This window comes from Podarcis cretensis (assembly GCF_951804945.1).
Source record: "Podarcis cretensis genome assembly, chromosome: 2".
NCBI classification, from domain to species: Eukaryota; Metazoa; Chordata; class Lepidosauria; order Squamata; family Lacertidae; genus Podarcis; species Podarcis cretensis.
In genome coordinates, this window is record NC_137171.1 from 7,188,653 (window position 1) to 7,259,642 (window position 70,990).

General features: G+C 44.1%; 4 protein-coding genes across 4 annotated transcripts in view; 3 read left to right on the forward strand and 1 right to left on the reverse strand.

The window, feature by feature from the left end:
* Positions 1-3,406: 3,406 nt before the first annotated feature.
* Positions 3,407-16,813, forward strand: LOC307210774 (keratin, type II cytoskeletal 75-like). The gene is made up of 9 exons (XM_079966975.1): positions 3,407-4,554; positions 8,079-8,293; positions 8,658-8,718; positions 9,106-9,201; positions 10,540-10,704; positions 11,684-11,809; positions 12,895-13,115; positions 15,268-15,302; positions 16,161-16,813. Exons 1-9 carry the CDS (start codon positions 4,033-4,035, stop codon positions 16,433-16,435), a joined length of 1,716 nt encoding a protein of 571 aa, XP_079823101.1. The 5' UTR covers positions 3,407-4,032; the 3' UTR covers positions 16,436-16,813.
* A 4,983-nt stretch (positions 16,814-21,796) lies between these two features.
* On the reverse strand, positions 21,797-34,336 carry ETAA1 (ETAA1 activator of ATR kinase). The gene is made up of 6 exons (XM_079966674.1): positions 34,102-34,336; positions 31,636-31,773; positions 30,192-30,268; positions 28,496-28,614; positions 25,535-27,507; positions 21,797-22,548 (listed from the first exon to the last, which is right to left on the reverse strand). The coding sequence occupies exons 1-6, from the start codon at positions 34,241-34,243 to the stop codon at positions 22,436-22,438; spliced, it is 2,562 nt and encodes an 853-aa protein (XP_079822800.1). The 5' UTR covers positions 34,244-34,336; the 3' UTR covers positions 21,797-22,435.
* An 8,524-nt stretch (positions 34,337-42,860) lies between these two features.
* Positions 42,861-58,072, forward strand: LOC307210775 (keratin, type II cytoskeletal 6A-like). The gene is made up of 9 exons (XM_079966976.1): positions 42,861-43,379; positions 46,948-47,156; positions 50,956-51,016; positions 51,466-51,561; positions 52,723-52,887; positions 53,658-53,783; positions 54,045-54,265; positions 55,284-55,318; positions 55,802-58,072. The coding sequence occupies exons 1-9, from the start codon at positions 42,942-42,944 to the stop codon at positions 56,026-56,028; spliced, it is 1,578 nt and encodes a 525-aa protein (XP_079823102.1). The 5' UTR covers positions 42,861-42,941; the 3' UTR covers positions 56,029-58,072.
* An 11,503-nt stretch (positions 58,073-69,575) lies between these two features.
* LOC307210666 (keratin, type II cytoskeletal cochleal-like) overlaps positions 69,576-70,990 on the forward strand; it is a gene marked incomplete at its 5' end in the record, with an annotated part of 11,486 nt that continues 10,071 nt past the window's right edge. Inside the window, one exon of the mRNA XM_079966739.1 lies at positions 69,576-70,046. Within this exon, the coding sequence (XP_079822865.1) occupies positions 69,576-70,046 (471 nt within the window). The remainder of the gene's footprint in view (positions 70,047-70,990) is intronic.

Sequence of the window (70,990 nt, forward strand, 5' to 3'; positions counted from 1 at the left end):
CGGCCTCCTGCGAAACCTCCCTCTAAGCACCTGGCGCCCCTTACCTGCCCCTGTCTAGGAAAGTCTGTGCGACAGGTGGGCCAGCAAGCAGATCAGGTGGCTCACCTGCTGCCCCATCCTCACTCGGCACCGGGATTGCACAGGGTCCTCCCCTGCTCTGCTCTCACTCTGCAGGGAGGTGGGCAGGCAGCGCCGTGGCCAGAGAGGGGTGGGAGAGATACACCCGCCCCGCCCCACAACCGCCCCTGGTTGCACCTGCCAGGCACCCAGGCAGCCCCGGCTGGGGGGGACACAAAGCAGCTTCTCTGAGCCGGACACAGTGCACTCCAATGGGCAGCTGAGAGGAGAGGAGCGCGTTGCCCCAGAGCAGGGAAGGGAGCACACCCTGACTCTACTTCCCGGATACTCAGTCTGTGGCGCCCTCCAAAATCTGGCACCCTGCGCCACTAACGTCCATGGGTAAGACGCCCCTGAATCCCTGGCATCTCCAGGTGGGGCTGTGAATGAATCTTGTCTGAAGCCTGCCAGCTGTTGTAGACCAAGAGTAGGCAAAGTGATGCCCTTCAGATGTTGATGAACTGCAACTCCCTAACCATTGGCCATGCTGACTGGCGCTGGTGGGAGTTGGGGTCCAACAAGATCACCACATTGTCAGAACCTGTACTGATGGACCAATAGGCTTCCATAAGGCGGTTTCCTAGCACCCTGATCCTACCTATCCTCCAGATCTTCACTCTTAGTGGTATCACACATATTTGGCTATATATGCAGACCCTCCAAGTGTCCCTTTTCTCCAGGGATGTCCCTGATTTAGAGAAGTTGTCCTGGTTTCTGATTTGATCCTGGTATGTCCCACTTTTCCTTAGGATGTCCTTATTTTCATTGGAGAAATGTTGGAGGGTATGGTGTTATCTGACCCCCCAAGCTGTCTGAAGGCAGGTATAGGGAAGGTTTTTTTTTTAATGTTTAATGTTTTATTGTACTTTTATATGTGTTGGAAGCTGCTCAGAGCAGCTGCAGCAACCCAGTAAGATGTTTGGGGTATAAATAGTAAAATGACCATTATGGAATGTGATGTACCTATTTTCATCGGATAAATGTTGGAGGGTATGTATATATAAGAACACAAGTTCAGTCTCCAGCATTTCCAGTTAAATGGTCTCAGAGAGTAGGACTGGAGAAAGACCTCTGCCTAAGATATAAGAGAGACATTAATCAGAGATCACAGCACTGACCTAGTTGGATCAATGTTCTGAACTGGCATCATATGGTACCGCAGTGGACAGCAGTCCTCATCATTTCTGACCATCAGCAATGCTGGCTGAGACTGACAGGCGTTTTGGTCCAACAACACAAGGAGGGCACAGTTTCCCTATTAATGGTATAAGAAGACATGTTCATGATTTTGGCACTGCTGCAGTGGTGCTTTCCCCGCACAGTGGAGAGAATAGTGGGAAACCAGAAACTCTCATTTCATGAAGTGTCCAATGGCCCTTTGGGGCTCTACTGGACCATTTCCACTTTTTTGTGTGTATGGCCCAGTTCTGAGACGACATGAGTCCAGCGAAATGTGTCTCTCAACTGTGCTTGTGAGGAAGCAGACAATGCTATAGCTTTGTTGAAACTACCTAGGTGTGGAATTGATTGGGGCGAGGATGAGAAACCACTGAGTGCTCCATATAAGCCACTCTGAGCTTTCTAAGTATCAGTTGTTGTGGTGGTGTTGTTTTCCCATACCATAAAAAAACTAGAGTCCTTTCTTGCACATGCATGCCTTTGTGGTTAAGGTGAACTGAGCTTTCCCTAGGCATAGAGGATCTGGGGTTCCCACCCTTCTGCTAGAGCCTCCCTACCACACACTTTGCTTCTTTCAAATAAGAATTGCATAATTGAACATTCTCACTGTGGTCATTTCTTTTCCTTTTGTATATTGTTCTTCCATTCTGGAGGGTTCTAAGGAACTGCATGCTGGAACTTGTGATCAAACCTGCTTTAAAAAAACAGACACACACACACAAAAAAAACTGGGGAGGAATTATCTTCCTGGTGAGTCTTGAGATTGAAATGTGGGTAACTGCAAACCAGGGCTGTACATGGCTAGCATGTTTTGTGGCAAAATAGGTCGTTTCATATCGCTTGTCCCTTCTGCACCCTGATTGCTGGTCCCACCACTGCTCTGTACCAGGTTTCATTACTGAAACACACTGTCAATGACTCCAACTCTAGCACATGATTTGGTGTGCCAATCATGCCTTGCTGGATTCCACCTTCCCCCTCTCGCAAAAAAACCCCCACCCCATTATCATTAATAACTATCAAGTTATAGTATTTGCTTTACCTATTTAATTAATTTATACACCACTTTATCATTTAACAGTCTAAGCTGTCTACAAATCCCAGCAACAAAAAGAAATCAGTCCTGGCCCTGATCAAGCCAACACCTAGTTAGTTTCACATTTATTATGGCATAAGCTTCAGGGAAGACCCTTGCGAAGCAGATCTCTGCAGCGCAGCTTCTCCTTCCTGCCTGACCATCCTTGCCCTTCTTCCCCAACCAACCTTTGTTCCAGCTTCCTGCCTAACTAACTAACTAACTAATTAACTTCCCAGGCCCCAACAGTCCCAGATTGCCATGGGTGGCCAGAACCAACCCAAGACCACCTGCGACTGAATCCCCCCGACTCAGGCCAAGCCAGATCTCCACCACAAGTCAGCCAGATGCAGTTCGGGATTTAGCTAACTGTCATATTGCCAGAACGTTACCATGAACATTTTGCTTGTGGAATGATCCTGGGGAAAGTTACCTGAGGGGCCACAGATATTGTGGGGCCTGGACCCCAAAACTGCAATTTAAAATGTTTAAGACTAAGAAGTAAATTCCTCAGCTTCCTATATGTGGAGAACAGGGCATGGAACAGATGTTCATAGGGCTTTAGCATAAGCTTTCCCTCATCTACCATTTAAGAGACTACTCATCCCCAGCATCTTGAGTTTCCAGAAGAGCAACTGGAAATAATATCAGTCTTGTGGATGCAGCTCTCCTCACCAGTTCTATTTTAGTAATGGATGCTTTTGAATTATGGTGCTGGAGGAGACTCTTGATAGTCCCATGGACTGCAAGAAGATCAAACCTCTCCATTCTGAAAGAAATCAGCCCTGAATGCTCACTGGAAGGACAGATCGTGAAGCTGAGGCTCCAATACTTTGGCCACCTCATGAGAAGAGAAGACTCCCTGGAAAAGACCCTGATGTTGGGAAAGATGGAGGGCACAAAGAGAAGGGGACGACAGAGGACGAGATGGTTGGATAGTGTTCTCGAAGCTACCAGCATGAGTTTGACCAAACAGCGGGAGGCAGTGGAAGACAGGAGTGCCTGGCATGCTCTGGTCCATGGGGTCATGAAGAGTTGGACACGACTAAACAACTAACCAACAACAACTTACAATGGTCAGTTTATCTAACCCTGCCAGCCTGCACAAATTCATGCATTCAAGCTCTGCAGAATTGCCGGTGCTTGAGAAAGTTACCAGCTCTTGGCCACACTTTCTGACGCTTAGGTGTGCCCATCCCTGCCTTCAATTTAGAGAGGACAGTGAAGAATAGGCCATCACCTTCACAGAATTGAGTAAGTGGTTTTGCCATGAGATATAGCACCGGCCTGCTTTCTTCTCGTTCCCCAGCTCAAGAACAAATTGAACTCATTAACAGTGCCAGTCTCCAACGGAGGCCAGGGAAGGTGATCATTATCTTCAGATGACAAGCAAGCCTTGCTGAGACTCTTGTACTTCCATTCATCCTTTTGTGTATGGGTGTGTGTGGCGTGGCAGGGTGATGTCACCACCCAGAAAAGCCGCAGGGCATGCCCAGCCCCATTAATCAGAAAGATGATCCATCTTAAATCATGCAACCAATCCCACTTCCTCCAGAATATAAATAAAAAGAAGAGCCCTTAAGTCCCAGGGAAAGCAAGTGCACCCGCCTCCGTCTCATCGACCATCTGTGCTCTCTCTTGCTCTCTCCACGCCAGTCAAAATGTCTCACCAAACTTCAGTAAAGATCCAGAGGAGAGGCTTCAGCAACTCCTCTGCCATCGTGCCTGGCTGCGGCCGCACCAGCTTCACTTCACGCACTGTGACCAGAGGTGGAAGCTGTGGTGTTGGTGGTGCTGGTTTTGGTAGGGTCAGTGGTGGTGGCGGCGGCGGCTTTGGCAGCCGAAGCCTCTGCAATCTTGGTGGATTTAATAGGGTCGCAGTGGCTGGTGGTGCTTCCAGCATCGGTTACGGTTGTGGTTACGGTGGTGGCCTTGGCAGTGGATTTGGGCTTGGTGGTGGAGCAGGTGGCAGCTATGGGCTGGTTGGAGCTGGCTTTGGCAGTGGGAGAGGCGGTCCCGGCTTCCCTGTTTGCCCACCTGGCGGGATCCAAGAAGTGACCATCAATCAGCAGCTGCTGGCACCTCTCAACTTGGAGATTGACCCCAACATACAAAGAGTCCGCAAAGAGGAGGGGGAGCAGATCAAGACGCTCAACAACAAATTTGCATCCTTCATTGATAAGGTGAGAAGTCAGATTTCATGAATGCCTTATCCTGCTACCCTTGAGTTGTTTCAAACCATTCAGTCACTTTATTTCTGCTACTCTCCTTCATTCTAGCTCAGGCCACTATCACCATTTAACACAGGCACTACCAGGCATGTGCTCAGTGTCACAGAGCTGTCAACTTTTTACTGGCCGTGCTTTTGATTCTGAGAGCAGCACTTTCTGCAAAATTTTTGCAGCTGGCCCCTTTTTGTTTGTTTGTTTTGCCATGGACCTAAAGTGATCAGGAAACCTTCTAGAGCTGCTATTGTCTTATGCCTGAAATTAACATGGCTTCAAGGCAAATTTGCAGATTCTTTCTCAGGAGGAGCATCTGAGCACTCAGTAATTTCAATAAGATTGGTGAAATTCCACATGACCCCTTTCCTTGGATAACAGTTTCAAGTTGCTGTTAGGCACTTGTCCAGGGCTGGTAAAATAAGTTGGAAAGCAGAGTCCAGAAACGTGGAGGGGTGAAGCAATTCTACCCCAGAGGGTTTGCATTTGATGCAGAAAGCAGGGCTGGAGGGAGAGATGACTCATGGTGAATAGCAGTGATGGATAGGAGAGAGTCAAATAGCAGCACTGAAGATGCACGCAAGATGAGCCTTGAGTGGCTCACGGGTCTCATTCATTCATTCATTCATTTGCTCACATTCTTAATTTGCCTCATCCCAAAGTTTGAATGCAGGTAATAATATATTAAGAGTGATTGTATTAACAGCCTGCTCCTCTGCAAGCTTGCTTTGAAATAAATCTGTGTTCAGTGGGACTCACAGGTAAATGTGCTCAGCACTGCAGCCTTAAAAGCCTCATTAAAAGTTAAATCAAATCAAATCAACTAAAACACAATGCAAAAATAATGTTATTTGCAATTTTACCCTAATTTTCCTCCAAGTAGTTCAAGGTGAAATGCATAACCCAGCAGTCCTATTTTATCTTCACAACAGCCCTTGGAGGTAGGTCAGACAGAGAGAGAGAGAGAGAGAGAGAGAGAGAGAGAGAGAGAGAGCGATTGGATCCATGGTCACCCAGTGAGCTTCATGGCTGAGAAGGGATTTGAATTTCCAGTCTTAGTACATATCCTAATGGCAACAACCAAGCTCCATTAAAAGATGCTCAATCCTGAGCACAGATGAAGTTCGATGAGGGATGGGAAAAGGGTTCCATATAACTCAAATAACTCAAAACTTAAAAGGTTCTCTTAATGTGTATTACGTAAATGGATGCAAAATCTGAGTTCTCTCTCTCTCTCTCTCTCTCTCTCTCTCTCTCTCTCTCTGTGTGTGTGTGTGTGTAGATAGATAGATAGATAGATAGATAGATAGATAGATAGATAGATAGACAGACAGATAGTTATTTCAACCCAACCTATATGTGTACTTAGGGTTAGACTCCACTCAGTGTGGAATTTCCCTATGTGCCTTGTTAACACTTAACTCTGCATATTGCTAAAAGAGCCCTTAATACAACTAGTGGTCATATTAACTGTGGCCTAAGATCAGCTTTTTGGGGACGCGGGTGGCACTGTGGGTAAAACCTCAGTGCCTAGGACTTGCCGATCCTATGGTCGGCGGTTCGAATCCCCGCGGCAGGGTGAGCTCCCGTCTTTCTGTCCCAGCTCCTGCCCACCTAGCAGTTCGAAAGCACCCCTAAGCGCAAGTAGATAAATAGGTACCGCTTTATAGCAGGAAGTTAAACGGCGTTTCCGTGTGCTGCGCTGGTGCTGGCTCGCCAGAGCAGCTTCGTCACGCTGGCCACGTGACCCAGAAGTGTCTTCAGACAGCGCTGGCTCCCAGCCTCTTAAGTGAGATGAGCGCACAACCCTAGAGTCAGACATGACTGGCCAGTACGGGCAGGGGTACCTTTACCTTTACATTTACCTTTAAGATCAGCTTTAGAAGCCTTGCCATTAAGATAAATAGACTGGCAGGCACCAAAGACAGGGTCACTTCAGCCTTGGCTTATGGAATTTATTTCTAAGGGATGTGTGATTGGCCTTCTCTGTGCCAGTCTTCAAAAAGGCCTTGAGGATAAACTAAGATAGTTTCATTCATGCCACTGCTGGGTTCTAGAGCATTTATTTTAGTTTATAGAACTTTGTGGTTATTTTTATGCTAGGCTAAACATCCTTTAAGAGTCACCTAATTCGTACTTAACTGGCTTTTTGTTGTTTCGATTTTGGAATTGGTTGTTTTATCTGCCATACGTTTGTAAGCTTCCTAGAAATTGCATCGTCCTGTAAGGCAACTTAAGAAACCAACAAATGAACAACATAAATAAAATGGAACATAAGTCTTGTTACCTGAATGATTTGCAGGAAACTAGCTTGTAACTCCTTCTGTTGTGCATGATCTAGGATGTCCTTCCAATCAACTGCAGTAAATACCTCCAGTATTTAGGCTTAGATTAATGCTTTTCAAGTGGGACCCAAACTGTTGAAATTAATGGCCCAAATTAATGTCACCTTCCCAGCCCTTCTTTCTTCCTCAGCAGCAGAAACACACAAATACCAACACTGAACAAACATATGCCCCCCCCCCATTCTTCATGTGAATATACCTAGGCAATAATAGAATTTAAACATGAGATACAGGAAGGGAACACAATTTAGAAGGGGCAATGTGGAAATCTGTTTCTTCAAGGGTCCTTCAATGGTGTGTTGCTGGCTTGGTAAAAGCAAGCAAGGAAAGAAGGTCCTCATTATGAGACTAACCCAGGCATGGGCAAACTTGGCCCTCCAGATGTTTTGGGACTACAGTTCCCATCATCCCTGACCACTGGTCCTGTTAACTAGGGTTGATGGGAGTTGTAGTCCCAAAATGGCTGGAGGGCCGAGTTTGCCCATGCCTGGACTAACCCAATAATATGTCAGGACTCACCTGTAAGGAGAGACTCACACTTAGAAAAATAGGAAGCTGCCTTGTATTGTGTCAGGACAGTGGCCCATCTACCTTAATATTGTCTACACTGACTGGCCGTGGCTCCCTGGGGTATCAGATGAGGGGCATGCCCTTTCCTACCTTAGGATGCCAGGGATTGAACCAGTAGACCATCTGCAGGCAGAGCAGTTACTCAGCGATGGCCCTTGCCAGTTTGTGAAACACTTGCTTAGCATCCCCATTGGAGTGTGACTTTTGTTTAGTTGTTTAGTTGTGTCCGACTCTTCATGACCCCATGGACCAGAGCACGCCAGGCACTCCTGTCTTCCACTGCCTCCCGCAGCTTCGTCAAACTCATGCTGGTAGCTTTGAGAACACTGTCCAACCATCTTGTCCTCTGTCGTCCCCTTCTCCTTGTGCCCTCAATCTTTCCCAACATCAGGGCCTTTTCCAGGGAGTCTTCTCTTCTCATGAGGTGGCCAAAGTATTGGAGCCTCAGCTTCAGGATCTGTCCTTCCAGTGAGCACTCAGGGCTGATTTCCTTAAGAATGGAGTGGTTTGATCTTCTTGCAGTCCACTTTTAGAAATGGTTAATGATGCTGTAGCTCTTTCTGCTTCCAGGTGCGTTTCCTTGAACAACAGAACAAAGTGCTGGAAACAAAATGGACATTGCTGCAGGAGCAGGGCCAGAAAACAATCCGAAACAACATTGAGCCCCTTTTCGAAGCTTACATCAACAATCTGAGGAAACAGCTCAGCTCCCTGGAAAGTAACAAAGGAAGATTGGCTGGAGAACTGAGCAACATGCAGAACCTAGTTGAGGACTTCAAGCACAAGTAAAGCTCTCTCTTCCTCTCAGTTTGTTTTCTATGTCTTCCTTCTCTTCTGCATCTCCTCCCCTTTCTGCTAAAGCCATGATTCACACAAGTAAACAGCTTAACAGCGACTTCAAATGCAACACGCACCATGCGGCAGTCTGTGCATACACAGCATAACATCTGCCATGTGGTTTGACCACATGGTGGATTTCAACAGGCTTGGTTTACAGGCCGCTCAGGTCTTTTCTTTGCCAGGTGGTGCAGATTGGCCCTTTGTGATCAAGAATAACCTCTTAGATACCATCAGTGCCATTCCAAACTTCTTTAAGCATTGCAGCCATCTCTTAGTTGTTTTTCCTCTTTGTCTGTCCTGCCCAAACAGATATGAAGATGAGATCAATAGGCGTACAACTGCAGAAAATGAATTTGTCACCCTCAAGAAGGTGAGTGTCTGTAGATAGCCCATGGGGAAATAGTTTTGTTGTGAGGAGTAGTAATCCTTTGCTATTGTGTCCCACAAACCCTTCAGACAACTAAGTTTAAAATATATTTCTACAAAGAAAGCTTTAATCATTCACAGTTGTTAGGCCACAGTCCTTTGTTTTTAAGAGACACATGTAAGTGTGTGTGTGTTGTTGTCCACAAAATGGATATATCACTCATTATTAGTGATGTAACTGGCATTGGCCAATAGGTGCCTGCCACAGTCATGCATCTGTACCCCACAGAGCACACTCAGGCTAGTAAGTAATCAATTTAGGAGCTGGATCACCCTCTCTTATGCTATAACTTTAGACTGTCTAGTTCAACAATATCTTCTTTTTTTTCAGGATGTGGATACCGCCTACATGAACAAAGTAGAGCTGGAAGCCAGGGCAGATTCCTTCAATGATGAACTCAACTTCCTCAAAGCACTGTATGAAGCGGTAAGGATCACACCTATTCACTTTAGCTGAAGTGTTCTGTGCTGTACGGTTATTAAACGTGGACTGCCAAAGAGGCCATCTAGCCATCTGCCTTGCTATTCAGCTAGAAAAAGAGCCCCGTTTCAGAACCTCCCATGGATAATAAGGACAAAATGAAGGTTTATCCATGGGCTTTTGTTGTCTCTCAACTAGAGCTGACATCCATTTTGCCTGAAGTGTAATTTTGAAGCAAAGTCTAAAGATTCTGGTTGGGTGAAAAACAACTTTGAAAGAAAGCAATTTCAAAGGAAGCAAAAGAGAGAGAAAGGGAATACTAGCAAAGTTTATCAGAAGGAATGAGATTTACCTTTACACCCATAACTTGCTACTAGGCTTCAACTGCTAAGGTAAAAAATAAAATAAACACATGATGGTATTTTTCTGGAAAATTACAAGTTTCAAAAATAAATAAATGAGAGTGAATTTCTTAAAGGGATCCTGAGCACCCCTCTTTCCAACATCTTTCTATGCTAGAGATAAAAGTATTACTCCTGTGACAGGGCAAAAAAAATGTTGGAAGGGACTATAGGATCACACCTTTAGCCCCCCCCCCAATGATATGAGGGTTTGTCCTCCCAGCCCTGCCTCAACATTACTCACACATTGAGGGAAGATCTGAAGGGGGGGAGTCTGAAAACACATAGGGAGTCTACATGAGCCAGAACATGGAGTGCACAGGGACAGCCTGTGTGCAGCTCACCCGCTTTAGAGCTGGATCACATTGGGATCCAGGAGATACAATAGGAGGGCAAGTGCACTCAGTCCCACTATTAATCATGCAGAACCCAGAGTGAACCCAGAGGTGTGTTGTGCTCATGGTACTTCACTTCTTGGCAGTAAATGTATGCTGATGTTACAATCCTTTGTGAATTCCATGAGAGACTCATCTTCTTCCCAGCATACCATAGCACTAGTCTGTCCTGCTAAATTTGAATGGGTAATGGAATTTCAAGGGAACAGACAGAGCTAAGTTGAAAGTCCAGGAATTATAGGGTGCTGTTTGAGTGTCCTGTTAAGTGCCTTCTTTTAATTGCCTATGAATAATCATGGCTCCGATCCCTGCAATTCATGTGTGTTCTATCTTCTTATGTTTTAAAAACCTATTTTCATTTTTAAAAAAGAAAAAGTAAACAGGTGTTTTGGAAGCAGAATGAGTTACGTGTACGCAAGTTTGATTGCTTGCGTAACTCCTTACAGCTGAAGGATTCACTTGGGGCACAGTTTGGGCTGGGAATTTGCAGAGGATGCAGAATTCAGTATTATATGGCTTTGATTGAGATGTTGCTGCCTCAACTACAGGAACTTGCACAGATGCAGACACAAGTCTCTGACACTTCCGTGATTCTTTCAATGGACAACAACCGCAGCCTGGATCTCGACAGCATCATTGCTGAAGTCAAAGCTCAGTATGAAGACATTGCAAACAAGAGCAGGGTGGAGGCTGAATCCTGGTACCAAAGCAAGGTAAAACATCATAAAGGAGCTAGAGAAGGGTGGCTTTCCTGATGGTTCGTGGCTTAGAAAATAAGCCAAGTTGCTTCTTCCCCTTATTTCTGAAATGACTAGGCTTATTTTCAAAAGCCACTGAAAAATTGCTTCCGAACCACCCCTTCTTCCTCACTAGTCTCCCAAACTCCTCCTCTTTCCTTTAAACTAGATTTACTTGGCCAGGGAACCAACAGCATACTCAGGCCTTAGGGAAGGAGGGAGAGCTGATCTCTCCCTCCCTACTTCAGTGTGCTGGTAGAATGCCAGAAAGAAAGGCCACCATGGCCCATGGAAATGTATTTTACCCAATGAGTATTGCAGTGATAGCACATCTAGCATATACTCATGTACCGGGCTTTTTTGTGACAGTACTCACCATTACAAGGAACCTGCACCACTTTTTTGCTGCCCATCACAGCCATTTTATGCTGGTAAAGGTAAAGGTAAAGGACCCCTGACAGTTAAGTCCAGTCATGAACGACTCTGGGGTTGCTGCGCACATCTTGCTTTACTGGCCGAGGGAGCCAACATTTGTCTGCAGACAGTTTTTCTGGGTCATGTGACCAGCATGACTAAACTGCTTCTGGCGAAGCCAGAGCAGCGCACAGATATGCCATTTACCTTCCCGCTGGAGCAGTACCTATTTATCTACTTGCATTTTGACGTGCTTTTGAACTGCTAGGTGGGCAGGAGGAGGGACCGAGCAACAGGAGCTCACCCCGTCGCGGGGATTCGAACTGCCGACCTTCCGATTGGCAAGCGCTAGGCTCTGTGGTTTACACTACAGCACCACCTGAGATTTTATGCTGGTACTCAGAGTGTTTTGATCAATATTTGAGTACCGGCATCTGATTTTTTAAAAATAAAAAAGCACCCCATATGTATAGAAAATAAGAATGGTTGCTCCAAATGAAATTAACCTAATGTTGCTGTGTTTGCTTTCTGGCTATATTAGTATGAGGAACTCCAGGCTACTGCCGGAAGACACGGTGATGACCTTCGCAACACCAAGCATGAGATTTCGGAACTCACCCGACAAATCCAGAGGCTGCGTGCTGAAATCGACAATGTGAAGAAGCAGGTATGGTCTTGCTGGAAAATACGAAATGTGAAAATGTGTTTAGAATTCTTTAAAGGAGAACCTTAAATTTGTTGGGGGTTCTTCCTCCAAGGGATACGAGAGAGAATTTCCATAGGAGAACTTTGGTCCAATACATAACTTTTTACCTAGGCTTTTCCTGACTCATAAGTTTGGGTCTTGTTACTCAATCCCTGTATTTATCTGCTTTTATAATACCATTTTACATTGTTCGTGTTTTATCTCTGTTTTTATAATACTGTTTTGTAGTTTTTATGTTATATTTTTGCATATCGCTTGGAGATTTTTAAATATTAAGTGGTGTAGGTATGCGTTTAAGGAAATAAATAAAATAGAGGGAGGAGAGTTGCTCAATATCATCTTAGCATATGCAAAATGACTGATTACTTATTTAGTGCAGTCGGTATCAATGGTGGTTTATGAAATAACATAAGGAAGCAATAGGTCTTTCTTGCTCCAAGGAGCTTGTGTGCCAAGGCCACATGCCCTGGAGTTCCCCATTGATTAATAAACACACCAGCACAAGTATTTAGGATTATGGGCTAAAACAGGTCACAACTTTATTGGGTACATATGTGAGCAGTTTGGCTTAGGCATTGGGTGATACCAAGCTATATCTTGACTGCAGGGAGTCGAATGAAGGGTAAACTACCAGAAGGGGGAGTCCTATGACTTACATCAAATAGGTGCACCCCGAGGGGTCCCCGTTGGGGTCGTGGCATGGTCCTAGCTCACGCCTGGGCTTTGGACAGTATTTACACCCCCAGATCCCTTTAACAGGATATCCTTATTGAGGAGGGCAGGCGGAGGCTCCAAGCTCCCCTCCCTTAAACAAAGGCTTACCCAATGTCTAACCACAACTCGAGACCAACGGCTTGCCGCCGATACCCTCACACCTGCAACCAACATCTCAGCATAGGGTCATGCAAAAATGGGTGATGATTTATATAGTGCAGTCGTTATCAATGGTGGTTTGTGGAGTAACATAAGGAAACAATAGGTCTGTCTTGCTCCAAGGAGCTTACCATTTAAGCTAACCAGTCTTTTCTCTCCCTACCTGCAAACAGTGTGCCAATCTTCAGGCAGCCATTGCGGAAGCAGAAGAGCGGGGCGAGCTGGCTCTCAAGGATGCAAGGCAAAAGCTTGCTGAGCTTGAGGATGCTCTTCAGAGAGCCAAACAAGACATGGCCAGGCAGCTGAAGGACTACCAGGAACTGATGAGTGTCAAGCTAGCCCTAGATATTGAGATTGCCACCTACAGGAAGCTTCTGGAAGGAGAGGAATGCCGGTCAGTGAGATACAATCTTTGCAACCTTGTACACATCCCATCCTTTCTCCAATGTTGATAAATCTAAGATGAAATATCCAATGTGGGGCATTCCAGATGGTGCTGGACTCCAGCTCCCATCAAGCCTGACCATCGGCCAGGCAGGCAGGGACTAATGGGAATTGGACAACATCGGAAGGGCACCACGCTGGCTACCTCTGCTAATGATCACTGCATACAGAAGGGAGAGGTGATAGCTCTTCATCTAAACCAGGGCTTTCCAAACTTGAGTCTCCAACTGTTTTTGGAATACAGTTCCCATCATCCTTGACCATTGGTCCTGCTAGCTAGGGATTGTGGGAGTGCAGTCCAAAAACAGCTGTAGACCTGAGTTTGGGAAACCCTGATCTAGACCAAGCGTGGGGGTCCTTAGGCCATCCAGATGTTGCTGAACTACATCTCCCATCATTCCTTCTCATTGGCCATGCTCATTGACTGATGGGGGTGTGGTAGTGGTTCAGCAACATCTGGAGGACCAAGGGCTCCCTACAGCTGGTCTCAGTGAAGAACTACCACCTCTGTCAGAACACAGAGCTGATAGTTGTTCCCTAGTGCAAATTGGAATTCCTACTTCAGGTCTACCATTATACCATTCTGGTTGCGACACAATTAAAGAATATTAAATATATCCTCCTTGAGTAATCTTAAGTGCCTGTCTGTGTTGGAGCCCAAATGAGGGATAACTTGTCCTCAGTCAACAATAAAGTATTGTCTGGTGTGCTGCTCCAGTGGTTTTCCCATGCACAGCTACCAAAATCACATGGAACAGTCAGGCTTCTCAATTTTACTGTCTGGTGGCAATATCATAGAACAGTAGTTCTCAACCAAGTGTGCCTTGGCACCCCGGGGTGCCTTGAATGATGGTCAGGGGTGTCGTGGGCAACACTGGCCTCTGTCCCTTTTTCCTTCCTGCCCTCTCACATCTCTGACTCCAAAAGTCTTGGGCAGCTGTTTGTTGCAGCCGCCCTGGCTACAAGTTACCCAGGCAAATGGTGCCTCTGGGGCTGGCCAGGGGGTTCTGGTTGCCAGGAGATGAGGCGGCCTCAGAGTAAGCAAGCAAGCGGGTGAGGGAGCCCAGCCAGCCAGTCTGCCAGCCCTTGCTGTTGGGGATGGATGGACAAATGGGAGGCTGTACTGACCTTGGTTGTGCTTCCTGTGTGCAATGGCTGCCTGGGAGTTGGGTGCCTGGCAGCAAAGGGAAGCCTCTCTGCCATGCAGGCCTGGCTGTGCCTGCTGCCACTGCCGCTTCCTCCCAGTGTGAGAAGGGTGCTGGCCTCATGTTCACTGCTAACGCTGGGGGCAGCCTCTTCCCAGGTCCCTGTGGGACAGCAGGAGAAGGCACTTCTCTTTGGGGCAGCAGCTCAGAGACCAGGGGTGCTGGCAGCTGCTTCTTGGGGAGAAGGGGAGAGGAGGCTAAGGGAACACTCCACAAGGGAGGATGTTAGAAAAGGGGTGAGGGGCTTCAGGCAAGGGGTGACATAACTGGGCTACTGAGGCTCTGAGAGTGTTTCCCCACAGGGGAGCTGCAGAAAGAATGTAGTTGCTCAAGGGAGCTGCGGACTCAAAAAGGCTGAAAAATGGTCATAGAAGACCAGAGGAAGTTGTGCACACTGCTTTTCATGCCACCTAAGGGGGCTTGCAGGGACGCGGGTGGCGCTGTGGGTTAAACCACAGAGCCTAGGACTTGCTGATCAGAAGTTCGGAGGTTCGAATCCCTGTGGCAGGGTGAGCTCCCGTTGCTCGGTCCCTGCTCCTGCCAACCTAGCAGTTCAAAAGCACGTCAAAGTGCAAGTAGATAAATAGGTACCGCTCCGGTGGGAAGGTAAACGGCATTTCTGTGCGCTGCTCTGGTTCGCCAGAAGCAGCTTAGTCATGCTGGCCACATGACCCGGAAGCTGTACACCGGCTCCCTCAGCCAATAAAGCGAGATGAGCGCCGCAACTCCAGAGTTGGCCAAAACTGGACCTAATGGTCAGGGGTCCCTTCACCTTTACCTTTAAGGGGGCTTGCAGATTTCATCACAATGAACTGCACAATTCTGCTTCTTTTCAAACTTGCTCCAGTCGTTCCATCTGGGCTTGAATCCTTACCACCTCTTTTTGTTTTCTGACAGCCTGGCTAGTGATGGAGCAGGAACAGTGAACATCTGTAAGTATCCTGGGGAAATGTTTATAGCTTTGTACGTTGGGGAAAGGATGAAATAAATGATGCCTTGTTTCAGCTCACATTTGGAGGGCTGCACATAATGCTTCCACTTACCCACCTTGCCATGCCTCCTCTGTGCCCACATTTGTATACTGTAAAGCCCTGAATAGCTATGCCTATCCGTTTGCACAGTTGCTGTTCTGATGCAACATCTTGGGTTTTCTCTGCTGGTGCAATGCTGCAACTCTCAAAGCCACTTAGCTTTAACGGGTTGTTCCCAAACATTGCATACAACTTAGTATTTTTTGCCCTATTCATTTTGTGCATCTGGAAGTTAGCCATTCATAGGGATAGATAAGAAACTCGATTCATTTAATATTTAAATGTGAAGCTACCTAATTCACACTTTATGAACAATTCTCAAAGCAAAACAGTCACCTTTCAAAATCTGTATTTTTCCTACTTTTGCAATGCAGTTCTCCAGCCAAGTAACATGTGCAGAAATGCATATTCCAGGGGAAAGTGTGCACAGAAATGCATATACATACTAGTGAAAGCAGCATGCAGAAATGCATCCCACTGCGGAAATATGCTTTGCAAAAAATGTCAGTATTAGGCAAAATTGCATGCAAAAGTGGAGAAATATACAATGAAATGCTGGTGCATTTTCACTAGCCCTTTTTTTTTTTAATGCAAACTGATGTGGAAATGTGGAGTAGTGAATTTAAGATTGGAAGAATGAGAAAATGAGAGAGCCAGAATGGACAGATCTGCCCATTCCTACCCATTCATTCAACCCAGACACAGACAGACTGATGTGCTCTCCATGAGTCTTGATGACGTGTCCTTTCCCTTTCATAGCTGTTGTCTCTTCAACCATCGGACGTAGCGGTGTGGCCGCTGTTGGCAGTGGTCTTGGCTATGGAGGCGGATGCAACATTGGCTATGGAGGCGGAAGCAGCCTCAGCCTGGGAGGAGGTAGCAGTTTTGGAGTAGGAGGAGGCTGTGTGGGCCTTGGGAGTGGACTTGGTGCTGGAGGAAGCAGCTTCAGCTCTGGGAGTGGAAGAGGCGTCGGAGGCGGCAGCAGCTCTAGTGTGAAATTTATTTCCTCTTCTAAAAAATCCTACAGATGCTAAAGCTCAAACTTCCTTGTAGTCTTTGAAAACAAAAATGTAACTTGTGAACCATGTCTCACCTAGGCCTCCCTCTAGGCAGTACACACTCTTATTGTGAGTGGCTTGTTCAATACCATCCCTTTGTTTGATCACATTTGGGGGGGGAAATGTAAAACTCTACTTTTCAGATGATCTGTGTTGCATTGGGCCACTGACAGAGTTTGCACCAATTTTTAATCTTGCTTCACCTCTCCACTTCATTGTTGATGTTTTCCAATCAGAATTCTAAAGTTTCAAATTTTGTATAAACCAGAGTGTCGTTTGTTGGTTCTTGCTTTAATTCTTTGATGCCTGACTTCACTTTGTGTGTGTGTTATCGTGTTCAATAAAATGCATATTGTAATTTATAAAATCTTCTAGTCCTTTTGAATATACACCAGTTATCTGAAATAACTTGAGCACTTGCACAGGAGGTTGATAGTTTCTGAAGTGCTTTCCATCTCACTATTCTGGACAACGGTTTTGGGAAAGAGGCCAGTATTAGAGATGTGGCAGGTGTTGGTGTATCTGTTGGATGAGTTTATAAAAAAATTAACTAGGTGCTTCTTAGAATGAATCCAATTTCCATTCTGACCTGTATTTTTCACAATCAGCAGTTTCTGGCCCAGTGCAGTTAAATTCCCACTAAATGCCACACTGTCACTGTCTTCTATTGAATGTAAGTTATGTAATTTACTCCAGTGTAAAGAAAATGTCAAAAACATCATTAAGTCAATGTATCATCTGTGGGCTTAGAAAAAGGATGTGAACCGAATACCAATCATGTTCACTTTTCTTTTCCTGACCACAAATACATGAACTGTAACAATTTCCACTTTCTTTCCTATTTTTGTTGGAGTTCTGACATCCCTATTTTTTAGTTCCTCTTGGCTGCTAAGCCAGCCTTCTGCAAAGTGGTGCCCTCCAGATGCTGTTGGACTACATCTCCCATCATTCCTGACTATTGGCCATGCAGGCTGCAGTTAATAGGAGTTATAGTCTACTCTAAAACATCTGGAGGTCACAGAATTGGCGAAGGCTAGGCTAACCAGCCCTTTAATAAAATAGATAAGGAGGGCTATCACATTTCAACCCAAATCTTTTAGATTTACACCTGGACTATCATATGGAGCAAAATCATTGAGGCAGCAGAAGCCTTATTCACAATGCCACATAGATTATTTTCCTTAAAATTAATTCATCATTAAATTAAATTCTTGAATACAAGTTGGGCAACAGATTGTTAAAAACTAAGGTTGTATCCAAACTAAGTTGTTCCATTCGCACAAGGACTTAGAATCATAGAATTATAGAGTTGGAAGAGACCACAAGGGCCATCGAGTCCAACCCCCTGCCAAGCAGGAAACACCATCAGAGCACTCCTGACATATGGTTGTCAAGCCTCTGCTTAAAGACCTCCAAAGAAGGAGACTCCACCACACTCCTTGGCAGCAAATTCCACTGTCGAACAGCTCTTACTGTCAGGAAGTTCTTCCTAACGTTTAGGTGGAATCTTCTTTCTTGTAGTTTGGAGCCATTGCTCTGTGTCTGCTTCTCTGGAGCAGCAGAAAACAACCTTTCTCCCTCCTCTATGTGACATCCTTTTATATATTTGAACATGGCTATCATATCACCCCTTAACCTCCTCTTCTCCAGGCTACCTGCACAAGACACCCCCTGTCTCCTCTCCCCATGAGCCCCATAAATCTGCTCTAGAAGGTTGGGGGGGGGCTCCAGATTTGAGTTTCCTATATGTAATCGCAAGAATCCTTTTCCCAGCTAGCAGTAGGAAGATGGCAGAGAAGACATGCTGTGTAACCACCTATGTGCCCTTAAGTTACACTATGAATATGAGGTTCCCTGAAAGGGTACAAGCTTCCCCCCATTTCTTTCCCCCCTCAACATTATTCCTAACTAATGAATTTGAACCCTGTTGCTGTAGAGCTTGAGACCACTAAGGATTCTTCTCACCCATCTACGCTAGGTTCTTAAGTGCAGAACAGCCTGCTCCAGGTTAGGCCAGAGGCTAGAACTCACAAGTACTAAACCACAGGTAGGGAGCCTGTAGGCCCTCCAGCTGCTGGTGGACTCCAACTCCCATCAGCCCCAGCTAGTGAGGGGTAGTCAGCCAATGATCAAAGATGCTGGGTGCTGCAGTCCAGCATCATCTAGTGGGCCACCGGTTCCCAACCAGTGCATTGGCTGTCAAGCGTAGTTGTTCGCCATCCCGAGTAGGCACTGCTCAGCTACAGAAGACACATGCAAGGGGGCCCAGCCCATTTGGACAACTCTTGTTTGTCTCAGCTCCACAGGCCATTGCTAAGAGGCCTCCAACATCCTTTGCTGTCTGCATCCCCACTCAACCCATAGAAATGAAATCGAGACCACCACTTTCTTTGTGAAGCCAACATCACATCAGCCAGCCATGTCCAACTTGAGGTTGACTGTGATCCATGATCCAATATAAAAACTGGCAGTGATCTACCACCCACGGATGGGTGCAGGGTGGGCGGGCGGGCACTGGCTGCTTCCAGAGGGGACAACAGGGATGGTTGCAGGTTGGGTGCGAGGGGCTGCTTCCCCGACACTGGCTGCTTCCTCCGATGGGGCAGGGGTGGGTGCAGGGTGGGCGACCGTGCGCCTATGGGGCAGGGATGGGCGTGCGTGCAGTGTCAAACCAGCCCCTCCCGCAAGATGAGCTCTGGAGGCGTCAGTGGCTGCTCAGGCACATGTCTAGTGGAAGGCGGGTGGTGATCGACCAGAATTCATGCCAGGATCTACTGGCTGAGTACAGTCGACATTTTGTACATCTGACATAAGCCAATGAAAAAGCCATGGAGGTGCCAGATAATTCTGTGTCCAGGGCAGCTGTCTACAAGGGCGGCTGTCTACCAGTTCCATCTGGTAAGCTGGCTGAAACCCTACCTGCCTGCACACTGTCTCACCAGAGGGGGTTATCTCCCACTTGGGACTACTGCAATGCGCTCTACGTGGGACTACCTTTGAAGGTGACTTGGAAAGTACAACTAATCCAGAATGTGGCAGCTAGAGTGGTGGCTGGAAGTGGCTGTCGGGACCATATAACACCAGTCTTGAAAGACCTACATTGGCTCCCAGTATGTTTCCGAGCACAATTCAAAGTGTTGGTGCTAACCTTTAAAGCTCTAAACGGCCTCGGCCCAGTATAGCTGAAGGAGTGTCTCCACCCCCATCGTTCAGCCCAGACACTGAGGTCCAGCTCCGAGGGCCTTCTGGCGGTTCCCTCACTGTAAGAATTAAAATCACAGGGAATCAGGCAGAGGGCCTTCTCGGCAGTGGCACCCTCCCTGTGAAATGCCCTCCCATCGGATGTTAAGGAGATGAATAACTATATAACCTTTAGAAGATATCTGAAGGCAGAGGACTTCCGGGTTAGCGCCATCGGCAATGGCGGAATTCCTCTGACTCAGAGGAACCCGCTCCGCAAAAATTGGGTCTTGCCGCTGCGGCGAAGGCGGAGACCCTTTAAAAATCCCAGGCGGAGGAAGCCTGGGAACGTGGGATTCAGCTGACACCAGGATCGCCCCCCCTACCCACAGGGAAACCCCTTTTCAGGGGCTCCGAAGTGACGTGGGGTGAGTGGCGCGGTGTTTCAAATCGACCACTATTTTTGCGGAGTGAAGCCGCACAACCGCTGCCGGAGAGCGCTGACTTTTTCCTGTGGACAATTGGATTTCAAACAACCACCTGTGAGTAGAACGGAAATTGGACTCTTAAAATATTTTTAAATTCGGTACCGATCGGGGAAGGTCCAAACAGGAAGTCCGCCTCCCCTTTCTGTAAATAAACTAAAGCAAAGAACCTGTCAACTAAGGTCGTGGAGAGTTTAATGTAAAGGATCTTAATTCTACTGATTGAAACTATCAGGATTTTTTTTTTTTTTTGGAAGCAGGGGAGCCTGCAGGAGAAGAACAAAATTTGGGATTTGATGTGCCACCCTCCTGGACCCGGGAGTGGTCTGTGAGAGCCCGTTGATGATGAATAGATCAATTTGACAGCTGTCAAGCTAGCTGTCAAGATACAAAAGAGGACTTTGTTTCTGTTGTCTATTTTTGTTACAAGGAGTGTGAAACAAGATTTGGAATATCTTATAGGCCCTATTTTCAACCATGGAGGCTTGGCAGGAAGGAATGTGGATGCTGTTGGGTTGGAGCTTCACCGAGATTTGGCTTTTAATACTAAAGACTGTCAAAAAGACTGGCAGAGGGGATATGAAAGAGATTTAAGAGCCTCGGATTTAAGATCTCCGGGTTGATGGTTTTATGAGATTGATGGACTTATGCTGGGGACCGAAACCGGGGAGGGGATCTGGTGGAATGGAAATTGGGAACTTAAAGTGTATATAACATAATTTGTTTTTTGCTTTTTTTTTAATGAGAGTTGGGAAATTCGTGGAATGGAATCTTTTTTGACCTTAGGGAAATGTCTTAAGAATAAGTATAGATATTTAGGTTTGGATGGGAGTTAAGATTGGATAAAGTAAAAGTGGTTTTTAAAAAATTGTAAAATTAAGGCTTTTGTTAGAAAGGTGTTTGAAAAAGAAAATTATGTGGTTTTGGCAGAAATGACATAAAGGATTAAGTAAAAATGAATTGATGAAAGAGAGAATGTAAAATTACAGTATTTTAAAACAAACTATTAAGATAAAAACAAGGTTGGAAGGATTTGCTGAATTAACAATTTGAATTAGGGAGGTGTGAGGAGGTCAAGGAAATAAGTTAAAGAAAGAAAAATATGTAAAGGTTTGATTTGCTCTTTTTTATCTTTTTTTAAATGATTGTATTTTTTGTTTTTCTTTTTTCTCTTTTTTCTTTTTGTAACCTTTAAAATTCTGAATAAATATTATTTTTTAAAAAAATAGAAGATATCTGAAGGCAGCCCTGTATAGGGAAGTTTTTTAATGTGTAATGTTTTATTATGTTTTTAAGTATGTTGGAAGCCTCCCAGAGTGGCTGGAGCAACCCAGTCAGACAGGCTGGGTACCAATAATGACATTATTATTATTACTGCTGTAAAACATTTTGTTGCTAACAGACTTTGCTGTCGATATAGGGAAGCTATGGGCCTCCAGATGTTGGGCTCCAACTCCCATCAGCCCCAGGCAGCATGGCCAATGGTCAGGGATGATGGGAGTTGTGGTCCAAAAACATCTGGAGGCCCATAATTTCCCCAGCTGAGCTGTAAGAGTTCATCTACTGGAGCTCGCCACATAATGTAGGTAGCACAACTTCCTGGCAGGGAAGCATGATGCTGATTCTTTATATGAAGCATTTCCCACTTACGGAACCGAAAAGAGCAACGTGATAGAAGCAGTTGCCATTTTTAATCACATTTTACAAAGTATACGTAATTTACAAAGATAAATAAATCTTAGAAAACTCCTTCGTTGTACTGTCTGTTCACAAAATAAAAAAAATCACTTCCCCCTATACTGCTGTGGCAACCCAAAAATAAAAATGGTCTTGAGCTGTGAATAGATGTCTAGGCTAAACATGGCAGTTTTTCATTTATTCTATGGCTACATGCCACTAACAATGCCAACAAAAGCCCTGGAATAAATGGCATAGGAGTTGCTTTGTATTGGGAAAGGGTTCGCAACCAGATTGCTATTCAATTCAAATACCTTGAGACACTGGACTTTTCACATATTCCCAGATAAAAACTGTCACATCTTTGACATGGCACAGTTGATGCCAAACTTCTTGTTAAGCAAAGTAACTGAGTACCAGCAAAACCATTCACGGATGTAAACTATAGTGTTTCAAAACTCAAAACAAAATAGAGCAGCTCCTTGCTTGTCAGTTATTGGTATTTCGTTTAAGAATCTAGACAGAGCAAGGTGAAAAAAATAGGTAGAAGGACAGAATAATAATGTCTGCTTAGTGTCTTTGACTATTCTCCTGCCCATCTTCTGCCAACTCCTCCATTTCCAAATCTGCCAGCTCAGGTAGGTGCTGTATTTTTGAGCAATGCCTGCATTTTCCATTTTCTCCGTTCAAGAGCTTCTTGCTTTTTCCTAGCAATTTCTTCCTGAGAACACTTTCTGCTTTTCTGTTCTGCAAAAGTAGACATGCATTAGTAACTAAATTATTAAGCGTCATGATCTGAAGGTAGTAAGGCTTGTCTTTCAATGCATTAATGCAACAAATACAAAACCCGCTGCGTCGATGTCCATCGAGCAAAGTGAAGGTTGATGGTTCTAATACATTGGTAAGTCAGCTCTTCAATTAGATCATAAATCATAGAAACAGAGTTGGAAGGGACCATGAGGACCATCTAGTCTAACCCTTTGCAATAAAGGAATCTTTCACCCAATGTGGGGCTCAAAACCATGACCCTGATATTAATTCTCATGCTCTACCAACTGAATGATTAGGAATCGGAATCCAAGGTACTGTCCAATACCAGAAAAGGGAATAGTGAAAATTGGGAAGAGAAACTTTTCTGGGTTTCACCAAAGTATGGATCACGTATAATGTGAGTTTTAAATAAATATGATAACAAAGGTTGATGGGGGAGAAGACATAACCAGAAGTTGCAAGACTGGGACACGATAACCTAGCAAAACATTTATTTGCATCAGTAACCCACAATAGTACAAAAATTCCTTCCAGTAGCGCCTTAAAGGTAAAGGTAAAGGTAAAGGTAAAGGTACCCCTGCCCGTACGGGCCAGTCTTGACAGACTCTGGGGTTGTGCGCCCATCTCACTTAAGAGGCCAGGGGCCAGCGCTGTCCGGAGACACTTCCGGGTCACGTGGCCAGCGTGACATCGCTGCTCTGGCGAGCCAGAGCCGCACACGGAAACGCCGTTTACCTTCCCGCTGATAAGCGGTCCCTATTTATCTACTTGCACCCGGAGGTGCTTTCGAACTGCTAGGTTGGCAGGCGCTGGGACCGAGCAGCGGGAGCGCACCCCGCCGCAGGGATTCGAACCGCCGACCTTTCGATCGGCAAGTCCTAGACGCTGAGGCTTTAACCCACAGCGCCACCTGCGTCCCTCTAAGTAGCGCCTTAGAGCCTTATATATAGTGAGAGGGTGGGGAGGGGTATTATTCAGAAGGGTGATGGGAATGGGTGATTGGCCGATAGGTGTGGTAAACCTGTTGACGTAAACCTGAGTAATACCCCTCCCTACCCTCTCACTATATACAGTGGTACCTCGGGTTAAGTACTTCATTCATTCTGGAGGTCCGTTCTTAACCTAAAACTGTTCTTAACCTGAAGCACCACTTTAGCTAATGGGGCCTCCCGCTGCCACTGCACCGCCAGAGCCCAATTTCTGTTCTTATCCTGAAGTTCTTAACCTGAAGCACTATTTCTGGGTTAGCGGAGTGTGTAACCTGAAGCGTATGTAACCCAAGGTACCACTGTATAAGGGTCTGGTGACTTCTGTTTCAGTGTATCTGAAGAAGTGTGCATGCACACAAAAGCTCATACCAATAACAAACTTAGTTGGTCTCTTAGGTGCTACTGGAAAGATATTTTTTTTATTTTGTTTCGACTACAACTCTACAATTCTATGCTAAGTTTCTAACCCACATGGTTACTAAAATGTGTTTGGTTTTCAAAACAGGAAGTGACTGAAAAAAGGCCTCCACTTCCAGAAGGTGAGGCTTCTGTGCCTAAAAGCTACCACAGTGTGACTTCCTCAGCAAACAAGCAGATCAAGATCTATGCAAACAAGCAGTTTTTGCACAATTTCTGATCTATGCAATTGCACAAAAACTAATCCAAAGTGCTTATGTCTAGGAGTGTCTAATCCAGGTTCAGGAACTAAAATGGGCTTCTAGTAGCCTCAAGGGCAAAAACCTGTAGGCCCTGCTAGTCTACCTCTCTCTCGATGGCTCGCATCTTCCTCTTCTAGGACAATGCTTGTTATTAAAATACCGTATTTTTCGCCCTATAAGACGCACCAGACCACAAGACGCACCTAGTTTTTGGAGGAGGAAAACAAGAAAAAAAATATTCTGAATCTCAGAAGCCAGAACAGCAAGAGGGATCGCTGCGCAGTGAAAGCAGCAATCCCTCTTGCTGTTCTGACTTCTGGGATAGCTGCGCAGCCTGCACTCGCTCCATAAGACGCACACACATTTCCCCTTACTTTTTAGGAGGGAAAAAGTGAGTCTTATAGAGCAAAAAATACGGTAATCTGAATTTGGCAAATAATATTATTATTTTTAAAGCCACCATTTACATGTTACAAAAACATTTCCGGTGACATTTCTTCTAGATATTTTAATTGATAGTGATTAACAAATAGTACATGCTTATGTACTCATAAGCATTCCACCGCTGGGCAATACTACTGTTATGATACAACCTTAACTAAAACAGCATGAAGCATTGCAGAATGCAAAAAACTCCCAAGAGCAGATGAAAAATCTCCACAGACTCAGTGTTCAATAAAAAAAAAAAAATAGCCCTCGGCCTTCCCCTTTCTACAGTTCCCTGCTTATTTTATTACTTTCCATCCTACCATTTCCTAAGAACTCTCCATTCTAACAAACTGCATTCACACAAAATACTAAGCCATGGTTTACTGAACAAACCAGGATCGGTGTTGCAAGTCCAGCAATGTAACCATGGCGTATTTCACCAGATGTTGATTTTATTATTTAACTTGCATTTCTGTAGCTGGGGAAATATCAAGGGTATGGCTCTGAAACAACACAGGATTAAGTCAGGAGAGCAGGTCTGGACCAACTTAAACTACCGCTTCATATTCTGATCTGTCATCTAGAAATAAACCATGGTTAAGTTGCCAGGGGTAGGTTTGGATATACAAACAAACCATAGTTGGCTCAATGTTTCATGTGAACCAAGCCACTGAGCTTCAAAAAACCAAGGAATTTCAGAAATCTTACGTTCCTTTGATGGATATCACGTGTCGACACGTGAGCAAGGGAATAAGGAAATAATTTTGAGATCTTGTTTTTCAGGACTACCTTAAAAGACATCGGCTGACCCTGAAAACCTTTCCAGTCATTTATGCTTAAAATGAAGTTTAAATTAACAGTCAGCTTGCTATTCTGAAAACCTACCTGTTTCAGACTGGGAGAAGCACTCAGAGAGGTGCCTCTTAAAGACTGGCTTTGTGTTCAGGTTCTTCACTGTCTGCAGCAAGACGTTTGGTGGATTCTTGCTTTCCCCCAATACTACATTTGTTCTTGAAAGGTTGCCTGCATTTACATTTTTATGGTCCATTCCTAGGTCTTGGGAACTATAGCTCTTCCTGAACGCATACTTTGATTTCTCAGCTGGCACTTGATTAATACTGCCACTATTTTGTACTTTGCTTACATGGCACAGGTCCTTCTGCCACCGTATATTATTAACACTCAGACACATATTTGAGAGAGTAGTTGAGTCAGTTACAGAAGTGAAACAGTCTACAGGCACTGAACTTGACATACTGAGTTTCCCTGGAATACTGTTTATGCTGTCCATGTTACACTGTGCCCATTTGTGCTTGTCAGAAGTATCTGAGCAGCTCTCGTTCATACGTAGTGTTGTAGCTGTAGCAGGAGCATGGAACGAGAAGGTTTTCCTACCCATACGGCTCTTTTGAGGCTGTGGGACGTTAGAAAGTTCTTGCGTGGGTCCTGAGAGGCAAGAACCAACCTCTAACTTGGAAGCATTTCCTATCACCAATTTAGCTTTTTCGTTCTCTTTCACCGCAACTTGGCTCAGACTAGTTTTTTCTACATCCCCACAGACTTGATAAAGCAAGTCGTCGTCATCAGCATCATCACAACTTGTGCCCCAAAGACTATTGGAATCACAAAACAATTCTAAAACTTGATCCGAGAACCTAGGCTCGTTCCAATCATCAAATGAAAACACATTCCTCTTTGACACTTCCATCTGCTTTAGATGCCCTGTGCTGACTTGCTTAGCCACTTTCCTTAGGTCGTGAGGCCTTGTATTGGCAGAAACCGTAGATGACTGATGGCATATACTGTGCATACCATTTCTGTATTTTTCAGTCCGTAATACAGGGGCATCAGAATGTACTGAAAAAGCAGCATTTTTTCCAGAAGAACTGGTGCCAGTGGCAGATTTTAGTTGAGTAAAGCCTTCACATATACTCTCCTTTTCAGGTTTCACTGAAGCAGAAATTTTGTTTTGACTTTTAGAAACAGAGTTTAGTTTATTGGGTTTATTTCCTATCTTAACACTTTGCTTTTCCACAGCATGTGATGCTGGAACACTGTTAGAGGAATTTAAAACTGCACAATGGGCACCGTAAGGTTTCTCAGAATCTATAGTTCCTTCCTCTGTTTCACTGGTTTTGTGAGAGGTATGAGCTAAAGTATTTTGTGGAACATTGATCACTTCAGGGTTCTGAGTAATTTGCATTAGAAATGAATCATCTGGCAGCAAATCAGCACCCCAGTCATCAAAATCATCACCCACAATCCCATCAAGCTTATTTGAGACAACAGATTCTATCTCAGAAGAGACTGCACTTGGAACCGTTTGTTCAGAAGCCATTTTAGCTTTTTCAGCAGGCAAGTGTTCCATAGATCTCGTAGCAGGTGATGAATCTTGTCTCTGATGTGCATCTTCAATCACAGATTCAGTAGCAGCTGTGAATTCAACTGGAAGGCACCCTTCGTCCAGCAAACTATCGTTCAATGAGCAATCGGACAGGCCTTCGCTCAGCTGACCACTACATTGTTGGGTAGGGCCATCAAAGAGAGCATTGAGTGCTCCTTCAACATCAAGATCTATGGACTTCTGGCTGCTGTTTTCACAGTGCTCAACTGTCCCGTCACTCTTCTTAACTTCTCCAAAGGGCAAGACATCATCAGTTTGGGGATGCTCTCCAAGGAAGTGCTGCTGATTTTTCATCTGTGCTTCATCTTGATGTTCAACTGATATCATTGCCTCTGATAAAATGTGGCTATTCTGGCATGGAGCACTTTGATCCTGGATTGCATCAGTCATGCTTTTATCAAATTGCTTTGCCAACTTCATAAGCTCTTCTTCTCTGTTTCTCAACTGAAGTCCTCTAGGAGAATGAGCAGAAGGTGAAAATGCATTAGGAACACAATGGATTTTGAAATGGCCTACTTGTTTTATAGCTATTAGAAAACATACAGTGTAACTCAAATGAGGCACATTTTTTTTTACTCTTCAGTTGATTATTTTATCCCACTTTTCTAAGGGTATTCAGAGCAGCTTACAAATAAAACCACGGGATTACAAAATGAAATCAATCAACAAATCACCATCAAACAACCTAAAACCACAGTATCAGATAAGCAAATGAAATTACTTAAAATAAGACAGAAACGACAATTAAAAGCCAATAGAAGATAATTTCAAGCCTACATTCTATCTTAAAAATGGCCTCAAACTACAGTGGTACCTCGCAAGACGAATGCCTCGTAAGATGAAAAACTCGCAAAACGAAAGAGTTTTTCGTTTTTTGAGTTGCTTCGCAAGACGGATTTCCCTATGGGCTTGCTTCGCAAGACGAAAACGTCTTGCAAGTTTGTTTCCTTTGTCCTGCAAGTTTGTTTCCTTTGTCTTGCAAGTTTGTTTCCTTTTTCTTAAAACCGTGCATTCACTTCAAGGAGCAACTCATCGCACGCGGTGTGGTGGTAGCTTTTTTTGAGGTTTTTGAAGACTTTGGTGATTTTTGAAGCTTTTCCAAAGTCCGTGCTTCGCAAGACGAGAAAATCGCAAGACGAAAAAACTTGCGGAACGAATTAATTTCGTCTTGCAAGGCACCACTGTATAAGGTTTTCACTAACTGTCCAACAGCTTGAAGTTCAATAAAGTTCAATGTGACTTACTCCTAACTAAGCATGTATTGTATTGCAGTCTAATAGCAGATATAGAGGAAGGGCAGTAGATCTTCACCAGCAGAGTGTTTCATAATCATGGAGCTACCATTGTGAAGAGGGAAATCAATCTCTTTTAGGTTACAATATCTACAAGTTTCGTGGATTTAATTACTATTCTGAAAGAATTCATTTTGGAATAAAACACACCTTGCGCCATTTACTTTTGTTCTACATCGTACTTTTGGCATTCCAGGAGTACATGGAATTGCATCATCACCAATCCAAAACCCAAGAAGAGATCCTTCAGAGCAGGCAGGTTTTTCATCCTGAACAGTAAGAATCAAATATGTGAACACCCTTATTAAACATGAGTATCAATCAATTGTACCAGCTTTCAAAACTATTTTTTAAAGCATTTATTTATTACAACATTAGTAACAGTAGTAGTAATAATAACAATACTATTAACATAATCCAGGCATTACCACCAATACCGTTAATATAAACTTAATTTTATTTGTATGCCTTCTTTTCATAGTTCAAACCACGCTCAAGGTGGCTTACATGGAAAAAAATTATAGTTATAAACATAACAAAAGTAGTCACAAATAATCAAAACATCCAAAGTACACAACTAAATTAAACAATTTCCGCTTAAATCATAAGATCTAATATAAAGATACAAAACTTAATATTGACAACAGCAACAACCACCCCCAACAAAACCCTCTAAATAATATCCTAGTCCAAGAGACACAGCCAACAACAGAAAAATACCAAGGGCAAAATTTCAAAATGACTGCAGAGTACGTCCATAGAACAGAGATTTAACTACCCCACTCCAAAATCCTCCTTAAAAAGCCACATCCCCGCTGCCAGCTGAAAACCAAGCAATGACGTAGACAGGTGGGTTCTCTATGGAGGATGCTGCACAACTTAGGAGCCAATTTGGGGAAAAAATACTGTTATACTTCAGGTTGAAACTGGGGTAGAAGAGAAGGAAGAGAACGCCATCAGTTCTTGAGCACAAAATGCAGTGAGTAGGCCTTGATGCCAAGGTCTACAACGCTGCAGAGGGCTTGGTGCCACTCTCTGGAGCCTTCTGGTCCTTCTCCTCCTTGCTGTTACTGCCTGTTTACGTCCCGTTTCTATGAGCATGCAAGGAATGACAAGAGGAGATGGAACAGCATCCTCTGCTTGCCTTGTACTCTTGCTCTGGGTAATTGGGCAGATTTGAGTTTGAAGAGAGGGCAGTCATGTTTCATGGCCCCTGGAACTCTGCTGGTACTATTGGGTTGTATCCCACTAAGTTCTACTCAGAGTAAACCCAGTGAAATTAATGGATCCAAGTTAGCGATTTCCATTAATTCCAATGGCTTTATTCTGGCTATGACCAATGCTGGATACAACCCACTCCCTTTAAGTATTAAGTCGGGTTGTGGCTGCTGACAGGGTTAAAGAAACACTATGCTTTGGGGAAAAACAAAGATGAAAAAGCAAACCAAAGAGGGCACCCCGCATCACAAGCCCAATTGAGAACCAAGCATGAGCAGTAACCACAGAACGCTGATTGTTAATGACCCGTTTTGAGGGAATAGCTGGCTAGAACTCCAAACAAAGAGTCCTCCTTGTTAACAAAGAGAAAGCACTGCAATGGTTGGTTGCAGGTCTCACTTATATCTCCTAAAGTGAAAAGCTACATGCTAATATTAATGATAACATCAGTTAACTCTACACTACTTGATTTTTGTTGATATGGTTTACTTTTATCCAAGTTTCCTTTCTAACTATACAGACATTAGAATTTCTCAAGAAGAAACTCCTTTCACAATGAAGGCTGTTTCTGCAAAAGAAAGAAAATGGGTTGGGACTATGCAGCTTTACCTTAGGAAGTAATACTTACATGGGGAGCAATCCGATTAACAATTTCTGAAATCTCAACCATATGCCCACTAACCAACTGCTTCTTTTGTCCATTGCCTGAAAAACAAAACAAAAACCTTTCTAGCAACTGCTAATCACTAGACGATGGAGATTTGCATAACTTAGAAGCAGACTAGCCCCTGCAAATATTTAAGCGTATGACTTCATGCATAACAGAATTTATAGCGTGATGGCAGTAAAAAAAATTAAAACAATGTGTTCCAGAGTTGGAATAGGAAATCAAAGTTGGTAAATTTTCTCTTCCATTTTTCAGTCACAAGATCTCTAAGGCAGTTTACAAATACTATACAAAATATCAATCCAATCCATAATTAAAATGCCATTTGACAAGAATCAGAACTGAGAGAGTGGAATGCCCTGTTTGAAAAGTACACTGGAGACCAGCAGACACTTTGATGGCGGATACACTGCAACATTTTGTTGCAGTCCCACTTGCACCTCCTAAAAATCAAGTACAGTGGTACCTCAGGATGCGAACGGGATCTGTTCCGGAGCCCCGTTCGCATCCCAAACGGAACGCAAGACACAACAGAGCTTGCATGGGTCGCGTTTCGTTGCTTCCACGCATGCGTGTGACATCATTTTGACCGTCTGTGCATGCGCAAGCGGCGAAACCCGGAAGTAACGCACTCCATTACTTCCGGGTCACTGAAGAGCGCAACCTGAAAGTTTTCAACCTGAAGCGTATTTATTCCAAGGTATGACTGTACCTAGATACTTAAGTATACGTATACTTGAAGAGGGAAAGAGACATGTTTTCTTTATTTTTAATTAGCACCCAGAAACCACAGAGCCTAGGACGTGCCGATCAGAAGGTTGGCGGTTCGAATCCTCGCAACGGGGTGAGCTCCCATTGCTCAGTCCCTGCTCCTGCCAACCTAGCAGTTCGAAAGCACGTCAAAGTGCAAGTAGATAAATAGGTACCACTCCAGCGGTAAGGTAAATGGTGTTTACGTGCACTGCTCTGGTTTGCCAGAAGCGGCTTTGTCATGCTGGCCGCATAACCTGGAAGCTGTACGTCGGTTCCCTCAGCCAGTAAAGCGAGATGAGCGCTGCAACCCCAGAGTCGGTCACAACTGGACCTAATGGTCAGGGGTCCCTTTACCTTTACCAGCCATATAGCACCCTAGTGAAAGAACCTACAGAGTGAGTTCTACAACCAGGGAACCAGCACAAAGATAGCCCGACTCCTTGATGCTACTCACTTCCCCTCTGAAGTTAGGGGTGCCATCAGCAGGCCCACGGCTGAAGTTTTTAATGATTAGACAAGTGCATACAGTAACAGGTGACCCTTCAGACAAACTGGCACTAGATCATTTAGTTCTCTCACCATATATTCCCAAGTGATTAAATACTGATATAAATAAGGCAGACGTGAAATCAGAACGATAATAAGTAGATACCTAGCTTATATGCACTTGGTGACTGAGGATCCCAGAAGATTTCTTGCTGTACATCAGTTTCATTTGAAGGAGAACTAAATACAGGCAAACGTGAACTGGCAGGCAGTTTTCTTTTCGGAGTCTTATATGAACTTGTTTCTGTGTGAATACATGCACAAACAAAAACACTTCTGTAGAAATAAGCAAAACTGTTACATGCGATTTCTGCACCCTAATGAAGCAGTTCAAGATGTGAAACTGATTGGAGCAGATTTACCAATACAGGCAATATTTACCAAAACAGGAAATTGTCTTAGATAAAGTCAGACCACTGGTCCATCTAGCAGAGTACTGACTAAACTGAGCGCCAGCTCTCTAGGGTTTCAGACACAAGTCTTTCCCAGCTCTGCCTGAAGATACTGGGATTGAACCTGGGATCTCTTGCTCAGCAACACAGGTGTTCTACCACTGAGCTACAGCAGGGTTCAATCAGTTTTCTTCTGCCCCATCCTAAATGTTTGATTGAGGACCAATCACATTGGCTTCCCTGGAGCTCGACATAACTGCAGAAGCTATTTGCCATTCTGAAAGAACAAAAGTGCAGCCCAGATTCTAAGATGATGTTAACTTTCTAGGCCCAAGTCCAGGAATACTACACTTCCAGCTCTACAATTCTATGATTCTAAATTGCAGACCGGGCAGTGGGGACTGGATGGACTTTTTTCAGCCCAAGGAAGGGCAGTCTTCCAAGGACTACATGGCAGTGGAAAGCTGGGTCAGAGGCAAAAATATATGCAAGTTTGTACAGTGGGCTGCAATATATTCACATAAAACCAGTGAATTATCCTGCAGGTCTAGTAACATTATTGGAAGATAATTCACAAGGTAAGGCTCTGTGATGAGAGGAGTAGTTTCTTGACAAGTACACTGGTGTCCACCTCCATGGCAATATGGACAAATATTGCACCTGAGGGGGCAATATACAAACACAGCTGCCACAATCAATCAATATGACACCAGCTGTTCTTCTCTTTTCTCTCCTCTCCTCTGTAGCAAATTGCAATGCTTGTTTTTTAAAACAATGGTTCTCAAGCTTTTCATGAACCACTTGAAAATTGCTGGGGGTCTTGGAAAAACCACCTAATAAACTTTTTGTTGTTGTTGTTCGGCATATCAAAGGACATATGCAACTCCTATTTTTATAACCTTTTGTTCTTCAGCGCTGGCTTCAGTTTTTAACAACCATGGGCACCTTTCAATCGAGGGCAGCAACAAGCAACTATGAATTTCAAATGAAAACTGATCTGCAAGTGTCCCTTAGCATTTGCACGAGATTATTATTATTATTCTAGGTGCCAGGAAGCACTCTTTCAGTCGGGGACATAGGCTCTTCTGCATGGGTTCTACGTATTAACAGGCAAAGAGTGCTGAGGCCTCTTAAAAGACTTCCAAAACCACTGCAGCACAGACCAGCCTTTCCCCACCAGGTGATTTCCATTGGCTTCAGGCTCCTATTTCCGTTACAACCAGCAAGCAAACCGGGGGCCTTGTATAATCCAAAACATCTGGAGGGCACCCGGCTGGTGAAGGCTAGCAGGTGTCGTAGTGAATTTGTTCTGTGAACTGCCCTGAGAGTGAGTGTGGGTGTATGTGGGTGTACATATGTGTGGGTGGGTGTACATGTGTGGGTGGGTGTGGCTATGGGTGTATGTGTGTGTATATATATATATATATACACACGTGTGGATGAGTGGGTGCCTATGGGTGTGTATATATATATATGGGGGGGCCTGTGTATATATATATATATATATATACAGTGGTACCTCGGGATGCGAACGGGATCCGTTCTGGAGCCCTGTTCACATCCCGAACGGAACACAAGACGCAATGGTGCGTCTGCGCATGCCGCGTTTCGCCACTTCCGTGCATGCGTGTGACGTCATTTTGAGCGTCTGCGCATGCAGTGTAACACGCTCCGTTACTTCCGGGTTGCCGCGGAGCGCAACTCGAACGCGCTCAACCCGAAGCACATTCAACTCGAGGTATGACTGTGAATACTGTGTGTATATATATATATATATATATATATGTATGTATACTTACATACCCACACACATATATATGTAGGGAAGTCTTTTAAGACACAAGCCCCTTACTGGCTTTCGCCTTAAACACCACACACGGCTACCCCCCCCCCCCCAGTTATACAAAGGGGCTAATATTATTTTCCCCCAGCCCGTGAGGAATGCACGAGCCAGGATGGGACCGGGACCTTTGGCAGAGAAACAGTAAGAGACCCTTTCCGTGGGATGCTCTGCCTACGTGCTGCTTACTCGGGAGTAAACTCCCGCTCAGCCAAGGGCGGCTCGCGCGCCCATCAGAGGCGGCTGCCGTTTGGTGAGGGCGCGGAGGCGACGCCGAGGAGGCCGGTGCCTCGGGGGACCCGCGGGGACCAGGGGCTCTCGTCCCCCCACGGAGCCTCACCCTCGGAGCCTCGCTGCCCGCGGGGACTCTCTCCATCCTCGGCGAGTCTCCGCCGCCTACTGCTGCTCCGCTTCACGGGGCTCCGGAGCCGAAAATCCTCCCCTTCCGCTCTGGCCGCCGCCTTCCGCCGCTTAGCCGCCATATAAGATCCCCGCGGCGGCGGCGGCGGCGCTTCCCCCCCGCCAAGCGCGCCCAAAACTCACGGCGCCGCCATTTTGGCCGGCGTCACTAGCCGGCGCTGATTGGCCGACGCCGGCTCTCCGGGAGCCGCAATTGGTCAGGACTTAAGCTAAGGGGATTGGAGGAAGAGGAGCGAGCGAGCGTTGAGTCCAGTAGGGAGGCAGCTTTTTTTTAAAAGGGGCCACGCTCCTCTCACTGAACCCTTCGGGATGTGGGGTGGGGTCAGCCCCAAAGGCTTTAAGGGAGGGACTCAGACACAGGTGAATAGATGCCAGGTCTCTCTTGGAGTGGAGCTTCCATGTGCAACTGCAGTGTACCGTGCCCTCCTGGTGGTGCAGCAATGAAACTGCTAGTACATTTCCAAAACGAAGCAGGGTCAGTGTGGTTTCACACTGAATGGGGGACCTATTGAGATCCTTGCACTGAAAGTGGTACCATCCAACTTTACAATTCTATGATTCTATGTCCAAGTGAATAACAAGCAGGGCTGGCCCACCCCTGAGGCCAGGAGAGGCGACGGGGGTTGCAGATCCCAACACCGATCTTTCTCTTCCCACGCCGCTGTTCCTGATGTTCCCTTCCCCTCTTATTTCCATTTACTGAAGCATTCGCTTCTCTTTTTCCAAGCAAGCTAAAAGCACTTGGATGTTCAAATCAAAAATAAAAGCTAAACAATTAATTGGCCACTTGTTCATTGCAGCCAGATCGACATTGCCCAAACACTGCAATAATGTGTGCCATTGGACTAGGTAAAGGTAAAGGGACCCCTGACCATTAGGTCCAGTCGTGACCGACTCTGGGGTTGCAGCGCTCATCTCGCTTTATTGGCCGAGGGAGCCGGCGTATAGCTTCCAGGTCATGTGGCCAGCCTGACTAAGCCGCTTCTGGAGAACCAGAGAAGCACGGAAACGCCGTTTACCTTACCGCTGGAGTGGTACCTATTGATATACTTGCACTTTTTGGTGTGCTTTTGAACTGCTAGGTTGGCAGGAGCTGGGACCGAGCAACGGGAGCTCACCCCGTCACGGGGATTTGAACCACCAACCTTCTGATCAGCAAGTCCTAGGCTCTGTGGTTTTAACCCACAGCGCCACCCGCGTTCCTGCCATTGGACTACAGGTGTGCTATTTAGCCCTCATGGAAATAAACAAAAAAATTCCTTCCAGTAGCACCTTAAAGACCAACTAAGTCAGTTCTTGGTATGAGCTTTCGTGTGCATGCACACTTCTTCAGATACTTCAGATAAGTGTGCATGCACACGAAAGCTCATACCAAGAACTGACTTAGTTGGTCTTTAAGGTGCTACTGGAAGGAATTTTTTTGTTTTGACTATGGCAGACCAACACGGCTACCTATCTGTAACTGGACTCATGGAAATAGTGACTCAAAATGGTATTTCTTCATGGTATATTTTAAAAAATCAAATAAATTTGACTTGGCACTCACTTATTTTTTATGTCAACAGGGCCGCAGTAAAAATCCACCATTCTATTTTGCTAGAATTTGGAATGCATGCACTGTATTGCATTTTTATATACACACAAACACAAAACTTTATAGTTCTCCATAGATCCAAAATACACAGTACATATTTTTTTTATTTACATTGTTGCTGTTGTTTTAATTTCATTTTTGTATCATACCCTTGTATTCATGGATGCATATTTGTACTTACCTTCACACTGAATTGAAGCCACTTTGTACACTGCTTAAAAGAGATGCCTGGGAAGCTGAAGGGACATTGCTGGAACAACTCTTGGTTTGGGGCCACTGGTTAAAAGGCTTTAAAATGTTTTAAACGATTCTAATTTTGGTTCCTCTGGTGTGTGTTTTTTGTTGGGTTGATGTTGGTTAAATGGATATAAATTAACAAACCATTATTATTATTATTATTATTATTATTCCTGGTGGGGAGGGGAGGGATGCTGTTTGGTGGTCTACTGCGGGCCCTGACAACAATGAAAGGATCTCTGCTTCATGTCTTGCTTGTGGGAATCCCAAAAGCATCTGGAATAAGGATGGCAACTGAAGGAAACCAGTGTTCAGCCTGGAGGAACTTTGTTTTTTTTTTTTTTTAAAAAAAATAATATTTATTACTTTTCCAACAATTTAAACACTACAAAAAGAAGAACAATACAATACAATACAAAAACACTACATAACACTAACACATTAAACTAACAAAACAAAAACACTTTAAAACACATCACATAATTTCAATATCTTATCTTTCATTCACTTATTTCCGCGACCTCCTCACACCTCCCTTGTCACTGAAAGGGGACCCTGTCACTGAAAGGGGAGCTTAAGACAAAACAGATGAGCCCCCCCCCACACCTCCCTTTTTGTATTCCACTTCTGTTAATTGTTTCAGCAATTCCTTTCCATCTTCCTCTGTTTTCTATCCTATAATTATCGTAGCACATTCTAACCTTATTTTTTCCTTTAATACTCTATTAATCTATTAATCTATTTATACTTAATTCCTTATAACATTTCTACTAAAGCCATATAACTTCATTCCAACATTTTTCTAGCATTCATTAATTTTACAGTATTTCTGTAAATAATCTTTAAACTTTTTCCAGTCTTCTTCCACCGACTCTTCTCCCTGGTCTCGGATTCTGCCAGTCATTTCCGCCAGTTCCATATAGTCCATCAACTTCATCTGCCATTCTTCCCGGGTGGGTAAATCTTGTGTCTTCCAATACTTTGCGATGAGTATTCTTGCTGCTGTTGTTGCATACATAAAAAATGTTCTATCCTTCTTTGGCACAGCCTGAACTTTGGTCTGATCTATCTGAGGGCTCATCTGTTTTGTCTTAAGCTCCCCTTTCAGTGACAGGGTCACTGCCAAGAAGTTTGCTTCTTTTTTAAAACCCTCCACCCTCCCCTGCTTACAAAACAGTCCTAAGCTTTGCATTATACCAAACACTGTTTTAAGCAAGTGCAACTGAGTTTAATAGGGCTCCCCGGCAAATATGCATTTTAAAAAATGCCTTTATTTTCTGCAGCTCAACCCCGAAAATCTGTGGTTTAGGCTGCGCTTCTGTACAAACCCGTTGAACTCAATGAGTTGGTTTCTGAGTAGCCTTTCAGGGTTGAGGATGCTCTACTCTGTGTTGGATCACAGAAGGCTTGGGGGAACCTGTGGCCATCCAGATGTTGATGAACTACAATTCCCAGCAAACCCAGCAAGAATAGTCAATGGCCAAAGATGATGGGAGCTGAATTTCAGCAACATCTGGAGGGCCAAATGTTTCCCACACTTGGATTACAGCCTTTCCAGCCAGATTCTATATGCATGTTTACTCAGAAGTAAGTGTGTTAGGTAGGGCTTACTCTCAGTTAAGTGTGCATAGGATTTGCTGCCTTAGTTAACCTTTCTCCATCCACAGTGACTCCCCTGTGTGAATTCTCATTAACAGATCTGTTTCCAGTGGGCAGAGATCCCTGCTCACTAATCAAACATACATAAAACATGTGGCGCTCTGTTACGGAAAAATCTAGGTGTGAGGCTGCTCAGTCACCCAGCTCATCGGGCAGAGCCCGCGGGTCCCTGCGGAATAAAGGAAGGAGTCCAGCCAACCGGAGCAAATAGCTGTAGACCAAAGTTTATTGTGCAATAGGTTCAAAGAGCAATTTGAACCCCGGGGATGGGGTGACAAAGACTTTTAAAACTTTCCCACCATATCCCAGAATACAGTTTGTACAGCATCATTGCTACATCATTGCCACATCACTGACATGTCACAAAAGGGGAGAGGTTAACCTTGGAAAACATGTCCAGACAAGTCCTTGGTACAAGATTAGCATAAGCAGACATGGGAGGGCAAGACTCAGGTATAAGATTAGCATAGACAAATATATCTTAAGTACCCACCACCCAAAAGTACAATAGAAGTTCCTTTGCATGTCTGGAGCCCGAGGCGAGTCAGGTGATGAGATTTGGCTTCCTTTGGCTAACAATCAGCCCAGCAATTGTCACCTCTGAGAACTTCCTGGAGTCCTTTTTCAAGGGGAAAATAGCTTTGGAATGGAGGAAACTGGGAAAGGAGATGATTTTATATTATTTTTTAAGCTAGGTAACTTCCATGAGCTGTCAAGTTGAAAGGATACATTCAGGCATAATATTTGTAATATTTAACTTTGTGGCCCCCCCTCCCGGTAATTTCCGTAACAGGCTCCAACCTCTGCTTTTCTAAGGTGTGCTGAACAGCAGGAGGAGGAGTGCGGGTGGGCAATGGGAAGAAGATGAGCTGATTTGCTAAGGAACGGATAACTCATATACCTTTAGGCAGCTGCAACTTATTCTCTGCACCTGCGCCATTAAATGACAAGCTTCACCTGCTAAAATTCCTGGCTTTATTTTTAATCATATATTTATTTTTTAAATACATCTTTCCAAAAGAAAAGGTGATATAGTATTTAAAAAATTGGGGGGGGGGAGAGAGTCCAGAATAAATGCAGTCTTTCCATCTTTCCCTTCCATAAGAACATAAGAGCTCTGTTGGATTCCAGTTAATGACATGTTTTTCAAAATTTCTTTTATTACTCCTAAACATGGAAGGAGGCAGTTAATTTTTACAGATTGCCCTGCAGGCAGCAGGTTAACAGGTACAGGAAATGCATAACGTGATACCAAAATGTGACTGAAATATACCCATTGCCCTCAGAAGTGGAGAAAAAAACTTGGCTAATTTTGCAGTTAAGTGTCTGAAGTATTTCGTGAAGATGGATCATTACAGCACCATTGTGAAAATGTGTACAGTTCTCCAGAGAATTATTGGGTGATCTCTTGCTTCTTCTGGTCTGTGTATGTATATGATACTTGATCTCACCATCTGGCTGCCCCAAAAAGACGTTAATTGGAATAACCACCTTTTTTATGTCTCTTAGAAGCCTGGGTGCTGAAAGTTTATTTGTTCTCTCCTTCTTCCCAGCACACCTTGCTAAAAAACGCTCTTTTCCTGTAACCTCTCACATACACCTCATTAGGTTGGCAACCTCTGTCTGCCCAGGTCCAAAATTCCCCCTTAGATGGGCCATCAAAACCTTTTGTCATGCTAATGTGTCTATCCCAGGTGTGGCCCTGGCTTGGAAAGGAAGCTTAGCCTCAACTGGCCTCCAGTCTTCCCCTCAATACTCCAAATAATCAAAAACCTACCATTTATTATATTTCAGGGGGGTTTTTTTGAGGGGGGGCATGTCCCTATAAATATGTATAAGCAAAATGTAGGACCTCATGGAGTCCACCTGTTATGTACTGAGTTGAATAGGAACCAAAAGGCAGGAGTCTGATTGGTCCTGGAACAATAGGATCCAGAATGCAGCAGTCTGATTGGTCCTAGAACAATAGGATTCAGAATGCAGCAGTCTGATTGGTCCTGGAACAGTAGGGTCCAGAATGCAGCAGTCTGATTGGTCCACAGGAGCCACCCAATCCAGCTCCAGGTGGAAGTGAATCCGCAACCTGATTGGCCTACAGGTGAATCCCGGAATTAGCCAATCATGTGGGGTCCATTGTGTAAATAACGTATATAAAGCAGACATTCTGGGGGAACTTACATTCCTCCTCAGCACTATGAGCTGAATAAAGAGCATGAAATCCACTCTCGACTCTGAGTATATTTCACCACCCATAATCTTGGTTTGTTAGTCGGCCTCATGGAGCTCAATGGGACTTGCTTCTGAATAGACATGTATGGGAGTGTCCCATTAAAGTAATCTTATATCCTGGGAAACAGAGGCGTTTCCTCCTGGAAACCGTTCTTGTTCGCTTTGTACTGTAAAGACAGTTGCTGCTGGGGCTAATAAAATATAAAGCAACAAGATCATCATAATAAGAAATGGAAATGTTCTGTTAAATGACAGCATTCATTCAATCAAAAGAAGAACAGAGTCCCCTGATGGTGGTTTGGTGAAACAGTACTGGGGTTGTGTCTGAAATTCTCATCCAAACTGATCTCCAGCATTTGGTGTTCCTGATGAACTTCCCCCATTTTTGAAGTGGGATTGATACTTCAGGAATTCTACATTTGATTTCCAGATTTGCTGCAGAGTATCTGTGCAAGTGTAATTTGTGCAGCTCTGAGTTCATTTGTTTCCCCACCCCACTCAAAATATTGCCATGCATTTGTTGTGTGCATTAATTAACACTACCCCCCAAAAGCACACGCCCCAATATTCTTTTTGTGTGGAGTTTGACCAATGCACAGTAGCATGTCTATGCATCCATAAAAACACAGCAGATAGGAATGTCAAGCAGTGGCTGAATTAAATGGAACCCCCTTCTTCTGAGGTCTCCCACTATCACAAGTATTTTAAAATACAGTAAGATAGCATCTTGTGTGCATTCTTATGCGTGATTGAAGGCAAGCAAGTAGGGGAGCTTTAAAGCTCATTTTGTGTCAAGAAAACTTGGTGCAAAAATAGCTTTTAAGCTCTCCAGTTCCTATGGAAGCATGGCTGTCTCCGCGTGCTGGGTCTGGGAAGTTCTTTCCAGATCTTGCAGGAACTTGAGCAGCCCCATGAGATCTCATGAGAGCATCCTGGGGCCTCCCTGGAAGCCCTAGGATGTTTGTGCGGACACAGTTCCAAGGGTTTGAGTACAGTGGAACCTTGGTTCTTGAAAGGCTTAGTTGATGAACAAATCGGCTCCCAAATGCTGAAAACCCGGAAGTAAGTGTTCTGGTTTTCAAACATTTTTTGGAAGCTGAGTGTCTGATGCGGTTGTTGGCTATTGTTTCTGGGGCGCCTGCGGCAATTTGAAGTGGCGCCTTGATTTTCAAACATTTTGTAAGTTGAATGGACTTCTGGAATGGATTACATTTGAAAATCAAGGTTTTTCCATTTTTGCATATATATGGAACCCTTTGAACCACCACCCCCATGCCCACATAGGATGCAATTGTGCTTTATTGCAAAGAAATTTCTAAACTGATTTGGGCATATGTAGAATAGTCCTGTTTTAAGAGTGATTCATTTATTTGTGTTGGACTTCTTCTTTCCTCTAAGCACAGATGAACACTGAAAGGATCACCAGAGGGCAAAGTAAGCTCAGGAGTCTGTGCAGGACAGGCAGATATCACAAAAGATGGGAAGCAGGGTAGCTGCTTAGAAAGGGTGCAAAGCACAACGGAGTAGGATGCCTGTTCTAAAGAGTGCAGAAAACCAGGGATGGGGGAACTTGTGGGACTCCAGATGTTGGAGTACTGCTTTCATCACCCTTGACCATTGGCCTTGTTGACTGAGGCTGATGGGAGTTGGAGCCCAACAACATCTATGGGGTCACAGCCTCCCTACCCCTGATGTAGGCAGAAGTGGGGGGGGGGAGAGACATTTCACAGGAGATCTCAGTCCTCAAGGTTTCTGGTTGCAAGAACAGTTTTAGAAGGTCCTTGGGCTTTAGAGGTTCGCATTTGTATTGCATGGAAATTCTTCCGGTCAGGGCTACCATTTCTTTGTTTGTTTCATATGTACACTGCCCTATACCCGTAGATCTCAGGGCGGTTCATAACATAAATTTACAGTATCAAAAACACAGAATACATAATAAAAACAAAGGCAACCTTTCAAAGGCAACCTTCCACAACAGATTCAGAAGGGCACCAGATGTTAATCAGTTAAGGCCTGTTCACCTGGCACCTAAAGATATGTAACTAGGAGTCAGCCAAACCTCCGTGGTGAGAGCATTCCGTAATGCGGAGCCACAGCAGAAAAGGCCCGTTTTTGTGTTGCCACCCTCCAAACCTCTCATGGAAAAGGCACGTGAAGAAGAGCCTCAGAGAGCCCAGGTAGGTTCAAATGCAGAGAGGCGGTATACCTCAGTACCTTGAGGTATTGTGGTCCTGAGCAGTTTAAGGCTTTATAGGTCAAAACCAGCAGTTTGAATTGTGCCTGGAAACTAATTGGTAGCCAGTCCAGTCAGACCAGGATCGGTGTAGTATGCTCAAACCGTCTTGCCCCGGTGAGCAACCTGGCTGCTGAATTCTGCACTAACTGAAGTTTCCAAACCAACTACGTATAATGCATTGCGATAAGCAAAGCGTTGCAATATGAGCAACTCCTGTTTCGCCCAGTGACAAACTTGAGTATTTGGGTCCACACTTGTGGCATCACTGACTTCACAATGGGTGTTGCACCTGACGAAGGAAGACCACAGGAATGTCAGAAAGAAAGAAAGAAAGAAAGAAAGAAAGAAAGGAAATGTGCCTAGTTGAGAATCATTCTCAAGGGAGCTGCCTCAGCAGCTCTCGCTGAGCTTTAGATAGCCTCCTCTATTCCCATCATGTTCAAAGAAGAAAAAGTCACTTGTTAATTTATATGAAGTTAAAAGCAATGCCTTTAGGAAACCCCAGCACTGTAAAGTACAGGGTTAGAAAATTCCGCTTGGTTTTACAAGTCCTCTTGATTTTACAAGTCGTCAGGACATTACGTTAGGTACAACATAATGGAAAAGGCCTCATGCCAGACATACCAAAGAGATTAATTCAGGCCAATTACCTGTGATCTCCAGCTGCCAAACCCAGCTCTCCAATGAGATAAAAAGGGGGGACGTGTGAGCATCCCAGAGGATCCTTTCACCTTGGCTGTCCAGGAGTCTTGTCTCATCTCTCTCTGTCTCTCTCTCTTTCCCCTTCTTGCCCTGAGGAGGAACAATGGCTCAAAAATCAGTTAGAGTCTCTAAGAATTTTAGCACCTCTTCAGCTGTTATCCCAGGTAGCCGAACTAGCTTCAGCACGGTTTCGGTCTCCCGGGGAGGTGGTGCAGGCTTTGGACGTGTCAGTGGTGGCTTTGGCAGCAGAAGCCTCCATGGCTTTGGAGCAAGTAAAAGAATCTCCATGGGCGGCTACCGTACTACTGCCAGATCTGGATATGGTTATGGATTAGGTCATGGAGGAGTTGGGTACCGGATTGCTGGTGGTGGTGGCTATGGCTATGGAGCTGGCGCCGGTGGCATCCATGAGGTTACCGTTAACCCAAACCTCCTGGCGCCTCTTAACTTGGAGATTGACCCCACCATCCAGAAGGTGAGGAAGGAAGAGAAGGAGCAGATCAAGACACTCAACAACAAATTTGCCTCCTTCATTGATAAGGTAAGTTTCTCTCTGGATGCCATCCTAAAAATTTTACGCTACTTTTAAACAAGCTCTACTGACAATATAGGGCAGCTGTTTTCTTTCCCTGCTTACTATATCCTACCAACATTTCATCGCTAGAAATAGACACAGCCGTGTACAGTGGTAGTTCGGTTTTCGAAAGTCTCTGTTGATGAAAATTTTGGTTTTCAAATGCCGTAAACACAGAAGTAATTGCTTCGGTTTTTGAACACGTCTCAGAAATCGAACATGCCATGCATCTTCCGTATTGAGTTTTCCGTACTGAGTTTTCCATTGAGGCTTTCATATTGTTTGTTCAGTTTTCAAACGTTTCAGAACTCAAACCATCTTCCGGAAAGGATTACATTTGAAAACCGAGGTCCCACTGTATTTGTATGTAGAGCATCCTTGCTCTCACACCTTGGTTCACTTCCTGATGGTTAATCAGAGATGGTGAAGAACTACAAATCCCATTATTCCTTGTTATGAACAATGGCAGCTGGGTCTAATGGGAATTGTAGTCCAAAATATCAGGAGGACATCAGGCTGGGAAAAGAGCATCTCCACCCTGTGATCAGAGACTAAACTTCAACAGACCTGGTGGAGAGAGCAAAAAGGGTACGAGCGCATGTGTGTACACACTAGAGACATTTGAAAAGGCGTCTCCAAAAGGAATGGGCACACACAAAAGTAGTTGTGCCTCGTTAATAGACATGATAGGACTAAATGTGTTACCTGTTTGGAAATTGCAGGGAAGCTCACAGGCTGCATTCATATTTAAGTTGTTTTGTGCAACTTAAAAGCATGACTGCGCATGTTAAAAAAGAAGTAAATCCTCTTTCATTGGTGGGAATGTGTTTTCCACTAAGGATGCTTAAAGATAAAGGTATCCCTGACCATTAGGTCCAGTCGCGGATGACTCTGATGTTGTGGTGCTCATCTCGCTTTACTGGCTGAGGAAGCCAGCGTACGGCTTCTGGGTCATGTGGCCAGCATGACTAAGTCGCTTCTGGAAACCAGAGCAGCGCACGGAAAGGCGTTTACCTTCCCTCCAGAGCTATACCTATTTATCTACTTGCACTATGACGCCCTTTCAAACTGCTAGGTTGGCAGGAGCAGGGACCGAGCAATGGGTGCTAACCCCTTCACGGAGATTTGAACTGCTGAACCTCTGATCGGCAAGCCCTAGACTCTGGTTTAGACCACAGCGCCACCTGTGTCCCAAGACCAGTCAATAAAAAGTGACCGACTCTGGGGTTGCAGCGCTCATCTCACTTTATTGGCCGAGGGAGCTGGCGTACAGTTTCCAGGTCATGTGGCCAGCATGACAAAGCCGCTTCTGGCGAACCAGAGCAGCGCACGGAAAGGTGTTTACCTTCCCTCCAGAGCGATACCTACTTATCGTTTCCTGCTTGGCAGGGGGTTGGACTCGATGGCCCTTGTGGTCTCTTCCAACTGTATGATTCTATGATCTACTTGCACTTTGACGTGCTTTCGAACTGCTAGGTTGGCAGGAGCAGGGACCGAGCAACGGGAGCTCACCCCGTTGTGGGGATTCAAACCGCCGACCTTCTGATCGGCAAGTCCTAGGCTCTGTGGTTTAACCCACAGCACCACCCATGTCCCAAGACCAGTCAATAGCTGGAGCTAAATCAGGGGGGTAGAACATTAGGTCATGGAGAGAAATTTCACTTGTTTATATTTTACTGACCTTAAAAATGTGTGACTAAAGAAACCAAGGTTTTTGCACCAAGTCGCTTATGATCCTCAGTGTCTTAGAACCAGCAAAATATTTATTTATTTAGTAACTCATTCAGTTTCAACGTGAACCAAGGTTGTTAGTATAGTGGCACCAGTAATTTGGTACACTGTTCCTTTTGAAATCAGACAGGCAGCTACAACTCTGATATTTCATCACCTGCTCTAAGCACATTTGTTTCATTATGTGTTTCCAGTGAATTGATAGGGATAGTGGGAGAAATTCAATTTAGTTTATATTTAATGGCCAACGTACCTAATTTGCAGTTTCTTAAACAGTTACATGAACTGAAACACTGCTGCCCTTCACACTTCGCAATGCAATTCTCCAATGTGTACAAAAATTTGCACTTAAATACATATTGATTTACAAAATGTGTTTATTAAGGGAAATTGCATACAAAAAATGTGTACGTAAAGAGAAGTTAGTGTTGAAATGCTGATGGATTTTCAAGTGGGACTTTTAAAAACAAATTTACAAAATGATTTGGAAATGTGTAGAACTGAACTTAAGCTTGGAATAAGGGAGCGAAGCTGAAATTGACAAGAGTCCCTCATTCCTGTGTTGATTATTTGTTCTGGACTTAATGATTTTATATCACCCTGATATTTTTTATGAGTGGCATGCTTAAAAATAGTATTATAATTAAATTTAAATAAATGGCATGGATTGCCTCCTCAACAGCCCCTTCCCCCAAATTGCTATCCTTCAAATAATTGCATTTGAGTGTTTTTGAGTTAGCCTCCTATGTCCTTACATATATTTGATTTGTGGTGACATTTAATTATTAGATGCAGCATTCCCTAGCTCTCAGGGGTCTGGTCTGCTGTAGCTCAAGTGTGGAGGACCCTATGGATGTTGGTGAACTCCCGTAAGCCCCAGAAAACATGGCTCATGGCCACAGATCATGGGAATTGTATTTCAGCAACATCCAAAATGCCAAAAGCTTCTCACACCTGCTGGAGTTGGATCCAGTTTCATTCTCCTGCTGCAGTGCATTGGCACATGATGCAAGATCAAATTCTCTAACACTGAAGGTCTGGTTCTTCAGCTAAAACACATTGTGTCAATGGAAAATGTTTAGATAGCTTTGTGTACCTTGAATAGAGTTCAGCTTTTGCTCGTCTTGTGAGAAAGACCTAGAGATGATGAAATTTGAACAAGGTGCTTCCAGCTTGTAGCTCAAGCTCTTAAAATGCTGTACCCACTTATGCAATATGTGAGAGCAAAGGAGTATTTAGCATGGGATTGCTAGGAATAAATGAGAACAAGAATAAAGACGGAGGTTGTAGTTGGAAGACCAGGTAGCTGTGCAAGATACCAGACTCCACTGCTTGGTACCTACCAGCAGATGAGAGCCCAAACTTGCTTTGATTATATAAAAGTCACAATTGATCATGTATCAGAATCCACAGAAAATTCACCATTAATTCAATTCAAATTAAGCAACCAATAGACACAATTTGATGCATGTGTCAAAAGATAACACTTCCCAGTTTCATTCCTATATATTTCCATTTATCCACCATCTGCAAAGCTCCAGGACCTTCTGAATCATTTGATACTAACCACTCTTTGAGCTGCTATTAATACTAGCTCATTAGGTACAACCTGCCAGCTTACTGTAACATTTTCTATGTAAAGTATTTGCCGTGGCAATTTCTTGCAATCTATTTAAAAATAGAAGGGAAAGATGTCAGGATATTACCTCCTTTGATGGTGGTATAGCTTAGCAACCCATATTCTGTTTTGTCTGTACACGATGCCAACATTCAACATATTTTTGTCTTGGTGGGATACATTCAGGTCCGTTTCCTGGAGCAGCAGAACAAAGTGCTAGAGACCAAATGGAGCCTCTTGCAGGAGCAAAAGATCACCCGGCGTAACCTTGAACCTTTATTTGAGTCATACATCAGTGGTCTAAAAAATCAGCTGGATCACATTCTGGGACAGAGACCACAATTAGAAATGGAATTGAAGAACATGCAGGATACAGTGGAGGACTTCAGGATAAGGTGGGTACTGTAAGATAATTATTGTTGTCATCATTGTTGCACGGTAGGGGGTTAGACTAGATGATCCTTGGGGTCTCTTTCACATTTACAATTCTATGATAACCACAATTAATTTATAAACTGGCTTCTGCACAATTGTCTCAAGGCAGTGTGCAGTTAAAAAGAGCAAACGAAACAAACCCTAATCAGTTAAAAACAACAACAACAGATCCATTTAAAAGAAGACAATACAAATTAGACAGTCAGGACAAAGACCCATTTATCCAGTTAGGGAAGTCTGTTGGAACACAGTTGTTTCTGGAAAGTGCAGGTGGTGGGTGTCTTTCAAGAGGGAAGTTGTTTCACAACAGGGGCAGCCACACTGAAACCCCTGCTCCAGGTTACTTGCACATACTGCAGCAATCTGACTGAAGGCAAAAGATTGTAAAATAGACAAATGAAAAGGAGTCTGTCAGTCTTCTCCTTAGCTGACTGCTGATGCTCTAAATGTGAAGCAAAATCTCAGTCAGATGAAAATCTTATTTATTTTTGGTCACATGTCAAAAGTCAGCCTGGCTGGGCATCTTCTGAAGGCCCAAACTCCAGCAGCCCCCACCCACTGTCCACTGTCCCTCAGACCTTGTGGCGGGCCGGACTCTATATATATATATATATATATATATATATATATATATATATATATATATATTTGGGGGGGGGGGGAAATGAACGAATTCCTATCCCCCACAAATAACCCAGAGATGCATTTTAAATAAAAGGGCACCTTCTACTCATGTAAAAACACACTGATTCCCGGATCGTCTGTGAGCCGGATTGAGAATGTAATTGGGCCACATTCGGCCTCCGGGCCTTTGTTTGCCTACCCATGCCCTAAACACTGAAAAGATTATGGTGTCCACCATTTGCAATTCAAAATAAAAAGAATACTAACTAGTAAAATAATGTTTTCAACATGTTTCAACAAAAAACATACATTTATTGCAAACCACGACAGGATCTAGTTTCATTGCATTATTTTTATCTACATTAGTAGAAGGTCCCTTGGTTTAGGTGAGGACAGGAAAATGGCAGAAGAGTGAAAAGAACAGGAAGTGCAGGAAAGTTCTGATTTTGCCCACAATGACCGCTCCCCACATTAAATGGGGGGCGCCCTTTGCGTGGTCGCACACAGCCCCCTGGACCCTATGCGGCTCCATTAGCACAGGCTTGGCTTCGCCTTCCCTCAGGTGGGATACCTGAAGGTCTCCGCCTACCTCAGTCAGTTGTCCAATTCCGCCTGGGGAAGCGTTGCCAACGTAACCAGGCCAGGTTGGGGACTACCTGCCCACACAATAGAGGGAGGATCTTACCTGGGAATCTTCAGTTGGCTCCAGAGCTTGATTTCTTTGATGCTTTTCCTGAAATGCCAAATGCCAAATTCTTTTATATATGTATATCATTAAATTGCTGAACACCCAAGTTCCAGCAGGTTCAGAAGGAAGCTATGTTGGCCAAGGAAAGTGGAAAATTGTAAGATGATTATTATTACCGACTCTTCGCCCTAACCTCCCATAGCAGGTCACAACAGGTTAAAATACAACATTAAGAATGGTTTAAAAGGAATCATAATCACTATATATAGGGAAACACACACACACACAATATTGGTTCAAATATAAGCTGTCCCCCAATATAGGTCACAACCTTAAAATGAAAATGTTTTGAAATGAATCTCTTAAATCTCCAGCACCATCCAATGTATTTTTGTTTGGCTTTTTTACAATCTAAAAATCAAATGCAAATTTTGCACTCGTTTCACAATTGACATAATGGGTGATCCTTTTACAAAAACCACTAAAGTACACCAAAGTTCTGCATGGGTCCAGAGATGGGCTTAAATCACAGCTTCTCTACTTGCAAGAGCACAATTATAGGCCACGCTCAAGTTTTATACAAACCAGATTAATTGAGAATGTGCAGCCTGTATTCAGATGAATATGGAATGAACAGACACCCCCCACACACACCCGCACCCCTCTTTCATGGGGGTTTAGAGGTTGTCAAATGGCCTTTCCCCATTGCTTGGCTCCAGGGAACTAATGGCATTAAGACGAGCCAGCTGGATCAGGCCCACTGCCCATTTCATCCTGTTTTCATGACAGCCACCCACATGCCAAAACTGCATTCCCAGAAAGGGACTGTCTCTGCTGCACCTTCTGGCCACTTCGTATTTGGCAAGGTTTCAAGAAAAGAAAGGTGAGGGCAGACTGGTCTTGGCCTCTCCTCAAAGTAAAGTCAATAAAACTAGTCCGGGCGTTTTCATTTTTGAATTCCTTCAGAAAGACGTAACATCAACCAAGGCCAAAAGCCAGAACACCAGGACACTTCAGGGCTCACAATGCTCTGTTTTTGAGGGCAAGTCTCTTTGTGGGCTTGTAATAGGGGCACAGCACATTGAATGCCTCATGATCTGGGGTTGTATGGAGAATAGGCCTGAACATGAGCTGCACTTATCACCAGGATTGATGAGAAGACAGTAATTCTGGTTTATTGCGGTGTTAGCTCTTCTTACAGCCTTCCACTCCCTTCCTCAGGCATTGCAGGTCTAAACCACCACCATCCCACATACGCTGTGTCCTTCCCAAAGCCTTCAACCCAGGGGTCAGCAACCTTTTTCAGCCATGGGCCGGTCCACTATCCCTTAGACCATGTGGTGGGCTGGACTATATTTTGAAAAAATAATAATGAACGAATTCCTATGCCCCACAAATAAGCCAGAGATGCATTTTAAATAAAAGAACACATTCTACTCATGTAAAAACACGCTGATTCCCAGACCATCCATGGGCTGGATTGAGAAGGTGATTGGGCTGGATCTGGCCCCCAGGCCTTAGTTTGCCTACCCGTACTTCAACCAGTGCTTCCCAAAGCCTTCTGTCTGAATTTGTTCTTTACTAGCATCCTACCCCAAGACAGCCGCCATAGATGCTCCAAGTTCAGCCTGGTCCCTGTGTCATTGGCGGGTTGGGGCTAGGGCCTCACCTGCTTCTGAGCCCTGCGGCACTCCAGTCGCCCCTTTCTCTAAGCTATGGGGCCTGAGAAGTCACACCAGCCTGCATTCCCAACTGTTGTATCTGGGGTTTTAGAGAGCACCGAAAAAATCCCAAACTATGACTATGTCAACAAATTGATACTTAACATTATTGCCTTAAAGCTCATAAATGACAGTTAAGCATTATCCCCCCTCACACCAAGCATTCCTCAAAGCCTAATTTCCAAAGTGAAATTCTAAAATAAAATTTGAATTCTAACATTTTGATGGCTGCTAGCTTTAAATGTTTTGAAAGGATGTGAACAAACGAGGAAGATTAGTTTATGAAATGTTATTAGCCATGTTACCTAAATGGAACCTTCATGTTCAGAGGCAATATATATTATATAGCAGAAATGTTGGAGACAAACAACTGAGGGGGTTTCTTGTGGGCTTGCTGGAGCCAAATGGATTGCTATTTATGCTGTGCTATATGGACACTGGTCTGATCAAGTAAGGATCTTAAGTACTTATGCTGAATTTGGAATTTGTGTAAACTTTCCTCTTAACTTCAGCAAATATCAGTCTTCAACCAGGGATGTGCTTACTTTTTTTGCACATGGGTTCCATCCTTCTACTTTAGTCTGGTGAAAGAGCCAAAGATTATTGTGGCAGGTGACAGAAGGTGATGGGAGACTTTAAAAGAATTCTGTGAAATAGGTGGGAAGGTCTTTCCCCCCCACTCATCCAGTGGTAATGAGTCACTCAATTTCCCCCTCCCTCCGACAGGTATGAAGAGGAAATCAACAAGCGCACAGGTGCAGAAAATGATTTTGTGGTGCTCAAGAAGGTGAGTGGGTTTCCATGAGGCAAGAACCTTGACTGAACTACATAACTGGGAAATAGGGGCAAAGCAACTGCTTATATAAATTTCTGAAAGCTTGGGCTACTCCCACTCCCAACGTGATTGGCTGTCTAAACTTCCAAGTTGTGAATCACAACTCAGAGTTCAAGGGCCAATGGCAGAGGCCCCAATCCTGAAATGTTCTGTGATTGCACATCCTGTATCGAATGAGAGCAAAGGATCTCAGAATCCTTAGTCCAGACTCAAGCTCAGGCAAACACGGACCGCTGAATACATAACAGTAACTTCAGCACATTTGCCACAGAGTGATGGGGCCACCCCTTTAAACAAATGCATGCTTTAACCCTTGTACTTTTAGGGGAAACTTGTGGTTTCGTTTTGGCTCTCACATCTGCTATGGTGTTCAGCCCTTTGATCTTTTTCCCTCTTTCCAGGATGTGGATGCTTCCTTTATGAACAAGGTTGAGCTGCAAGCCAGAGTGGATTCCCTAGCTGATGAAATCAACTTCTTGAGAGCTTTCTATGAAGAAGTAAGAACACCTTCTAGTCTTTTCAGGGAGAAAGAAAGAAGACTGTAGCAACATGAACCAAAACCAGCTCTGGTTGACATTTCGCACCTTCAAGCATTGGTTGCTACCAAGAAGTTCAGTCTCTAGGCCTTGACTCAGATGGCATCCTAATCAGCTCCATGTGGCTCAATCCTATATTACTCTGCTGAAGTCTAAGTCAGAGATGGGAAACTTCTGGTGTTCCAGATATGGTTGGACTACAACTCCCCTCACCCCTCACCATCGGCCATGCTATCTGTGGTTGATGTCATCTGGAGTCTAGCATTATCTCGAAAGCCACAGGATTGCCCAGTACCAATAGGCTGTGTTGTATGTAGGCACTGGCATATGGGCCCCAAGCCTTTTAGGGCCCCTGAGACAACGGATCAAAATAATCTCGATTTGATCTTGAAAGAAAATTGAAATCAAGCTTTCTTGGTTCAATGCTATCCCAGTAGAGCATGCGCACAACGGGGGTGGGCTGCAATTTCAACTGCCATCCGGCCTCCACAGGGCTTAATCCAGCACAGCTCAATCAGTTTTGCCATTTGAGCAATTTTTCCAGCAGCGTCTTCGCTGTTCCGCTAGAGAAGCTGCCCTAGAAGTGTGCCTCTTGCTCACTACTGAAATACTGGGACCAGTTAACAGAATCCAGCTTAAGTCAAACTGTTTCTTACTTAATATGTCGCTCAGAGCCATAATAAAATACATTCCGGACTGAAAGATGAATGGATAGACAAAATACAAAGAGTTAGGCCTGACATGTAACCAACCAAGCACCAAGGAAGTTTCTTGAGGTGACTGCATCCTCAATATTAGCAAGAATTGGGTGTGTTTTTTTCAAGCAGGGTTGCAGACTGTTCTAGGGACTCACTTTTCTGTCTAGTACAGTAGAGATGGGGGAACGCTCCAGACATTGCTAGACTACCACTCCCATAATCTCTGACCCTTGGCCATGCTGGCTAGGATGATGGTAGCTGGAGTCCAGCAACATCTGAAGAGCCAAAGGTTCCCCATCTCTGAAATAAGCTTCAGGCTGCAAAGTTTCCTTACTCAGTGTGGACCAGTGCTTGAATGTGGTAGAGATGTGGGAGTCTTTCATCTTGGTAAGCCCTCTTTCTTCAACTCCTCCCCCTCCTGTAGGAATTAGCCCAGTTGCAGGCCCACATTTCTGACACCTCTGTCGTTCTCCAAATGGACAACAACCGAAACCTGGACCTGAACAGCATCATTGCTGAGGTCAAGGCTCAGTATGAAGACATTGCCAACAGAAGCAGGGCTGAGGCAGAATCATGGTATCAAAGCAAGGTGAGCAGTTCTTAAGTGATGGGGAAATGGGTTTGAAAGGAGGAGCCAGGGCTCTAAAGCCATGTATCTAGAGTGACCATGTATCTTACTTTTACAGAAGACAGTCCCTATTTGAAGAGCAGTTGGAGGGTATTCCTAAACCTCAAGGCATCCTCTCTTTGAAAGGCTGTCTGATCTAACTCCATGAAAAGCAAAACATGGAGGATCTTGAAGTTGCCCATCACCAATGAGTGCCTGGGCAGCAGACTGAGCAGGCATGAAGGTCACCTGCTCACAGCCTTCCCAATATGGGGAGATGTATTGTGTGCCTATTTGACCTATATATATTATGTCTAAATTTACATCTACAGTTGTACCTTGGTTGTTGAACAGAATGCATTTCGTTCAATTCCTGGAACCATTCAAAAATTAAGGGACGGCTTTTAATTGGCTGCAGGAGCTTCCTGCAGCCAATCAGAAGCAATGCCAGATGTTTGGCTTCCGAAAATCGTTCAAAAACTGGAACACTCACTTCCGCTTTTTTATCGTTTCGGAGCCGAAACATTTGGCAAATAAGCCATTTGAGATCCAAAGTATGACTGCATATACATGTGCACATTTTATGCAAATCTGTGCCCTCCTTTCTCTCTCTGGAGTTTTTTCCTTTTTTGAGGAAGGGGTGATGCATTTGCTCTCTTTTCGGTAATTTAAAAGTGGCCACCCTATGTTTGCCTCCATCAAAGTTTGCACTTCAGTAATCTAAATAATTTCCCCGCTTTTTTGACTCCCAGTATGAAGAATTGCAGCTTTCTGCTGGAAGGCACGGAGATGATCTGCGCAATACAAAGACTGAGATCTCTGAGCTGAACCGCATGATCCAACGACTCCATTCCGAGATCGACAATGTGAAAAAACAGGTACTGCCATGCAGGGCTGCTTAAAATTGCAACTAAAGGAGTATTTAATGGCAAAGCTGGGAAGGGGCAGTGGCAGCTATGTTGGGGTGGGGGTGGGGGTGGTGGACTTAGAGGGAAGTAAAATAAGCTTTTTTTGTACCAGTCTTCAAATGCCCTCTTTTGCTGATGACAATACCGTGGATCCAGATATTTTACTTAATTCTAATTAAATTATCCTAAGTTGCTCCGAGCTGAGAACATTGCCTTTTCTTTTTCCCCTAGTGTGCCAGCCTGCAGGCAGCCATTGCCGATGCAGAGCAGCGTGGAGAACTTGCCCTTAAAGATGCCAGGATAAAGCTGGCTGAACTGGAGGAGGCTCTAATGAAGGCCAAGGCAGACATGGCTCGTCAGCTTCGGGACTACCAGGAGCTCATGAACGTCAAACTGGCCCTGGATATTGAGATCGCCACCTATAGGAAGCTGCTGGAAGGGGAGGAGAGCAGGTTGGTGGAACCCAAGTGGGCTGGGGTAAAGTGTGAAATGCACCGCTAGACTGCTGGTGGAAAAAGACCCTCTCTTGGTGTGGACAGACCCCACCCTCCTCTTTGATCTCCACCAGACTTCCTGCCAACCAAGGTATAGCCCAGGGATGGAGAATCTGTGGCCCTCCAAATGGCATTGGACTCCAATTCCCATCAGTCCCCACCAGATTGGCTAGTGGTCAAGGATGATGGGAGTTTTTGTTCAATAACATCTAGAGGACCACTCCACAGCAGTCAAAACTACAACACACATATCTAATATAGTCCTCTGTTGACCAGTGGTCCCAGATACAATGTTTACATTATGATGATGGGCTCTGAAAGCTAAAGCAAAATTTTTGGCCAACTTTCTGGGAAGAGAAGAAGTTTAGCAGGAGGGTGCCCAGGCCTATCAATACCACCTGGAATCCTCTCACGGTCACTGGGTCCCTTGCTGATGCTGAGGCCTCTGTTCTGGCTGGTGTTTGCAGTTCCAATCTAAGAATGCTCCCATGGGTTCGTGGTAGCTGCCATTTTTTTTTAAACCCACACTGCCATTGGAAAATGGAACTTGCATGGCCTCAGTTTGGAAAATGAAGGTGGCAGCTGCACCTGTGGCTTCTGGGCCCCCACCAGACAACTCTCTGCCAAGCAGCCCCTTGACACAACCCTTGGGATACCACAGCTCCAAAGACCATTTTGCTCTATCACTTTGTTGTGGTGGTGATGGGGAAAAGATAGGATTGCTTGTCTCATTCTAGCGATCATTTCCTGCACATGGAAAGCAAGTTGTAAATGAGAAAAAGTTTGCAGCTTCCAGTGGGATTTCTCTATGCACTGAAAACTAAAGCCTTGCCAATGCCTTAATGCTCTTGAATAGAACAGTGATCCTACTGGCAGTTATTAGCTCTGCAGAATTGCATTTGAACCACTGCTATTTTTCCCCAAGCTGCTGGGTCATAACAATTAAAGTGATTTCCTTTGCTCTCTCATTTAACAGGCTTGCTGGAGAGGGAGTTGGCGCCGTAAATATCTGTAAGTAATCAGCAAGTGAATCACAGAAACTCACAATCCTCTAATTAATTACCTCTCACCACTGATCTAAAGAAATAAAGGATCAAATGTTTTGTCAGCAACAAAAAATATACCCAAAGAAATGCATAGTTATTGTATCAAAACAGAAACACAGTGGTACCTCGGGTTAAGCACTTAATTCGTTCTGGAGGTCCGTACTTAACCTGAAACTGTTATTAACCTGAAGCACCACTTTAGACAATGGGCCTTCTGCTGCTGCCGCGCCACCAGAGCATGATTTCTGTTCTCATCCTGAAGCAAAGTTCTTAACCTGAAGCATTATTTCTGGGTTAGTGGAGTCTGTAACCTGAAGCGTATGTAACCTGAAGCGTATGTAACCCGAGGTACCACTGTATTAGGTTGTGGAATTCTTTATGCCTTCTTTGATGTTCCTCAGATGTTTTAATCCATGAACCCTGAACTTCTCCTCTGGTCCCTTTGCAGCTGTGGTCCATTCATCTGGAGGCATGAACTACAGCGGTGGGAGTGCCATGGGCCTTGCAGGTGGCGTTGGCCTTGGCTACGGAGGAGGCCTCAGCGCTGGAGGAAGCAGTTTCACTGCTGCTGGTGGCAAGGCGCTATCTGGGAGCATTGGTTCAGCCCGGGGGAGCAGTTCCAGTATGAAGATTGTGTCGAAAACCTCCACCACCAGAAAGAGCTACCAGAACTAAAGGCGTCCTCGGCTAAGTCAGGGGTGGAGATACCTGTGGTCCTCCAGGTATCGTTAGATTCCAACTCCCATCTGGCATAGCCAGCAGTGAGGGCTGATGGGAGTTGAAGTCCAACAACTGGAGGGCCACCAGTTTCCCCATCCATGGAAGTCGTCAAATTAGGCAAGGCTGACTCGCAGGGGCAAACTAGACATAAGAGTGATGGGTCCCACTCAATGAACAAGCTGGAAGGGAGAAATACAGAGTGGGATGGAGAGAGAAATGAGAGAGATCTACGCAGGTATATCAATGCAGTGCATGAGAGATGAAGTAATGAGAACATCGCTTGCATTTTCATCGTGGGATCTTCCTGATCCAGCAGTTCTTACCAGACATTACAGGTGATCTAAAGTGCTTATTAACAGCTTCTCAATGGCAAATTTTACATCCACAGTTCCAGAGTTTCCGTTAGTAGATATTCCTAGCCCTATCTGCGTGGGAACTGGTATCTTCTGCATGCAAAGCCGATACTCTCTACCGCTGAACTGCGGCCCTCCCTGAACTCCCAGAGTTCCCTGGGAAGATGGGTTACTTGTTAAACCCATCTGGTATCTCTGTGAGGAGAAGAGGTGTCTCCTAACAGCTCACAGCACCCTTAAAAAAACAACACAGTTTCCAGGGGAAAGCCATGACTGTCCACAGCGACACAACACTGATTAAATGCATAGCACAGATGGGGCTGCATCTGCTTGATCTGCTGATCAATTCAGATTTACGATATGAAAATATAACTGATATTCTTAGTTACTTCATCGCCGCTCATGCATTGCACTGATGTAGTTATGTAATACCTCTGCCATTTACTCTTCCTCCCACTCTGACTATCAAAAGATGTGAGATCTGTTCTCCATAGATATCAGGATTGGAGAATACACACAGGGCATCAGTCTATTCTATATATTTCACTGTGCATCATCCAGTTCTGCCATTACCATTTACTGTGCTTTTCATTGGCTAACCATATGTTTTTTAAGTACGGTACATTTTCAGTTTTCACATCTGCCATAAAGTACGCATTGAAGTTAAAATGCAATAATTGTCCCCTAATAAAAGCAATTCATTACTTTCTGAAAATAATGGGCATAATATGTATGTGTCTTCTGACAAATTAATGGGATGGGGACCTGTGGTCTTGTTTCCTTCTATAGCTAACAATACTTTCTTGTGGAGGGGGTAGTTGCAGGGCAAATGTTAAAGGCAAAAGGCTTAAACCCTTCCCTCAACACTGTAAACCTGATTCAGTTCCCCCTCAATGTAGTCATTAAAATATAATCTGGAAATCAAGTAGTGGATTTCCCTTTCCATATTTAGTTTTACCCTTAAGAGTAATTGGGTAATGCTGCGTAAAAGCCAACCATTATGGGATGACATTCATTCTTTCCATGTGAAATACCTTCCAGAGGAAATAAAGAAGGACTGTCATTTGTAATTTTGGTTTCCATAAAACATATTGGCTCCATGAACATTTTTCTTGGAAGGTTTTTCTCTGGAATAATGCAGAAAACACAAACCCTATCTATATAAAATTCGGGAATTTTGAATGCTCTTCCAAAGACAAACGTGTTTCAGTGGTTCACTGAAAACATTCTCGGTTTTCTAACAACTTTGGGATTAGGAAGCAGAAATCAGGAAAAAATGAAGAAATTGTTTCAGTGTTTTGCAGTAAAAATAGTAGAATTCTTTTGTGTTCTTTGTTGCTGTTTTCAAAACAATAACACGTCTACAGCTTAGCTGTCTTTACCTTGGCCTTGGGTGAATTAATTTTCCCAGAATGTTATGCCATTATGTATAAGAGCCTGGAAACAAGTATCAACACCGGAATGGTCTTTGCATAACCAATATGTAGCAGAATCACCTGGAATAAGCAAAAGGGTCATATCAGTTTATTGGCTCCATGACTGATGGCTCCTTGTAAGGAAAGGAGATGTATTTCTGGTCTATAATTGTACTCAAACCACCACAGCACTTGTATTACTTTTGTGTTTATGTTGAAGTCTTTCCAATTTTATGCCATCTCCGTAATAAAACTGCTGTCGATCTAAGCTGTGTGCATCGATTCTGACTGTGTGGGGCTCCTTTCATACAACTTGCTTTAAGGCCCATTCTTGTGTTGCCACCCTCTAAACCTCTCATGGAAAAGGCACATGAAGAAGGGCCTCAGAGGATGATCTCAGAGCCCAGGTAGGTCCAAATGCAGAGAGGCGGTATACCTTGAGGTATTGAGGTATTGTGGTCCTGAGCACATTAAGGCTCTATAGCTTTATAGCTTTATAGGTCAAAACCAGCAGTTTGATTTGGGCCAGGAAACTAATTGGTAGCCAGTGCAGTCAGACCAGGATTGGTGTAGTATGCTCAAACCGTCTTGCCCTGGTGAGCAACCTGGCTGCTGAATTCTGCACTAACTGAAGTTTCCAAACCTACTACGTATAATGCATTGCGATAAGCAAAGCGTTGCAATATGAGCACCTCCTGTTTCGCCCAGTGACAAACTTGAGTATTTGGGTCCACACGTGTGGCATCACTGACTTCACAATGGGTGTTGCACCTGACAGAGGAAGACCACAGGAATGTCAGAAAGAAAGAAGAAAGAAGAAAGAAGAAAGAAGAAAGAAGAAAGAAGAAAGAAAGAAAGAAAGAAAGAAAGAAAGAAAGAAAGAAAGAAAGAAAGAAAATGTGCCTAGTTTAGATAGCCCCCTCTATTCCCATCATGTTCAAAGAAGAAAAAGTCACTTGTTAATTTATATGAAGTTAAAAGCAATGCCTTTAGGAAACTCCAGCACTCTGAACTGCAGGCTTCTATGGGATAATTATTCTGGAAGAATTTTGATGAGATAGTGATCTGACATGGTCAACTCTTCCTGTCTATCTCTTCCTGGCTCTATTTAAAGGTAAAGGGACCCCTCACTGTTAGGTCCAGCCGCAGACAACTCTAGGGTTGTGGCATTCATCTCACTTTACTGGCCAAGTTAGCCGGTGTACAGCTTCCGGGTCATGTGGCCAGCATGACTAAGCTGCTTCTGGCGAACCAGAGCAGCGCACGGAAACTCCATTTACCTTCCTGCCGGAGTGGTACCTGTTTATCTACTTGCACTTTGACGTGCTTTCGAACTGCTAGGTTGGCAGGAGCTGGGACCGAGCAACGGGAGCTCACCCCACTGTGGGGATTTGAACCGGCGACCTTCTGATCAGCAAGCCAAAGAGGCTCAGTGGTTTAGACCACAGCGCCACCCACATCCCTTTACCTATGTTTATTACCTCCCTCTTCTATCCCTTGTGAAAAGTCTTTGATGGTTGCCTTTGGTGTGTCGTCTGGTGGCAAATGGCTAAAAACATGCAGTGGCCAGTATGTGTCTTTGATGTAGGGCAGGGTGGCTCATAGCTGAGCCAGCATCTATAAAATATCTAGTTTTGGAGCATAGAAGTTCAGAAGTTCAGCATAGACTGTTGGACCCAGTGCTATGCATCGAAGGCTACCTGGGATTCGCTTTGATGCTTCTTCAGGGCATTTCATTGGCAGATTTAAGTGCTGCTTGGTAATGTTTATTTTACTTACTGTTCAGAATAAAAACTGTAATCTTCTCACCCGCTTGCCTTTGTATTGCTTCTGAATCTAATTTTAAAAGAACCATCATGCATTGCGCAAGACACAGGGTTAGGAAATTCCACTTAGCAGTTTTACAAGTCATCAGGACATTACGTTAGGTACATGAAGTGATGAAAATAATGGAAAAGGCCTCATGCCAGACATACCAAAGAGATTGATTCAGGCCAATTACCTGTGATCTCCAGCTGTCAAACCCAGCTCTCCAATGAGATAAAAAGGGGAAACGCATGAGCTTCCCAAAGGATCCTTTCACCTTGGCTGTCCAGGAGTCTTGTCTCATCTCTCTCTGTCTCTCTCTGTTTCCCCTTCTTGCCCTGAGGACAATTTTAGCACATCTTCAGCTGTTATCCCAGGTAGCTGAACTAGCTTTAGCATGCTTTCGGTCTCCTGGGGAGGTGGTGCAGGCTTTGGACATGTCAGTGGTGGCTTTGGCAGCATAAGCCTCTATGGCTTAGGAGGTGGTGGTGGCTATGGAGCTGGCGCAGGTGGCATCCATGAGGTTACCATCAACCCAAACCTCCTGGTGCCTCTTAACTTGGAGATTGACCCCACCATCCAGAAGGTGAGGAAGGAAGAGAAGGAGCAGATCAAGACACTCAACAACAACTTTGCCTCCTTCATTGATAAGGTAAGTTTCTCCCTGGGTGCCATCCTAAAAACTTTATGCTACTTTAAAACAAGTTTCATCCTGGACAAGATGGATTGTTTCAAGAAGTGGCAGAAAGATATATCAAAATTTGTCTGGCAGGGCAAAAAGCCCAGAATAAAATTTAAGATCTTAACTGATGCAAAAGATAGAGGGGGGTTTGCCCTGCCGGACTTAAGACTTTATTATGAATCGGCAGCTTTTTGCTGGTTGAAACACTGGCTACTTCTTGAGAACACAGACATTTTGGATCTGGAAGGGTATGATAACAGCTTTGGTTGGCATGCATACTTATGGTATGATAAGGCAAAGGTGTATAAAGGCTTTAAAAACCATATTGTAAGGAAAGCATTGTATAATTTCTGGATTCGATATAAAGATTTGTTGGAAAGTAAAACTCCCAGGTGGGTGTCACCAATGGAAGCTAAGAAAGTGAAAAAGCTTAATATGGACTCTAAATGGCCAAAATATTGTGAAATTTTAGAATATGATGGTGAAAGGGTTAAACTTCAGAGTTACGAGAAATTAAAGCCCAAAGTTCGAGATTGGTTGCACTATCATCAGATAAATGAGACATTCAAACAGGACAGGAAAATAGGATTTCAGAAAGAGAGGTCAAAACTAGAAACAGAATTGTTAGAACCCAATACTAAGAACTTATCAAGAATGCATAATTTGCTGTTGAAATGGAACACACAGGATGAGATGGTGAAATCAGCTATGATTAAATGGGCACAAGATATCGGTCATGATATTATGTTTGCTGACTGGGAACAGTTATGGACTACCGGTATTAAATTTACTGCATGTAATGCTTTAAAAGAAAACATAATGAAAATGATCTACAGGTGGTACATGACCCCAGTCAAGCTTGCAAAAATCTATCATCTGCCCAATAATAAATGTTGGAAATGTAATGAGACTGAAGGTACTTTTTATCACCTTTGGTGGACCTGCCCGAAGATTAAAGCTTTTTGGGAAATGATCTATAATGAAATTAAGAAAGTCCTTAAGTGGACTTTTCCTAAGAAACCAGAGGCTTTTCTCTTGGGCATTGTTGGCCAATTGATGTTAAAGAAGGATAGGATTTTCTTTATGTATGCTACCACAGCAGCAAGAATTCTACTGGCAAAGTATTGGAAGAGGCAAGAACTACCTACTCTGGAAGAATGGCAAACAAAGGTGATGGACTTTATGGGACTGGCTGAGATGACGGGCAGAATCTGTGACCAGGGGAAGGAGACAGTGGAAGAGGACTGGAAGAAATTTAAAATATACCTTAAAAACTGTTGTAAAATTGAGGAATGCTAAGATGTCAAGGGGTAAGAAACAGAGAATTACAGCTGTAACTTAAAAAGTAAAGGAAATTTAATGAAAGGGAATCAAGATAAATTGACCAAAGGGTTGCTAAAGAACCATAAAACAAGGATGCAGGGATGGGGAGGTATGGGGAAGTCGAAGGAAAGAAGGTGTATGAAAATACAATTATGAAGTTATACTTGTTTAAATGTTTTGTATGTTTTTGTTTTGTGTTTTGTTTCTATTATGTGCTTGAAAAATGAATAAAAATTATTTTAAAAAATAAAAATAAAACAAGTTTCATCCTGCTACTGTTTTCTTTCCCTGCTTACTATATCCTACCAACGTTTCATTGCTAGAAATAGACACAGCCGTGCACAGTGGTAGTTCGGTTTTCAAAAGTCTCTGTTGATGAAAATTTTGGTTTTCGAATGCCGTAAACCCAGAAGTAAATGCTTCAGTTTTTGAACATGTCTCGGAAGTCGAACATGCCATGCGGCTTCCGTATTGAGTTTTCCATATTGATTGTTCAGTTTTCAAACATTTCCAAACTCGAACAGTCTTCCAGAATGGATTACGTTTGAAAACTGAGGTATCACTGTATTTGTGGAGCATCCTTGCTCTCACATCATGGATCACATCCAGAGATGGGGAAGAACTACAACTCCCATTATCCCTGGTTATGAACAATGGCAGCTGGGTATAATGGGAACCAAAGGCTCCGCACACCTGCTGTAGTTGGATCCAGTTTCATTCTCCTTCAGCTAAAACAATGGAAAATGTTTAGATAACTTTGTGTACCTTGCATAGTGTTCAGCTTTTGCTTGTCTTGTGAGAAAGACCTAGAGATGATGAAATTTGAACAAGGTGCTTCCAGTTCATAGCTCAAGCTCTTAAAATGCTGTACCCACTTATGCAATATGTGAGAGCAAAGGAGTATTTAGCATGGGATTGCTAGGAAGAAATGAGAACATGAATAAAGATGGAGGTTGTAGTTGGAAGACCAGGTAGCTGTGCAAGATATCAGACTCCACTGCTTGGTACCTACCGGCAGATGAGAGCCCAAACTTCACCATCCTTTTTTTTAATGTAAAGTATTTGCCGTGGCAATTTCTTGCAATCTATTTAAAAACAGAAGGGAAAGATGTCAAGATATTGCCTCCTTTGAAGGTGGTATAGCTTAGCAACCCATATTCTGTTTTGTCTGTACACAATGCCAACATTCAACATATTTTTGTCTTGGTGGGATACATTCAGGTCCGTTTCCTGGAGCAACAGAACCAAATGCTAGAGACCAAATTGAGCCTCATGCAGGGGCAAAACACCACCGGGTATAGCCTTGAACTTTTATTTGAGTCATACGTCAGTACTTTAAGAAGAGAAGCGGATAATATTACAGGACAGAGACCACAATTGGACATGAAATTGAACATGCAGGATACCGTGGAGGACTTCAAGATAAGGTGGGTATTGTAAAATTATTAATATTGTTATCATCATCATTGTTGCATGGTAGGGGGTTGGACTAGATGATCCTTGGGGTCCCTTCCACATTTACAATTCTATCATAACCACAATTAATTTATAAATCAACTTCTGCACAATTATCTCAAGGGGGTGTGCAGTTAAAAACACAAACAAAAAAAACCCCAACTAGTTTAAAGCATCATGACAGCAGATACATTTAAAAGAAGACAATACAAATTAGACAGTCGGGACAAAGACCCATTTATCCAGTTAGGGAAGTCTGTTGGAACACAGTTGTTTCTGGAAAGTGCAGGTGGTGGGTGTCTTTCAAGAGGGAAGCTGTTTCACAACAGGGGCAGCCACACTGAAACCCCTGCTTCAGGTTACTTGCACATCCTGCAGCAATCTGACTGAAGGCAAAATATTGTAAAATAGACAAATGAAAAGGAGTCTGTCAGTCTTCTCCTTAGCTGACTGCCGATGCTCTAAATGTGAAGCAAAATCTCAGTCAGATGAAAATCTTTTTTTTTTTTGGTCACGTGTCAAAAGTCAGCCTGGCTGGGCATCTTCTGAGGGCCCAAACTCCACCCATGACAAAAGCCCTCGAACTTCCTCCTCCTCCTCCTCCTCCTCTTCAGCATTGCAACCTGCCAGCATTCACCCACCTTTCTCTCTGGCCCAAACGGTGGTGGAGGTGCTGAGAGAGAGAGAGAAGCAGTGGGTGCCCCTGCCTACTTGCTCATTGGCTCTTTTGCCAGGAAAGCAAGCATGTGGCAGGTAGCAATGGGGGAGCAAGAAGGAACAGATGGTGGCAGATGGCAAGGAGGTAGATTCATGGAGAGAGGGAGCAGGGCATGGAGAGTGTTCTTACCAGGGCCAACTTAAGACCTTTAGAGGCCCTAAAGACTGAAAAGATTATGGTGCCCACCATGTGCAATTCAAAATAAAAATAATACTAACCAGTACAATAATGTTTTAAACAAACAAAACAACATATGTTTATTGCAAACCATAAAAAAATATGTTTATTGCAAACCATAAATCATAAAAGGAATTATAATCACTCTTAGCTTCAGCAAATATCAGTCTTCAAACAGGGATGTGCCTACTTTTTTTGCACATGGATTCCATCCTTCTACTTTATTCTGGTGAAAGACCCAAAGATTAATGTGGCAAGTGACAGATGGTGATGGGAGGCTGTGAAATAGGTCTTTTCTTCCACTCATCCAGTGGTAATGAGTCACTCAATTTCCCCCTCCCTCCAACAGGAATGAAGAGGAGGTCAACAAGCGCACAGGTGCAGAAAATGATTTTGTGGTGCTCAAGAAGGTGAGTGGGTTTCTATGAGGCAAGAACCTTGACTGAACTACATAACTGGGAAACAGGGGCAAAGCAACTGCTTATATAGATTTCTGAAAGCCTGGGCCACTCCCAGCCAACATGATTGGCTGTCTAAACTTCCAAGTTGCGAATCACAACTCAGAGTTCAAGGGCCAATGGCAGTGGCCCCAATCCTGAAACGTTCTGTAATTGGACATCCTGTATCGAATGAGAGCAAAGGATCTCAGAATCCTTAGTCCACATTCAAGCTCAGGTAAACACAGACTACTGAATTCATAACAGTAACTATCCCTGTAGAGCATGAGCACAATGCGGGTGGACTGCAATTTCAATTGCCATGCGGTCTCTACAGGGCTTAACCCGGCACTGCTAAATCAGTTTTGCCATTTCAGCAATTTTTACAACAGCATCTTTGCTGTTCTGCTAGAGAAGCTGCCCTAGAAGTATACCTCTTGCTCACTATTGAAATCTTGTTTCTTACTTAATATGTTGCTCAGATGCCATAATAAAATACAATCAGGACTGAAAGATGAATGGATAGACAAAATACAAAGTTAGGCCTGACATCAAACCAACCAAGCACCAAAGAAATCTCTTGAGGTGACTGCATCCTCAATATTAGCAAGAATAGGACTTTTTTTTTCAAGCAGGGTTGCAGATTGTTCTAGGGCCGTTGTTCTCAACCAGTGGGTCGCCAGTGTCGGACTACAACTCCCATCATCCCTGAGCTCTGTCCTTGCTAGCTAGGGGTGATGGGAGTTCTAGTTCAACAACATCTGGGGATCCACAGGTTGAGAAAGGCTGTTCTAGGGTTTCACTTTTCCATCTAGTACAGTAGAGATGGGGGAACCCTCCAGACATTGCTAGACTACCACTCCCATAATCTCTGACCCTTGGCCATGCTGGCTAGGATGATGGCAGCTGGAGTCCAGCAACATCTGAAGAGCCAAAGGTTCCCCATCTCTGAAATAAGCTTCAGGCTGCAAAGTTTCCTTGCTCAGTGTGGACCAGTGCTTGAATGTGGTAGAGATGTGGCTGTCTTTCACCTTGGTAAGCCCTCTTTCTTCAACTTTTCCCTCATGTAGGACATAGCCCAGTTGGAGGCCTACATTCCTGACACCTCTGTCGTTCTCCGAATAGACAAGAACTGAAACCTGGACCTGAACAGCATCATTGGCAAGGACAAGGCTTAGTATGAAGACATTGCCAAAAGAAGCAGGGCTGAGGCAGCATTGTTGTATCAAAGCAGGGTGAGCAGTTCTCAAGTGTTGGGGAAATGGGTTTGAAAGAAGGAGCCAGGGCTCTAAAGCAGGGCTCTAGAGTGGCCATGTATCTTAGTTTTACAGAAGACAGTCCCTGGTTGAAGAGCTGTTGGAGGGTATTCCTGTACATCAAGGCATCCTCTCTGAAAGGCTGTCTGATCCAACTCCATGAAAAGATAAAGAACCCTAAGAAAGGAAAACATGGAGGTTGTATCAGTTTATTGGCTTCATGACTGATGGCTCCTTGTAAGGAAAGGAGATATATTTCTGAACTATAATTGTAATCAAACCACCACAGCACTTGTCTTACTTTTGTGTTTATGTCGAAGCCTTTCCAATTTCATGCCATCTCCATAATAAAACTGCTGTCAATCTAAGCTGTGTGCATTGATTCTGACTGTGTGGGGCTTCTTTCATACAACTTGCCTTTAGGTGGAATTTCATTTGCACAAGAGACCTTGATTGGTCTATGAGCTCACCAAAGCTCTGCTCTGCAGCTTCTTTGAAAAAGAAACATGAAGGCTAAACTCTGAACCGTTATGAACATAAGATAGTATTCAACCAACTTGGTCATGCTCATTAATTTCACTGGGTCTACCCTGAGTAAAACTTAGTTGAATACCATCCAAAGGAAGCTGCCTCTTACTATGACCACTGGTCCATCTAACTCACTGGTTTTCAGTGATGGGGTAGAACCCACTAGTGGGGCACAGCCTGATCCAAGATGAATTGCAACAGGAGCACCAATACCATACAAATATATGGTCAGTGATGGGCACTGGGGTCTCAAATTTCAACAGCAGCATGTGCAATGACAAAATTTTGTGCCCCTCTGCCTCTCACACTCCATTCTAAACAAAATAAAAAAATTCCTTCCAGTAGCACCTTAAAGACCAACTAAGTTAGTTCTTGGTATGAGCTTTTGTGTGCATGCACACTTCTTCAGATACAGATGTGTGCATGCACACTTCTTCAGATACAGATTCAGATATTTTTTTATTTTGTTTTGACTATGGCAGACCAACATGGCTACCTATCTGTAACTCCATTCTAAATCATAGTTGCAGCTCCATACCCAGGGAGACCAAACCAGCTGCTCTCCCCTAAATCTGCCTCTGGTAAAAGACAAAAATATGGGTCCCGAAATGCATGTTGGTTTTGAGTCTGAAAAGGCTGAAGATATCTGACCTAGCTCATTGGCTGGCAGCAGCTGTGCAGAGCTTCCGACAGGAGTCTTTCCCAGCCCTACTGGAAGATGCTGAGAATTGAACCTGGAATCTTTTGCATGTAGAGCAGATCCTCTACTGCAGAGCTATGGCCCCCATGCTAACTGGAGTAGTAAACTTTGTTTATTCAAAAATGTTTTTGAGAATGCGTAGAATGCCCCTCCTTTGTCAGCACTGAAGAGGGATTTTCCTAAGGTCCATAGCAGCGGAAAAAATTAATTTCCCCTCCGTGCCTGCTCTGATCACACTAACTATCATCACACATGCACACACCTACACCTGATGCAATTTTCAAAACCTGCACATGGAATGCAAATGTGCATTTAATGCTCCCTGCCACTCCTCCAGTTGAAGGTGCTTTGATATGCTCTGAGAAAACCGGCTGCAAAGAAATCCTTTAAAACAATGCAGCTCAAATTCTGATTCTACAGAAGGCATAAAGTCAGTGGCGGACCATGGGCTCTCAAATTTCAGCAGCATCTTGTACAATGCCCAAATTCGGTGTAGCTCCCACCTCTCACAATCCACTCCAAAGAATAGTTGCAGTGCCCCTGAGGTTCTGTGCCCAGTGCAACCAAACTAGTAAAGGTAAAGGGACCCCTGACCATTAGGTCCAGTCGTGACCGACTCTGGGGTTGCGGCGCTCATCTCGCTTTATTGGCCGAGGGAGCCAGCATACAGCTTCCGGGTCATGTGGCCAGCATAACTAAGCCGCTTCTGGCGAACCAGAGCAGCGCACGAAAATGCCATTTACCTTCCCGCCAGAGCGGTACCTATTTATCTACTTGCACTTTGACGTGCTTTTGAACTACTAGGTTGGCAGGAGCAGGGACCGAGCAACGGGAGCTCACCCCATCGTGGGGATTCAAACCGCCGACCTTCCGATCAGCAAGCCCAAGAGTCTCAGTGGTTTAACCCACAGCACCACCCGTGTCCCAAACTGGTAGCGCTCCCCAAATCTGCCTCTGATAAAGTGGGAAGGTTCAGTTGCAAGATCTGCACCATGTCATTACTCAGACAGTAAGGATGAGCGAAATGTCAATGTCAATTTCTCTCTGTTAAGTTCAGGTCAGCGCATATCAGTTTGCACCTCTTTTTTGGCACCATTCATCATAAATTTAAATGCTTGTGTTTCAGAATTTGTCTTTTCTACAGACCACAAAACTCGGGGCCTCTTCATACGTTCTCTTTTGTACATGTAGGATTCTTGTTAAAGTGTCCACCTAAAAATGTGAAGGGTGAATATGAGAAAGAGGCATTTGACAACATGTGCACCATATGAGTATGCTCATCACAGAGTTGGGGTTGGCTGCTGAGCAAACAGAGTTTTGTTGCCAGCTGGAGCATTTAAAGCCCCTACCATGCCAGCCTAGTTTCGGATAGTTAAGACTTCTCAGTCAAGAACATTGAGGGAGGCATATTACTCCGTCTCTTGCATTTTCATCTTGTGATGAAATTGCGGGGATTCAAACCGCCGACCTTCTGATCAGCAAGTCCTAGGCTCTGTGGTTTAACCCACAGCGCCACCCATGTCCCTTTGTGATGGCTGGTAACTAATAGCAAAACAGATTCAGGATGGAGAAATAAACACTAAAATACTGATGAATTACGGTGAGAAATGTGGCAAAATAAACAGGAAAAAACATGGAAAAAAGAGAAGCCAAAAAGTTAGCTACCTTGGAGACATTTGGTCCAAAGGCAATTTACAGACATTTCCAATAAACAGATGAATGGAATATGATGCCATCAGAATATGATGCCATCACAATGTGAGTTTTCAGTGCCCTTTCCACTTCCTTGGCTGCTGTTTGCAGGGATGATCAGAATTTCAGCTTGATGGCATAGCAAGTGTTTGGCTCTATCAAAAATTACATGGGACGAGGATGTGCAATGGAGTCAGTGTTCATGTGGGACTTGCCAACCCAGACATATAGTTCCAGCCATGCTTCCTTTGCTCAATGGGTCCAAACAGTGCCATTTTTGTCTAGAAAAAGAGGTGACAGAACTCTCCATGAATACCTCTCTTGTTTTCTTAGAATGGCAATGGAGAGGTGCCAGTACTCACCTGAGAGGTGCTGGAACTGAGTTCCTGTGAGTTCCCCCTTAAAAAAAAACTGGACCCAAGGTAAATCAACAAGGAGCTCCAGAGTTACATTGGCAGAATCTGAATTCAGATTTTGACCACATCTGTTCATCACCAGCTAAGCATTCTCACAGGCTTATGTATCAACATTTGCTTTTTCTCACCTGTAAAATGAATCAAGTGCCTCTTTCCTAACTCTGAACATGCTGAGGACATCAAAAGAGTCCTTTTCTCTTGCTTTTCTCTTTTCATCATCACTATAAAAAGTGGAGGCCTTCAAGTCTAGTTTTTATGGAACTGGATTTCCCTGCCATTAAATTAGAAGTTACGGCAGACGTGCTTTTAAGTATAGCTCAGATCTCTGCTCAGCAAAACGGGCAAGCATACTGGTTAACCAACACCCCAAGCTAATAAACAGGATGTAAATGGAGATTTGGGGCTGATGAGAGCTGCCCATCACGCAGATAAAAAGAGGAGAAAGTTCCAGTTCTGGTTTCAGAGTGAGGGTACCGTCTGTGGATAACTTTCCTGCCTGCTCCGGCACACAGAGACACAAGGCATCATCTGTCTGTCAGCTGCTATGTCTTGCCAGTCATTCTATGCTAGTACCAGAGGGGGTGGTGCAGTCAGGAATTACAGCTCATCCTCAGCTGTGGTACCAAGGAATGTGAAACGCTACAGTGCTGTTAGCACCGTCTCATACAAAGGGGGCAGCAGTGTGGGCCCCCGAGGGCTAGGATTTGGTAGCAGAAGTCTTTCTGGTGTTGCGTCCTGCAGGCCCAGAATAGCTATTGGCAGCTACCACCCAGTGAGATATGGATATGGTCTGGGGGCCGCTGGTTTTGGACATGGCTATGGTACTTCCAGCTTTGGCTACAGGGCTGGCGGAGTCAGCGGGACTTTCTCACCAGGCATTGCGCCTGTCACGGTCAACCCTCACCTCCTCCAGCCTCTCCACCTGGACATTGACCCCAACGTCCAAATGGTGAAACAGCAGGAGAAAGAGCAGCTGAAGACCCTCAACAACAAATTTGCTTCATTCATTGACAAGGTGAGTCATCTAAACAACTCGTATAGATATTTCAGTGGATGGAGTTAAAGTTATTCGTTAACCGAAATCTTCAGCAAGAAAGCATGAGGTTGGTAGTATTCATTTTTTTTTTATAATAATTTTTATTAATTTTCCAATTTTAGAACAAAATAACAACAACAACGTAAAAACATCAACAAATACAAACAAACACACAAATATAAATTCTTAACCTCATTTTCATAAACCTCCTTTGAGGTTGGTAGTATTCAACTAAGTTCTATTCAGCGTATACACAATGAAATTAATGGACCTAACGTATTGATTTCAGCAGGTCTACTCTGAGGAAAACTTATTTTAATAATAATAATAATATATTATTTATACCCCCACCTATCTGGCTGGGTTTCCCCAGCCACTCTGGGTGGCTTCCAACAAAATATTAAAATTCAATAGTCCTTCATATATAAACTTGAACTTTGAGTCTTCAGCATGCAGAGTAGTAGAATGGGTTCTACTACTTAATGCCAAACAAATCCAACTCCCAATTTAAGAATACCGGATTTCTGTACACACTGGCCAAAATATTAGATCCTACAGCACTGGAAGAAAGCTGGAAATCTCTCACCCAAACTGACACATTTGGAGGACACATTCCAGTATTCTGTACTACTTTGTCCCATGGGTAGACACAGAGCTTTTCCAAATGATTGGTGGGTAGGGAGTATTGTGGGAGGGGAAATGTTCTCATGCAACTATTGCTTTGGGCGTGGAGATCAGGAATGAGGGGAAGTAGTCTTTTTAAAAAATAAATTGATTGATTGATTGCAGCAATTCAATATGCCCAAACAGTAGACTATAAACATAGTAAAGGTGGTGATAAAATGTCAGGCTAGGATCTCAAAGACCAGGGTCCAAATTCCCACTCAGCTGTGGTGCAGCATAGTTCTGGGCACCACAATTTA

Bases quoted from the DNA above. Each gene is read 5' to 3' on its own strand.
- LOC307210774 (XM_079966975.1), top strand. From the start codon at position 4,033: ATGTCTCACCAAACTTCAGTAAAGATCCAGAGGAGAGGCTTCAGCAAC. The intron at 13,116-15,267 runs GTCAGTGAGATA...GTTTTCTGACAG, and splicing joins CTGGAAGGAGAGGAATGCCG to CCTGGCTAGTGATGGAGCAG. The intron at 15,303-16,160 runs GTAAGTATCCTG...TCCCTTTCATAG, and splicing joins AGCAGGAACAGTGAACATCT to CTGTTGTCTCTTCAACCATC.
- ETAA1 (XM_079966674.1), bottom strand. From the start codon at position 34,243: ATGGCGGCTAAGCGGCGGAAGGCGGCGGCCAGAGCGGAAGGGGAGGAT. The intron at 28,615-30,191 runs GTAAGTATTACT...CTTACTGTTCAG, and splicing joins TTAATCGGATTGCTCCCCAT to GATGAAAAACCTGCCTGCTC. The intron at 22,549-25,534 runs GTAGGTTTTCAG...CTACTTTTGCAG, and splicing joins CTTCTCCCAGTCTGAAACAG to AACAGAAAAGCAGAAAGTGT.
- LOC307210775 (XM_079966976.1), top strand. From the start codon at position 42,942: ATGGCTCAAAAATCAGTTAGAGTCTCTAAGAATTTTAGCACCTCTTCA. The intron at 51,017-51,465 runs GTGAGTGGGTTT...CCCTCTTTCCAG, and splicing joins ATTTTGTGGTGCTCAAGAAG to GATGTGGATGCTTCCTTTAT. The intron at 54,266-55,283 runs GTTGGTGGAACC...CTCATTTAACAG, and splicing joins CTGGAAGGGGAGGAGAGCAG to GCTTGCTGGAGAGGGAGTTG.